The sequence below is a fragment of the Zingiber officinale genome, chromosome 7B, assembly GCF_018446385.1.
Source record: "Zingiber officinale cultivar Zhangliang chromosome 7B, Zo_v1.1, whole genome shotgun sequence".
In the NCBI taxonomy this organism is placed as follows: Eukaryota; Viridiplantae; Streptophyta; class Magnoliopsida; order Zingiberales; family Zingiberaceae; genus Zingiber; species Zingiber officinale.
Window position 1 is genome coordinate 71,891,348 of NC_055999.1, and position 72,089 is coordinate 71,963,436.

General features: G+C 36.6%; 6 protein-coding genes across 8 annotated transcripts in view; 2 read left to right on the plus strand and 4 right to left on the minus strand.

The window, feature by feature from the left end:
* Positions 1-659, plus strand: part of LOC122005990 (eukaryotic translation initiation factor 5B-like) — an 11,246-nt gene extending 10,587 nt beyond the window's left edge. Inside the window, exon 11 of the mRNA XM_042561281.1 lies at positions 106-659. Within this exon, the coding sequence (XP_042417215.1) occupies positions 106-171 (66 nt within the window). The 3' untranslated portion in view covers positions 172-659. The remainder of the gene's footprint in view (positions 1-105) is intronic.
* A 392-nt stretch (positions 660-1,051) lies between these two features.
* On the minus strand, positions 1,052-8,969 carry LOC122005991 (ATP-dependent zinc metalloprotease FTSH 5, mitochondrial-like). Of its 2 annotated transcripts, none has more exons than XM_042561283.1 (7): positions 8,794-8,969; positions 7,800-7,887; positions 5,249-5,509; positions 3,787-4,032; positions 3,550-3,674; positions 2,473-2,949; positions 1,052-2,289 (listed from the first exon to the last, which is right to left on the minus strand). In XM_042561283.1, exons 1-7 carry the CDS (start codon positions 8,818-8,820, stop codon positions 1,357-1,359), a joined length of 2,157 nt encoding a protein of 718 aa, XP_042417217.1. In that variant the 5' UTR covers positions 8,821-8,969; the 3' UTR covers positions 1,052-1,356. The 2 variants fall into 2 exon arrangements, with proteins under 2 accessions (XP_042417217.1, XP_042417216.1); XM_042561282.1 differs by having other exon boundaries at positions 3,550-3,677.
* A 14,558-nt stretch (positions 8,970-23,527) lies between these two features.
* On the plus strand, positions 23,528-26,212 carry LOC122005992. Its single transcript, XM_042561284.1, has 2 exons — positions 23,528-24,033; positions 25,908-26,212. The coding sequence occupies exon 1, from the start codon at positions 23,635-23,637 to the stop codon at positions 24,010-24,012; it is 378 nt and encodes a 125-aa protein (XP_042417218.1). The 5' UTR covers positions 23,528-23,634; the 3' UTR covers positions 24,013-24,033; positions 25,908-26,212.
* A 27,574-nt stretch (positions 26,213-53,786) lies between these two features.
* On the minus strand, positions 53,787-54,838 carry LOC122005994 (ethylene-responsive transcription factor ERF061-like). The gene has a single exon (XM_042561285.1). The coding sequence runs from the start codon at positions 54,676-54,678 to the stop codon at positions 53,878-53,880; it is 801 nt and encodes a 266-aa protein (XP_042417219.1). The 5' UTR covers positions 54,679-54,838; the 3' UTR covers positions 53,787-53,877.
* A 5,486-nt stretch (positions 54,839-60,324) lies between these two features.
* LOC122005995 (60S ribosomal protein L35a-3) lies at positions 60,325-63,140 on the minus strand. Of its 2 annotated transcripts, none has more exons than XM_042561286.1 (5): positions 62,984-63,140; positions 62,863-62,898; positions 62,542-62,770; positions 62,420-62,462; positions 60,325-60,467 (listed from the first exon to the last, which is right to left on the minus strand). In XM_042561286.1, exons 1-4 carry the CDS (start codon positions 63,013-63,015, stop codon positions 62,421-62,423), a joined length of 339 nt encoding a protein of 112 aa, XP_042417220.1. In that variant the 5' UTR covers positions 63,016-63,140; the 3' UTR covers positions 60,325-60,467; position 62,420. The 2 variants fall into 2 exon arrangements, with proteins under 2 accessions (XP_042417220.1, XP_042417221.1); XM_042561287.1 differs by lacking the exon at positions 60,325-60,467 and adding an exon at positions 60,499-61,714.
* A 1,497-nt stretch (positions 63,141-64,637) lies between these two features.
* Positions 64,638-71,045, minus strand: LOC122005996 (actin-related protein 2/3 complex subunit 2A-like). The gene is made up of 10 exons (XM_042561288.1): positions 70,844-71,045; positions 70,700-70,766; positions 70,411-70,618; positions 69,497-69,666; positions 68,797-68,874; positions 68,526-68,658; positions 68,362-68,453; positions 67,242-67,298; positions 65,208-65,270; positions 64,638-65,133 (listed from the first exon to the last, which is right to left on the minus strand). Exons 1-10 carry the CDS (start codon positions 70,903-70,905, stop codon positions 65,098-65,100), a joined length of 966 nt encoding a protein of 321 aa, XP_042417222.1. The 5' UTR covers positions 70,906-71,045; the 3' UTR covers positions 64,638-65,097.
* Between the last annotated feature and the right edge of the window lie 1,044 nt (positions 71,046-72,089).

The window sequence follows — 72,089 nt, forward strand, 5'->3', positions numbered from 1 at the left end:
TCCGTATAAGCAGATGAGTAATCTATGAGATTGTGCCCGTGCAATGAATGAGTCATCCATTTTCCTTTTTGTATGTTTACTAACAAACTGAATTTGATCTCGTAGGATGATTTGTCAAATGACGAGTGGAGGCTTGTGGTAAGGTTAAAGACAATTTTCAAGATACCCTGAAGGAAACTTGACTATATCTATATCTGTGAGCTGTGTGGCCTGATGGTCAGATCAGAATGCACCATCCAGATTGGTGAACGAAAAGAGAAGAGATGAACAATCAGTGGCGAGTGCACGATTTCAAGTTAATGGGGAAAAATATTATTACTGCTCGAGGAAAAAAAATTATAGCTGCATATTTCATGCAAATTCTGGGTATTGCTAAGATTGTTTGTGGTTTGATAGTGTTGTCATTTGTGGTATTGCCGTCTGGGTTTCCTTCTGAGCTGATGATGTGCAGCGAGATCATGGTAGAAATGACTTCTGTTTTGTTTTGGTCATCCATGCAAGGGATCAAAGTGTTTATTTGTAATAACGTACTATGTTTGAGGCCCCGGGTATAGGAAAAGGATTCTTTGAGTTCAGTGTATCACAAAATTTGATTAGCGTCGTTTCCTGAACAGCCAGCCTAGTTGAATCATGGTTTCCGGGCAATTCTTGCTACTTCATATCCGAGGTTTGTCCTTAACTGATTTCCTGTGCATCACCATTTGTGTTTATCCTTTTTTTTTAAAGAAAAGCAAGGCACGAGTTATTTCTTTTATTTGTTAAATGTAAAGAACTTATAAACAGAAAGGCAATCTGAACATGAATAACCATCAAGAAAAATAAACACAGCCTGGGCATAATTTAATTGAATCTTAGAATGCTGTCTATTTCTAGAATTAGTTGGGTGCCAAGGAGCGATTTTTAACAAAGGATCAAATCTGTTATATAAAAATAGATAGCCGTTTCGACTTATGCAACCATCATATCGAAATTCATGCTTGTTTCACTCGCAGCGGTAGAATATGGATACATATCACACGGAGTGCGACTACATTCAAAAGTGCTTGCCGAATTTTATTTTATTTTATTTATATTCTTGTGAGAGATTGCTACAAGCTCCAAGTACAAAAGCAAATTAATATAGTGGTACTTCTGGTGTTAAAATCAACAATCCTACCTACCCTCTTTGTAGTAAAGAGAAAGGATATAGCAGCCAAAGATGCTATTTGAAAAATCTCAAAGCATTTAAATTTTAGTTCCGTTGATTTCTACCCTTGTGCCCCTCTGCAGATCTTACTTATAATGAACTACATCGGTTCCTGAGATAGAATAACCAGCAGCATAAAGTGACTATTATACAGGCTGATAGATTTTACACTAGGATCCGACTGCAGGCTGCGCAACTCCCTTGGCCTTGGCGGCTGCTTGGGCTGCGGCTGCAGCTGCAGCAGCTGCCGCAGACGCAGCTGCAGAGGGAGGGGTCGTAGGCACTGCTGGGGAATTCACTTGAGGAGGAGCTGACACTATCTGAGGTTGTTCTTGCTGCTGCTGGTGGTGGCTATTTACACGAGCGAGCAGATTCTTGATCTGTGCGCCCGAGAGTGTTTCGTGCTCAAGAAGTGCATTGGCAAGGGCATGCAGCTCTTTATTGTGGGTTGTCAAAATAGTTTGTGCATTATTGTGAGCTCTTTCTAGGTACTCCTTGATCTCCTTCTCAATAAGCAGCCTTGTTTCGGTGCTCATGCTCCTGCCGTTGTCATCATAGTTGTGAGAAACGAACCCAACCTCCTTGCTCATTCCGTACTGTGTGACCATTGCTCTTGCAAGGTTGGTTGCTTGCTGCAGATCTGATGATGCCCCAGAAGTCACTTCGTTCTCCCCGAATATTAGCTCTTCGGCTACCCGGCCACCCATGCAGACATCAAGCTTTGCCAGCATTTGTTTCTTAGAGACGCTTGTCTCGTCCTTCTCGGGCAACTGTGCGACCATGCCAAGAGCCATTCCTCGGGGTACAATTGTAGCTTTGTGGACAGGATGGGCGCCATCTGTGTGGATAGCAACAAGAGCATGACCACCTTCATGGTAAGCTGTAAGTTTCCTGGATTCTTCAGAAATAACTGCTGATTTTCGCTCGCTGCCCATCATGATTTTGTCCTTTGCATAATCTAAATCAGCCATTGTAACAGCCTTTGCACCATCCATGGCAGCCTTGAGAGCAGCAACATTAACCAAATTTGCAAGATCAGCACCTGAGAACCCTGGTGTGCCCCTGGCAATAATCATCAAATCGACATCATCAGCTTTCAAGACCTGCACAAGAATAATGCTAAATAATTAGATATGCCTGCCAGCCTGCCTTGGATAGGCCAGCTAATATTTCATATTGCTAAATTTTGATCAGAGAACACTTACAAGAATTTATGACATTTTCAAAAGTATAAAGCACAATAAGTTATATTGCCAAGACTCAACATTCATGAGATGTGTAAATACCTTTGACATGTGTGATTCCAAAATCTGTCTCCGGCCTTCCACATCTGGATTAGGAACCACAATATGACGGTCAAAACGACCAGGTCTCACAAGTGCTTTGTCTAATGATTCTGGGAAATTGGTTGCTGCAATGACAATTATACCATTGTTCTGCTTAAAACCATCCAGCTCAACAAGTAATTGATTCAATGTCATTTTCATGTATTGCTGATCCTTCGGGTTACGGCTCCCACCAATTGCATCAATCTCATCAATGAATATGATGCAAGGAGAACTTTTCTTTGCTGCAGTAAAAAGATCCCTAACCCTCCTAGCTCCAACACCGACAAACATTTCTTCAAACTCGCTTCCACTGCATGAGAAGAAAGGGACACCAGCTTCCCCTGCGATAGCCCTTGCTAACATTGTCTTTCCTGTGCCAGGGGGGCCAACCAGCAAAACTCCTTTTGGAAGCTTCCCACCAAGGCGAGTGAAACGCTAATACAATCACCATAAACAAGACAAAGCATGCTTTAAACAAACCTATGTTCATTTGGAGTAAAGTAATATGCATGAATAAACTGCAATAGTAAAGAGACTGAAATTTACAAGAACATATGTCAGAATTTTTTTAAATGATGCAGGCAAATAAAAGAGATTAAATTTCTTATACATACTACATCAAGAGTGCATGTATGGACCATATCTTTCACGATCATTGATATATCAAAAGGTAGCACTTCAAGTCCAATAATTAATGATAAATTAATAGCTTAGCCGACTAATATACTGTACACATGCCCAAGGCACGGTGATAATGGTTAAAAAAATTAATTTGTCTTTTTTATTCTTCATTGTTCTGTTATTATGTTTCTTTTCTTTTTCTTTCATCTTTCTATTCAATCCCGTATCGCTGTTTACTCATTGCATATGCAGATTTGGTTGTCACATCTAATATATATGAAATGAATACCTCATACACAATCACATCTACATCACACGTATATACTTAAAACAAAGAACATAAGTAACACTTTTCTAGAAATAAAAAACTCAGCTAGATCTCCAGATAAGGCATTGAATTTCCATCAAACATACCTTAGGATCTCGAAGGTAATGGACAATTTCTTCTAATTCAGCTTTGGCCTCATCAACACCTTTTACATCACTAAACTTTGTACTAGACTCCATAGTTGGTTGGACTTCTTCATGTAGACCAAGTCCTGCTGAGGATTAAGACCCAAAACAAATGCTTTATCTAATTAACTGAAGCATGACATTCTCCAACTTCCATATAACAAAGTGACTAACTTTTAAATTTTAAAGTAGCCGCACCTTTACTAATACCCTTATCCTCAATAAGTGCCCCGACACCAGATATTAAAAGAAATGAGACTGCAAGAGTTCGTAATGTACGCCATAGTTGCTCCTTAAAATTGCTGGTTTCTGCAGTTACCATGTGGATGGGTGCACTTGCAGTCCCAAGCACACCATCTTTTGTTATTTGGCCAACATTCTCCAATGCAGCGATACTGTTAATGTTTGTAAAGGTCTCCTCCTCCCTCACTGAGTTAGCGATGCCTGATACAAGATTAGCATATAAAGCTCAAGTCACTCAAGTAAAGCAGGCATTAAGAGAAAAGAAATGAGATCAGTAAAGGAAAAGCCAACATAAATTCTAAAACTCCAATATAGAAATTCCTTCTAGTAAAGAAGGTGCCACAAAATTTGGATGAAAATTCTGTCTCAGAAATGGAGAAGTATTGACTGATTTTAGCTGTTAATAATGTTTAAGAATCACTTGTGTTTGGAAAAACACGGCAAAATAATAATAATAATAATAATAATAAAAAATAGGAACTCAAATGTACAACTCATAGTTAACAGACGTCAAATGCATAGTCGCCAGGATAGTACTATAGCCATATCTTACAGTTGGGAGGTAATCTTATTTTTTCCTCTTAACAACAGAATTTTGCACGGAACTAGCTAACAGTAGATTCAAGCCACCACAAATTTTTCCAAGATCAAGAAGTTTAGAATGGCATATCCTAAAAAAAAATTAAATAACAGTCACTGAATTATGTGTCTTTACCCTTTAGCATTAAGAAATTAATGAAAATGATAAACTGTTTATGAAAGAATGAGCAAAGCAGAAGAGTTATGGACATCTTTTTCAGTTATTTTGTAGTTTACATTGCAAATAAAGCATAGAGCCTACAAATAGATGTCTGCTAATCAAATCAACTAACCAAATCTCAGCTCCTTCAAGTCTATTTTATTTGAATGTTAAAAAATTGGATCTTAATTAAATGAGAGCAGGTTTGATTTTCTTCATTTTTGGATTAGAAACTGCCTTCGTTCTTTCAGTTCTAAAACAACAGAACAAAAAGAAATTGAATTGTGTAATGATCTTGGATATAATTTAATTGTGCCACTCTTTCTGACATCAACACCCTTGCCAATTAAATTTTCTTTGATCCAACGCCCAAAGATCCAAGGAGGCTGTCTTTCATGCTGCTCATTATCTGAAGCCCATTGCCATCCAGTAACAGAAATTAGCCATTTGAGTAACTAATCACAGGAGTGCCTCTCTTGTTCCACATGCTGTCCTGCATGCACTAAAATTAAAGTGCACTACCCGATTGGTCATGAGACCCCCTTTCCCTTGATTCTGGCATTCATTGATAAGGAGGCTGCCAACTGGTCATTGACTGATATTCTATAACCAACTCTTCTTGCATCAGATATAAATATAACTGTGATAATATTAACTAGATGTTGTCATTCTTCCTACCTCTTTCCAGAGTTTTCAGCAATGTACTTTGGTCCAGCCTATCCACTTTCACTAATGCCTTGACATATTCAGCAAGTGCAGAAGAGTTTGAGTGCAGTGATGGCTGACTTTCAAAAATTCTAATTACTCTTTCAGGATCACTTCTATAAAGCTCTTTAAGCAGTGTTACATCAGTCATTCCATGTCCATCTCGTATTCTTCCAGCAAAATTACCAGCATAGCTTGACTGGAATCTTACCTGGAAGCTTCCAAGTCTGTTACCTGCAAGAACATGAAAATAATAAGAAACATAAAATAAAATAATAGGTACATTCACCTTACATGTGTAACATACTGGCATTCCATTTGTATAAGCAAGAATTTGATTTTTTTTTTTCTTGTTCCACCTTGTCGAAGATTTGATTCCTGTTTTAATTATGATCTTGACAAGAAAAATGAGAACTTTTCATGATTTGATTTGGTTTTTTATTAATTCTGTTTTAGTTTGATTTGTTTTGATCAGTTTGGTTATATAATTTTTTTAATTCAATTTTAAATTTGAAAATTGATTTGGACAGATAATCCAAAATATAATTTGTAATGTTTTCACATTTCCATTCATGAAAAACAAAAAATATGGTTTTTTTTTTCTAAAAAAATATAACTAAAAAACAAATAAATTTTTCTCTAATTTCTATATTACCATATGTGATGAACAGCTTTGACTTTATTCTTTTATGTTAAGACTCTCTACTATCTTATATTGGCAATATTTTTATTTCTATAGATGTAGAACTATATAAATATTTTTCTTTTTATTAATTCACCAACAAAATTATTTATTCCACGATTCTTCCTCTTATACCACCACTTGCCTTGCACAATTCCATTATCCATCAACAGATTCAATTTTTTTTTATTCAAGGTTGAAAACTACATATAAGGTAAATAATTATTCTCATATACCTTAAAGTACACCTATCAATTTTTCCCCCGACAAAAATCATGCATTCATGTTTTTAACAAATGAAGGCAAGGTATGATAGAATCTTACCAACAGAAGAAAAGAAATCAAGAGAAGGACAGGTGTATGGATTCATCACCAAAATTGATGAGGATGGTGAGAAGAAAGCTAAGTGCAATTATTATAATCAAAATTTTAATTCTAGTACCAAAATTTATGGAACTAGCACCCTTAGAATCACTTGTTTAGATGTAAGAAGTAGATAACCCACGCAACAAAGAGGATCTAAAGCAAGCAGAAATTTTTTCACAAAACTTGGGTAATGCACAAGGAGGAACTGCCATAACACAATGAAATTTTATCAGAATCTTATTAGAAAGGCTGAAGCGCTATGAATGAACTTTTGATGGATTTCACAAAGAAGATCCTTTCTTTGAGACATGTATTTGGAGTTGGGGATGGGCAACCAATTGAACATGAATGAACAGTATAGAGATTTAGTCAAAATGCTTCAAATCTGTAATCATCTTACCTTGAATATGCCAGGAACTTTATCTTCCACTTGTTACTTGAATTATATCAGTCATGTTGCTTCTGATTTAATTGAATGATCAAGTAATGATTCTCTTAGACATGAATTTCAATAAATGGCTAAAAAGATGAAAGAGAAATGGGATAAGTATTGGGGAAGTCCAAAAAAGTTGAACTTGATATTATTTATAACTATAACACTTAATCAAGATTCAAGATTTAAATTTGTCTATATGGAGCTTGCACTTGCTGAAAAGGATTTCCAAGAGACAACTAAAATAGTAGTGAAAAAGGTGAAGGAAGGCTCATCTTAGAGATGCAATCTAACAAGATGCTCAAATCAAGAACCATATTTATGTTTAGGAAGCACTTGGAGAGTAAAAACCAGAGTTGGATAAAAATTTAAGTGGGGAAGTTGAAGACGCAGATGATGATGAGAAAACATTTTGCAATGGTGGAAGGTAAACAGTGTAGTTTCCTATTCTCTCCTCAATCGCGCATGATATAGTGGAGAGGAGGATAAAAGGGTAAGGAGTAAAGGAGAAAGAAAGAGGAAAACATGAAAGGAAGACTAGTGCTTATGTATCTTGGATGGAAAAGTGAAAGAAAGGAACAATGAGGGCATGAAAGGACTAGGAATTGGTATATAGGGATTGCTAGGGTAAAGAAAACGAAAAAAGAAATGAATTGGCTATAAGATGAGTTCTACCAAGATTCAACCATGCACACTAAATGTCAACCCATACAGATGCAAACCACATACTTAGGCTTCAGCCCAAATCATGATTCAATAATGATCGAGGCCTCATTAAATCACACTGAAATGGTTCTTAAGAATGTCAAATCAATAGCCAAAGTACAGAAACAAATCGTAAGAAAATGACAAAAATGTGGAGAATAAAATAATAAATAACAATTCCTTTTGAGTGATCAAACTATTTCAATGGCAAACCATTTTTAAACCAAAATTTAAAGATAATAAGGAACACTGTAAACAATCAAGAAAATAAGAATTCTCTCAAGGAAGAGACCTTTTTTTTTTCCTGAACTTTAAAAAAGGAAATGTGATCTACTTACCCAAACCAACTTCAATATTGTCCATAGCATAATGGCCTTGAGCTCTGCCATATAAATGTGGGCATCCCAACAACTGTTGTCTTCCAAACTGTTTCAACCAATACAAACCAAGGTTGGGGTAAAAACTGATTTTGAAAAAAAAAAAAAAAAGAGTTAAACTCATTCACCTAGAGATGATGTGTCAGCTAGGAAATTTAACACTTCTGAACATCGCAAAAGCAACAAAGGCAAAGCAACCAAATAATCTAGTTGACACAGCAGATCACACTCAAGAACTTACACATGGAAACATAAAACACCATTATATATTACAGAAACATTAACAAACACTGTTAGTGACAAACTTCCAGTTAATCTAAGGCTGTGTCTACTTGCATGGAAGCAGGTGAGGAAAAAAAACAAATAAATAAAATTGCCAAATTTATTGTTTCTTTAGAAGAAGGTAGAGGAATGAATTTAATCCTTCCATTTCTCATTTATTTCTGCCCAAACCAGGGGAAAGGAACTTTCCTCATCAAATGAACACTAAAATGTAATTTATATTCATTGCTATCGATTTCATCCAAGTAAAAATAAGATAAATAAAAAATATATATATAGTATATACTTGATCTTCTTTTCCCCTTTCGCATCAAACACTTCATTTCCTTTCTACTTCCTTCCTCCAAATAAGCATAGCATAAGTTAGGGAATAAAGATATTCCGACAGCCAGACGAGGAAAGGAAGGCAAGAAACGGTTGGTCCACTGCCTTAACTACAAAGCACCTTAACCCAAAACCACGCCGACAAAGAGAAGGATACATCCGAAATACAAAGTATCCCCTAACATTATCAGATTTCTTCGATCTAAAGATGAGATGAAAATGGTGGAACTCAAAAGCCCAAGGAATCTAAGAGGATCGAACAGATAAATTGCCCCCCAAAAGAAATCCGGAACAACCCTCGGATAAGTCGTGTAAGCCTATCTGCAGAATGAACCATGATCGATGTTACCTTGGTGAGGGCGCGCCTCCAAGCCATGGCCTATTCGATTTGGCGGTGCAATGGAGCCGTCGAGGAGACGCCTGAGGCGACGACCGGCGAAGAGACGCGTGAGACGGAGGAGGAAGAGAAAGCGACGACGGCGGCGGAGGGCGAATGGAGACGAAGAGGAGTAAACAATTAAAAAGGAAAACAAATAGTATATGCGGTGATAGAAGAGCAAGCGATGATGCGGTCTCCTCGGTGATGCCTCTTGCGTCCTCGAACGATCAGGGCCGTCCATTTATAATTATTAGTAAGTATTTAAGCATTTATTTCAGAAAGAACTAAGGGTGTAATCGAGCCGAGCCGAACCGAACCGAACTCTTAGTTGTTTGAGTTTGACTCGTTTATAATCGAGCCGAGCTCGAGCTTTATTTAACGAATATATTCATGCCTCACGAGCTTATTCGAGCTTTTATCGAGCCTAAACGAGCTTAATAAATATAAATTATAAATTTAAATATTCATTAAAAATTAAATTATATATTTTTAAAAAAATATATAATATTCTGATTAAAATTTATAATTTTATTCTAATAAATAAATTTAATATATTTGTCTATATTTTTTATGAGTAGAATCTAAAATCTATAAATTTAATATCAAAATTATTATTTTTTTATTTAAAAATTGATTCATGAGCTTAACAAACGTGTTCACGAGTTAACGAGTCGAATATTATAAAGCTTGAGCTTGGTTTGTTTATCTTAACGAGCCTCATTAAACGAGCTCAAATAAATTTTTATCGAATCGAGCTCCGAATAATTCATGAACGACTTGACTCATTTACATCATTAGAAGAACTGTAAATTTTTCAATGAAGCTCTCGTTTTTTTATAAATCATAATTTGTCACGTGGTTTGCTTCGCTTCACTTTGACATAATTATTTTTTACCACGCGTCTTACATTTTTGAACCGGTGCATGTAGCAATTATAAAATCATAAATGTCACAAATACTATAAGCCTATAACATCTACAGTTTTGTAGTTATTTCAATATAAATATTATTGAACAAAATATATAAAAATTATAATGGTTACGATTTTATAATTATTATCATATGAATATTTTACTATTTTATTAAAAATCTTCCCTCTTTACTAATTAATTTTGATGAAGTCTAAAATAAATTTACATTAATATCCTTTTTTTTATTCACACTAAAAATAATTTCAAATTTTATTAATAATTTCACGACCGAAACAATCAGTGATTTAAAGTTCGAGACATCAAAGAAACTTCTATAAATATTTTAAACTAACAATATTAAAAAATGTATTTTTCTTAATTTTTTTATTAAGATAAATATAATATTAAATTAAATTATTATTTTTAATAGAAAAGTCGTAAATGTGACATTGAAAAATCTAAACCATTCAAATTTTCAAAGACGGGTGAATAAGTCGAATTCATCTATAGCAGTTACATTTTAGTTAATACTATATAAATAAGTTAAGTATACCTCATTCAATCAATTAAAATTTAATATGTGTAACAAAATTTAATAATATTGAACTATATCATTTAACAAGGAACTAATGGGCGGAGTGTCTATTGATAAAAATAAAAAATAAAAAAGATGTCCCTTTGTGATTCAAATATTGGCTTCCTTTTGTCCGACTGGAATGCCCCTTTGTGATTCCAATAATAAATTGCTGTTATAAAAATAATTTCATTAATAGAACATATAATAAAATTCAGGAATTTTAAGATTTAAGGAGATACAAATAGGAAAAGGCCGATGAATGAAAAAGAAAAGGTCGGCTAGACTCCTTCATGCATATTTTACTTTTTTTTATTGGACACTACTATAAATAAAAATTCATAATATTTTAAAATTTATATTTTGTTAGTATTTACTTTGAAATATATATATATATATATATATATATATATATATATATATATATATATATATATATATTCACTAAATTTTAATTTATTACTTAAAATAAAACAATAGGTTGATTCTCCCAACAAGGAATCTTTCATAAATTCCTAAATTTCATCTCGGCCTCTGTGTTGAATAGAATCAGATTTCATCTCAAGGATGTTTTGCACATCACGAGGATACTGTACACATCTTAAAAATATTGTGATGTCTTAAGATGTAATCTGGTCCGTCCGATCGATAGAAAATACGGGGATAAAAAAATTTAGGGACAGAAAATCTAAACTGCTATGCATCAGCCCACCTTGACCATCCTAAGGCTTGCTCTTAATGAGGGCATAACACAATTGTAAAAGGTAGTACTGGCCCCTATGAAATGAAAGTTCAATTTTCTCACAAGACATATCATACGTGATACTAAACAGTTCATTTGGACCTATATGTGTTCCCTAAATTTACCCTAATGATTGAATATATATATATATATTAATGATATTTTACAGACTGCTCCCGGTGGAACAATCCATGATTGATTTTTATTTTTATTTTTTTTTTAGTTTTGGTTGAGGCATCTCGATTTAATCCAGCGCCGACTCTATTTTTTTTATTATTTTTATTTTAAAAAATAAAAAATTTCTTAAAATATTCTAAATACATATATATTATACTTAAGTACTTAAAATTTTTAATTTTGAACGGGAGGGAAAATTTTATTAACTTAAATTTGTTATAACCCAACTCTTAAATTTTAAAATTTTAAATCCTAAATATATATAATTTAACCGTGAGCATTTAAAATTTTTAATTTTAAATACTAACCCAAAGATAAGTCTGAAATTTAGAGGAAAAATTTTATTGACTCAATCAAATCCATCATAACCCAACTCTTAAATCTTAAAATTTTAAATCTTAAATGTATAAAAATACATATAATATATCCTAAAATAAATTTTTAAAAAAATTTGAGATGAATACAGGCGCTTGGACATTTCGCTCATGGGCGCCTAAAGTAAAGTCCAAGATCCCCGAGTCAAGTCTGGACGAGTCCGTAACCTAAAGTTCGTAAGTTTATGTGTGTATATAGATATATATATAAAACCGAATTGTCTGCTAAAAAATTTTATAGAAAAATTTATGTAAATTCAATTTTATAAACTCAATTTACGTAAAGTATAAATTTTATAGACAATTTTAAATATTGAATTATTAAAAAATATATATCATTAATTAATACTTTCTTGTCAAATTATTATTAATAAAGTAAATATTTATTTATGATTTCAATTTTATCTAATTATTAAAAAAAGATATATCATTAATTAATATTTTCTTTTCAAATTTATGTTAATAAAGCAAATATTTATTTGTGAATTCAATTTCTATAAATAGACCTCTAACAACTCTAAAATTTTTTAGGATATATAATTAATGTTTGATTATATTTTGTTTTTAAATGTTTGATTATTAAAAATCATTAATATTTAATATAGAAAAATTTAAATATTTAATTATTAAAAATAAATATATCATTAATATTTTTTTTTTTGCAAATTCATGTCAAATGAAGTAAATATTTATTTGTGATTTATTAAAAATAGAGCTATCTCTAGAAGTGCAAATTTTATAGAAAGCTTTAAATGTTTGATTATTAAAAATAGATATATTATTAATATTTTGTTTATAAATTTCTATTAATGAAGAAAATATTTTATTTATAAATTTATTTTCTATAAATAGACCTAATAATAGAGAAACATGGAAATGTAAATTGCATTGAAAGATTCAGTACTACCACATGATTTATATCAATGAGGGTAGGAGTTCTATGTGCATATTTCACTCTTCAAAAAAAAATTAGTATATACTATATTAAAACGGTCATTATTACTTTAGGTAGAAAAAATGACTCCCCTATTTATTGTCATCCGAAATGTTAACCTTTCGAAAATGAAGTGGATTCTAAAACTCTAAATTTATTATTATGATCTACCTGCATATAGAAATAATGGAGATTTTAGCTTTGAATGTGTCTTTTGATAAAAGGTATGTTAATTATTTTTTACATACTTATCTGATTTTTTTTATATTTTTATGAATATTTACTCTGTCTATATTTTTTAGGGCGAACACATATATAGAACAATAAAACTTTCGGTCATGAAGAGAGTGAAACCAATTCTTAAAAAAAGTCATGTATTTGCTATAAAAAATATCATTGATGTAGAGAATCCAATAAAGTATAAGACAACAACAAACAAAATACAAAGATTAATTTTATCAAAAAAAAAAATTGATAAAAAAAAATCATGTATACAAAGTTTTTGATGATATATTTCCATCTATGATGTATGAATTCATGTTCTTTAGTGAAATGAAGAATACAGATGTTGATGAGACCATATTTTTTTTTATATTAATTTATTTTTTATATTTCATTATTAATTGATCTAATATTTTTTTTTATAGCTTATGATTTATTGTTTTAGTTACACTAGACTCATCACAAAATAGAGAATCTAGTGGTCATCTTACCGTACAAAAAGAATTAACATATTTCCATAATGATATATGATGCGGTGATAAGGAGGGGCCCCGTCCCATTGTCATGGTGGAGGTCAATGAAGGTCAGAGTCAAGACAGTCGATGGGTGGAGGGTCTTGGCCTGTCGGGTGGGACATAGCTCGACCGAGAGTTGAGCGTCGACTTGTCATCCCTGACATGAAGTAGTCAAACCGACGCTCAATGGACACACAGAAGCTGAGTCGATCGACTCTTCCGCTCAGCGCAAAGGCGGACGATATGGATCAAGGCAAATTAGCCAAGCGGTTCTCCCGCTCGATGCGACAGTGGGCTCCCGGTCGAGCGGACATTCCGCTCGGCCCGCAACGAACGACACTACAGGGGGCTCTCAGCCGAGTGGCCATTCCGTTCGGCCAAGTAACAGATATAATGGGATATCCTTTGACATCCTTTTGGGAGTTAGTGCCACTAACGGGCGGCATGGTCAAACAGAAGATCGTACGACGAGAGCTTCCACTGTCACTTCAGAGATATGCTCGGCCCGTTAAGGTACCGTGTATGGGACACTTTACTGACATGTCTCTTTAAGGAAAGCTTGGGACAGCATGGTCACTTTAAGAAGCATGCACACACGCTATAGGTGCCCTATATAAAGGGGGGAGTACAGGCATTGGCGGAGGTATGCTTTTCTCGCGACTTCTACTGTTACGCTACAGTTCTCTTTGCATCTTGCCTCGCCGGAGACTGACTTGAGCATCGGAGGGTCATCGCTCGGGACCTCTTCCCTGGCTCGGCACTGACGCTACTTGTGTTGCAGGAGGGAGCGAAGTCCACCAAAGGTCAGCAAGAGTGCCACATCCTCAGCATTCGTCTCCCCGACTTTCGGATAGGATCATATTTGGTGCCGTCTGTGGGAACGTCACCTGAATCCGAGCCGAGGAAATGGAAGACGTTGGACGGCTAATCACTGTAACGCTCACACAAGAGGAGTTGGAGATGCTCATGCAAGCACAAGTAGCAAAAATGATGGAGCGAAAACAACAACAAGTGACAGTCGATCGGCCTGCACCGCAACCTGCGACCTCGACGGTCGATCGGTGAGCGGGGCAAGAACATCGAGCGGAGTAACTCTCCGTATGAGGACAGAATTGTAGGCCGACCGACACCCAAGGGGAAGCGCTGCCGGCGCTGATCCCCTTCCATCGGGCTCTATTCCAAACCCCCTCGGAGATAGCCTAAGCCCATCAAGAATGGGGATCATCTTCTGACGAAGCGCCCGTTCGGGATGCGAGGAAAGGAAAAGCGCCCCGAAGTGCCGCTTCCCCCAAACGAATCAACAGGTAGCTCGAGAGGCCCTGAAGCGCGAACCATCTTCAACCCTACAGGGCTGGATGAGAGGTGCGTAAGTGAATCTTGTATTTCGTAGCTATTGTATGTTTGTCGAGTGCAGGGCAAAGTTTAAATACAAAAGTTTCAAGTGCATCTCCATCAACGGTCGAGCGACGACCCTAAACCCGGGTGCAAGTATATATAAACCGTCGAGCAGCGACGTTAAACACGTGTCTACACCAAATCGTTGAGCGGCGACGTTAAACGTATGTCTCCCTCAACGGTCGAGCGACGACCTTAAACGCGTGTCCCCATCAATGGTCGAGCGGTGACCTTAAACCCTCGTCTCCATTAACGGTCGAGCGGTGACCTTAAACGCGTGTCTCCATTGACCGTCGAGTGGCGACGTTAAATGCGAGTCTCCACCAACGGTCGAGCGGCGACCTTAAATCCTCATCTCCATTAATGGTCGAGTGGCGACCTTAAACGAGTGTCTCCATCGACCGTTGAGCGACGACGTTAAACGCGAGTCTCCACCAACGGTCGAGTGGCGACCTTAAACCCTTGTCTCCACTAAATCGAGCGGCGACGTTAAACCCGTGTCTCCGTCAATTGTCAAGCGATGACGTTAAACTCGAGTCTCCATCAACCGTCGAGCGACGACGTTAAACTCGAATCTTCACCAAATCGTCGAGCGGCGATGTTAAACGCTGGTCCACTTTGAATCGTCGAGCGACAACGTTAAACCCGGGACTTTGTCAAATTGCCAAGTAGCAATGACAGGTCCGAGTCTACGCGGACAGCCGAACGGATGATTGCGGATAAGAATTGTCCAAAAGCCCCCAAATTTATAGATGAACGGCCCGTTCGGCATAGTGTGCTAAAATACTTCAAGCTCTGCAACTTGGAAAGAAAGGCGAATCGAGTAAGCATGCACATAAGCTACGGCCGATCGAAAACATTACGAGAGAACCTTATCGGGGAAAGAAGACTAGACAATAAACAGAAAAAAGGGGAAAGGTTGGCCGAATGACCTGACATGCATTAATACTTGAAAAGGTTTATAAAAAAAGGGGGATTACAAAAGATCAAGCCCTCAACCTCACTCTAAGTAGTCCAACACGTCGTATGGCAGAGTGGTGGTCAGCTTGTCCCGGCTTATGACTTTACTGGTCACAGCAGCCGGCAGTTGGCCCCCTTCGTGAAGCTTACTGATCGTCCCTTCAATAGTCAAGTCGAACAGTCAAAGGGTCCAATCGGTGAACCTATCGTAGAACGTGTACGAATGGAGGTAGACTTGCTTCATGGTTTCAAACCTGCTCCCTTCGGCATCCTAGTAGATCCACAGCGTTGAGCGGGAGCCCTCCAGCTCATCCTTGGCGGCGGCCAGCGCGACGTCCTTGGAGGTGATCTGGTCATGGAGGGATTTCTCCTCGGTCGAGTGGTTGTTCCGCTCGACCACCAAGAAGTCCTCGACCTCCTTAAGCTTCTGGGAAAGCTTTCAGGCCTCCTGGTTCTTCAACTCAAGGTCGTCAATGGTCCGTTGCTTCCGATCGGTGACCGACTCTATCTTCTTATTGAAGGTGGCGACCTGTTTCTTGAACCGAACCAACATCACCTCCTAATCAGCAGACTTTTTCCGGTCGGCCTTGAGAAGCTTATTACTCTTCTCCAGGTCGACCTTCAGCTTCTCGACCTTGGAGATCGAGGGCCTGTGGGATGAAGAGGCGCCGCTTGAGACCTTGAGTTTCATGAACTCATCCTCTAAGAATGCGAGCCTGTGGCACATGGCCAGGCTCTCCACCCAATATTGCAAAAGAGAAAAATGTTATGGCCGAATGGAGGTAAGCCAGGAGTGTACTTTAACGAACTTACCCCGATGGCCATTTGGGTGTGACTGTTGGCCAAGGAGCCCGGTGGTAGCATCGCCGCACGGGCTCGGGCGTCCTCCTAGACTTTGGCAAGCGGCCCTCGGATGAGGATCTGGTGCTCGGGGATCCGGGACTGGGCGCTCAACTCACTGTAGTCCTCCATCGGTAGATGGAGGATCGCCATAACAGATCGTCGGCCGCTCGGGGCCGAGTGGGATGAGGCCGCCCAATCGGATGCCGGCGAGATCCCGAACTGTTGGACTACTACCAACTTTGGTGGCGGCATGAAGGCCAAGGGCGATGCAGCCACGACCCCTTGCGGCAGCTTGGCCAAGGAGGGCGTCCATTCGGACGATGAGGCCTCCATAGTTTCTGGGAGCGGAGCCGGAGTCGAAGTTTCGACCCTCTCGACCGGTTGTGCACCTGAGGTAGTGGAGCGTGAAGATGGCTCTGCTCAGCGCCTCTTGCGCCTGGTCAAGGGCACGTCGGAGGAGGCCGATCCCGAGGGTTCCTCGATGGGAATGATGGGGTGCCGCTCCGTCTGAGGCTGTAAGCTGGGGGTGGCCCCACCGCTCAGCGCATGGCTAGTCGCGACTTCGCCCACTTCCACGGGTGTCTCCTCGCTCACCCCAAGTAGATCTTCGTGGGTGCCGACCGGCGGCAGACCATGGCTCGCTAGTTCCTTGGTAGTAGTCGCCTCGATCGTGCTATCCGAGAGCTTCGCCTTGCCGACCATCCGCGCGCGCATCATGATTTCGATTGATGAATAAAAGGAAAAATCAGTTAGCATCAAAGGAGTATGTAAATAAGTATCTTACCTAAGTAGGTCAACAGTTGAGTGTGGATCAGACTCAGGCCGAAGATGTAGAGGATACCCTCAAGCGGCAACTTATGGATGTTATACTTCTGGCCAGCCAGCATGGTCGCAACGTTGAAATAGTCCGATTGGCTCTTGTAACTCTTCAACGGGGGCTGAGGTGCCACTCCGAGCTGCCAACGGGTCGAGAATTCCGACCACTTGGGAAGACGTAGGAAAAAGAAATACTCCCTCCAATGTTTATTGGAGGTTGACATTTTATCAAAAAACACTAAGCCGACCCTAGACTGGAAAAGGAAGGTTCCCGGCTCGGACGACTTTGGGTAATAGAAGTAGTGGAAGATTTGCGAGACAAGAGGGATGTCGTGCAACCGGAATAAGATGACTACGCAACACAGAAGACGGAAGGAGTTCAACACAAGTTGAGGGAGGGAGACACAGAAGTATTTGCAGACTGTGATAATGAAGGGATGGATAGGGAACTGCAGACCAGCGGTGAAATGATCCCTGAACAGACAAATGCATCTGGTCGACGGGTTATTTGGTCGATCGGATGAGGAAGGCAAAACAATCTCGTAGTCAGGCGAAATTTCGAAGGCATTCCTAAGGCCCTTCGCGTTGCCCTCATCAAACCTAAACTCCATGGTGATATACCAGGGTCCAAGGACGGAGGCCGATGGCTGGGAGGAGCTGGCCATCGCTAAAAATAGACGCAAAAGGGAGACGATTGAAAAAGATGCGAAAAGTTTCACCGGAAGGAAGTCGGAACAGCAGACAGTAGAAGGCCCGAAGGAAAAAGTGACGGGAAGAGAGCTTACTGGAAAGGAGAGGAGGTCGCCGGGGAAAGGGAACAAAGGATCGCCGGAGAGTAAGACGCAGAGAATCACCGAAGGGCACAGCAGGAGCACGAGGTCGACGGAGGCACAACAACGAAAGTGGAGAAGGCAGCGACGCAACGGGCTCATATACCCCGAGCTCAGACGACCGAAGCCGTCCGATCTAGGTTGTGGAAACCTAGGCTCAGATCTGACTATCGAATTCAAACCGCCAAACGTCGTCATCAAATCTTGTCACGTCAGGCGTGTGACGGCAGTGGGAGCGACACGTGGCAGGCTACCACGAGTCAGTAATTAAGGCAAGCATGGGAACTTGTTATGTCTTAATGAGAAGGGATTTGCATGCTTCCCAAGAAATCAAGGTGACATCAGCCTAGCTCACGCTCGTCCGAGATTGCCCGAGAAAAAATTCTATAAGTACAGAACTTTATCCGCCAGATCGGATCGAGGGAGCGTGTCTAGGACCGAGCGACAAGATTCAAGAGGTCAATCGGCGAGGATAAGGCCTAGCTTGCTCCATACAGTCGTGAAGGCCGATCGGGAGGGAATTTGAACACACAATGGTCCAGTCAGTCGGACTACAGCCTCTTTCGACTAGACTTGAAGAGGAGGCTTGTGATGTGGTGATAAGGAGGGGCCCCGTCCCGCTGCCACGGTGGAGGTCAACGAAGGTCAGAGTCAAGACAGTCGACGGACGGAGGGTCTTGGCCGGTCGGGTGGGACATAGACCGACCGGGAGTTAAGCGCCGACCCGTCATCCCTAGCATGGAGTAGTCAAACCGACGCTCAATGGACACACAGAAGCCGAGCCGATCAGCTCTTTCGCTCGGCGCAAAGGCAGGTGATATGGATCAAGGCCAATTAGTCGAGCGACTCTCTCGCTCGACATAACAGTGGGCTCCCGGCCGACTGACCATTCCGCTCAGCCTGCAACGAACGACACTACAGGGGACTCTTAGCCGAGCGACCATTCCGTTCGACCAAGCAATAGATATAGTGAGATATCCTTCAACATCCTTTTGGGAGTTAGTGTCACCGACAAGTGGCATGGTCAGATAGAAAATCGTTCGGCGGAAGCTTCCACTGTCACTTCAGAGATATGCTTGACCCGTTAAGGTACTATGTTAGGGACACTTTACCGACATGTCTCTTCAGGGAAAGCTTGGGACAGCGTGACCGTTTTAAGAAGCGTGCACACACGCTACAAGAGCCCCTATATAAAGGGGGGTCCAGGCATCGATGGAGGTATGCTTTTCTTGCGACCTATACTGTTACGCTAAGTTCTCTTTGCATTTTGCCTCGTCGGAGACTGACTTGAGAGTCGGAGGACCATCGCCGGAGACCTCTTCCCTGGCTCGACACTGACACTGCTTGTGTTGCAGGAGGGAGTGAAGTCCACCAGAGGTCAGCAAGAGTGTCACATCCCCAACATCCGTCTCCCCGACTTTCGGACAGGATCAATATGATATTGTCTACTTTAGATACAAATCTCATGATTTTGTTTTTGGGGTATACCTAAACGGTCTCATACCAATGTAGATATCTTTCCTTTATAAGTCCATAATCTTTTTTATATGTTTTTAATGTGAAACTTAATTTGTAACCTTACAACTGACCCACCAAGCCTTCCTATCCCCCTGTCCAACCGACCTACTAGGTCTTTCTATCCCTCGGTCCACGCGACCTACTAGAACTTCATTTCCTAGCCACAACTAGAACTTCTCTACTTGACTGTCCACCAGGACTCCTACATAGTGTCTAGTTCTCTTGATCCGGACACGGGAGTCCCTATTTCCTTTGTTTGAGGTCCATATTCTATTTACATGGTTCGATTAGACCATAACTCTTGTGCATACTTGGCAGTTAGACCTTCTAGCAGTCCGAACTTTAATAACAATTGTTAGGACTAAAAAAATTCACATATTTCTACAATAGTATATGATCCGGTGGTAAGATGGGGCCCACCCGGGAGAAGGTTATGGCCACGTGGAAGGTCAGGATCAAGGCAGTCAACGTTCCTAGATCATCATCCGACCGGACACCCTACTCGTCCGGTCGAATCAAGGAATTGCTGGACCAACATCATTACAGCTCAGCCAGGTACCGAGCTTCCGACGCTCAGAGAAGTCCATCGCCGAAACGTGTGCCGAGCGGCTATCCCGCGCAAACTCTCACCAGGTCCCGGATCCTGCAACGCAGAGACACGACTCCCTCATTCAGCAACAGAGGTCAGATCAGTCGAATAGCGGCCGAGCGGTCTTCCCACTTGGCCCTAGAGACGACATCGCCAAGACATCGGTGGTTAGCCAAGCGACTCTTCCACTCGGCCCCCAGGAAGAGTATCCATCTGACGGACACGGATCGGCTGAGTGGCTCTCCCGCTCGACACTCTCCCGCTCAGACCAGTAACGGACAAAAGGAGCAGCTGAGAATATCTTCCTAGGAACCAGTGTCGCCGACAGACGGTACGGCTGGCGGCATGGTCAGACAGAAAATCATACGGTGGAAACTTCCACTGTCACGTCAGGGATATGCTCGGACTGTTGAGGTATGGCGTCAGACATGCTTTTCTGACATGTCCTTTCAAGGTATGCTTTGAGAAGCGTGCACGGCTTGGGAAGAATGCACACGTCTCCTGGGAGCCCTATATAAGGACCCCAGGGGCTTCGACGGAGGTATGTTCATTCTACTGTAGCTACGGTTACACTGCCACTTTTATTTTTTTGCTTGCTTACTGGTTCGCCGGAGATCTGACTTGAGTGTCGGAGGGTGATCGTCGGGGAACCACTCCCTGGCTCGGCACTGACGCTTTTCTGCTTGCAGGCTAGTCTCGTCGGAGGTCCACACATGGTCAACAAGAGCGCCACATCCCTAGCGTCCGTCACCTCGACTCTCGGACAGGATCAAATTTGGCGCCGTCTGTGGGAACGCACCTGCATCCGAGCCGAGAGGATGGAAGAAGCTAGACGACTTCACACGGTGACGCTCACTCAAGAGGAGCTCGACGCACTTGTACAATTGCGAGCGGCAAAATTAGTCGAGCAACAACAGCAAAGAGCGCTAGCCGACCGGCTAGCTCAACAAGAACATTGGCCTCGAGAGGCCTAGTGGCCCATGAAGACCGACCGGAGCAATTGTCCATCTGGGGGCAGAATAAGGGGCCGACCGACACTCAAGGGGAGGCTCCACTTACGCCTATACAGTTCCACCGAGCCTTGTTTCAAACTCCCTCTGAGATTGCTCAAGCCAATCAAGGAAGAGACTCTTCTTCAGATGAAGCACCTGTGTGGGACGCAAGGAAAGACAAGGCACCCCGAGCTGATTCGTTGCCCAAACGGATCAACCGCCAATTCTTCGAGGCAATCCTACAAGATCCGCTGCCAAGGCACTATGCTCCCTTGGCGATCGGAGAATATAACGGGTCGACCGATCTGGACGACCTTCTTGGTAAGTTCGATAACGCTGCTACTCTTCATCAGTACACAGAGGGAGTCAAGTGCCGAGTCTTCCTCACCACGCTCTCCGGCTTGGCACAACGATGGTTCAGAAGGCTGTCAGACGGGTCCATCCAAAGCTTCAAGGACTTCAGAATGACCTTCCTGTATCATTTCGCTAGCAGCGGGCGCTACCAAAAGACGAGCGTCAGCCTATTCTCCATGAAGCAAGGTCCCAGAGAGTCCCTCCGAGCGTACATCCAACGCTTCAATTAGGTGGCCATGGACATCCCATCGGTCTCGTCCGAGACCATGATGAACGCGTTCACCCAAGGGCTCTTGGACGGAGATTTCTTCCGGCCTCTCATTCGAAAGCCACCTCGGGACTACGACCACATGCTGAAGAAGGCCAACGAATACATAAACGTGGAAGAGGCCTAGGTGGTAGGGAGGAAAGAAACGCCGTCCGAACTATCGACGTCGATCGAACGGAGGTCGCTAATCAGCCATCAGCCACCACGAGGACCCCGAGCCGAAGGGGCGCAGCTACACCAGGAAGCAAGGCCTCATGCAGTTCAGCACGTGGGCGCCGAGCATCCAAAAGTGAAAGAAAAGGTATGGACCCCTATGTTCTGTTCCTTCCATCAGTCAGTAACTCACAACACGCGCGACATCTATGCATGCAACATCTATTATTTCTCTCTCTCTTCTCTTCCCTCCTATCATCTATGCATGCAACATCTATTCTTTTTCCTCTCCTCTTTTTTTTTTTTTTTTCTCTCTTTTGCACACTGATTCTTCTAAAAATATTTTAACACCCCTGAAAAGCCAAAATAAACACTAGATAGTATATTTAAACTCTCTACAACCCCAAAAATTCACAGGAATTGAAATGAGTTCAATCAGAGCTCTCTAAGTCCATTAGTAGATTTTGATCAAAACCTACTAATGGATTTAGAGAACTCCGTTTGTATCAATTTCAGTTTCTGTGGATTTCTGGGGTTGCAAGGAGTTCAAATATATTATCCAATGTTTATTTTAGCTTCTCGAAGGTGTTAAAATATAATAAGGAAGAATCACCAAATATCTCCACGTTGGGCCTCATATGTATCATATCGGGCTCACATTGGGCATGATATGGAATCATATCGGGCACAACATGGAGAATTTTAGCGATTCTTTCTTATTGTATTTTAACATTCTCAAGAAGTCAAAATAAACAATGTATATCATATTTGAACTACTTGCAATCCCAGAAATCCATAGAAACTGAAATAGATACAATTGGAACTCTCTAGATCCATTAGTAGATTTTGGTTCGACTTCTCAGGGTGTTAAAATATAATAAAAAAGAATTACAAAAATTCTCCATGTTGGACTTGATATGATAACGTGAATAATTTTGACGATTTTTTTTAATATTTTAACACCCTTGAGAAGTCGAAATAAATAATAAATAACATATTTGAATTTCTTACAACCCCAGAAATCTACTGATAGAGTAGCTTTGATTGTACTTATTCCAATTCTTATGGATTTTTGGATTGTAAGAAGTTTAAATATACTATCTATTGTTTATTTTAATTTCTTGGGGATGTTCAAATGTTTTTAGAAGAATTTACGTGCAAAAGAGAGGAAAGAAAAAAGAGAAGAGGAAAGAGAATATTTGTTGAATGTATAAGAGAAAAAAAAGATGAGAGAGAGAAATAATTGAGAAAATAAAAAAAAAATATATTAAGAGGGTAGAATAGGAAGAATAATAATAAAAATACGTCCTCTAATAAATAATAAAATAACGTACTTTTGATAAACTTAAATACTTATACATATTTTTTTTGATAAATTATTACATATATTATTTACTAATTTAAATTGAAAATTATAATTGTGAGTTGATTTTTAATTTTGCTCACAATCAATAAACTAAATCATTTCCGCCTACCTTTGCTGACTAAGTCACGAAACGTTATAAAATGGAATATAACACCTTCGCTACGCAGTAACGGTCTTATAGATGTCGTGCGTCCGCAGAGTAAACGTTAGCAGCTGTATCGGAAAGCAACCGAACTCCCGTCTCCCTCGCCCGAGAGAGCCAAACGCCTCGCATCCCCATGGACGACATGAGATCGAGGTCCTTCCACGACGGGATGATGCAGATGGAGGCGTACGGCCGCCGGTCATCATCGGCGGCTCCGCCGGGACTGCACGACCTCAGGAGCTACAGCGCCACCTACTCCTACTCCTACAACGGCGGCGGGGGAGGCTACGGGCCTGACGACTTCAAGACCAAGACCGCGCGCCGGGGGTCGTCTTCCTCCACCAACGGAGGCGGCGGCGCCTGGTGGGGTTTCAGCGACCCCGAGTTCCAGCGGAAGCGGCGGGTCGCTTCCTACAAGGCCTACTCCGTGGAGGGAAAGGTCAAGGGATCCCTCCGACGGAGCTTCCGGTGGATCAAGGACAGGTACACCAGGGCCGTCCACGGCTGGTGACGGATTGCTCTCTTTATTGGGGTAAGCAATTTAGGTTTTCGATTGTTGTTCACGAACAAAAGGCTGAAACTTGATATAGATTTCGGATGCGTGATATATTACTCGACTTTAGTATCTTCTGGTTTCAGCATCAGTTTTTTTACCTTTCTCTATTCTGTTTGCTTAAAAATTATTGTTTTCCCCTATGTTTGTAACCTTCTGATTGTGTTTGATTCTGCAAATGCTCATGGTTTACGTCTTTTGTATTTAGTATGATGATAAAGTGAAATTTTGGTTGTTTACTGTTAGAGTTTCTAGCTTGTTGAGGTCAGTTTTTGTTTATTCTCTTCTTCAATTGGTCATACTAAAAAGAATAATCAGTGATAAGCTTATTTTGTTTACCTTTTCATTTGCTTCTCTTCAAGCTCTAATATGTGCTTGATTTTTCAATATCATAGGCTTCTTCAAATTTAGATTGACCTTGAGTTGTTGAAATTTCATGCTGATGATTCAAGAACATTGTAACTTTTGGTGCTTAATCTGGACTAGTCCTGTTCCACATATGCTACGTATTGGATATGGGGTTGTGTTGAATGATGAAGGCGCAATAAAAAAAAAGTGATAGTCAATTCATAGCAAAAGAAAAACAGACTTGATAATCAATGCAATACCAAGCATGAGATCCATCTAAAAGTTGTCCCTTAAAGGTGGTACAGGTTACTTACAACCATTTCAATCCCATGTGAACTAGAAGCAATCATTTCTATTTATCAGTCAATAAATGCAATTACACTACACAATTTCTACTAAATGAAATTTGATATGTTGACAAAACTCTATATTCTTAATCTGATATTTTTTTTAATAGAAATTTCATTTTTATTGAAACCATTTCTCTCAAAATTATATATATATGGCTGAGCATCACATGAAACAGCTATTACTTTGACCAAAATAAATAATAATTTAATTACTTTACTGATTTGGTACCATTGAGTGCTATTCTTTTTTGTTTAAAGAAAATCATGGGCAGAACCAAGAAAAAAAAACATAGCATTTAGTATCAAGTATTCATACACACATAAATATGAAGAGTTGGTAGTATCACATGGCCTAACCCACGAGTCCATGATCTCACTATGTATTTATAAGGTTGAAAAACTGTCACAAAGCTATTATTTGAGATCATATCTTAATGGTAAAACTAGCTCATTCAATCACAAATCTTGATACTAGTTCATTAGTAGCTATGTGCATCTCTTCTGGTTATTGAGCCCCATGAGGAACAAGTTACTCACCAACATGGTTAATATGGTTTAGTAAGTTTGGCTTCAACTGCTGTTGCTACTTGGAAGATGTACAACATAACTTTCTGACAATGTTTGGTTTTTCTCTTAAAATAGACCAAACAATGATCCAAAGATGCATGCTTCTTACTACCATGCAACTTGAGCAGGTTTTTTTTTTTTGTTGTTACTGGGGCATCAACCGGTCTTCTTCCTGTTATTTTAGCAGCCGTGGTTACTTGGAAAGCAATTCATATTGTTTGGTATGCTGCCTGTTACTGGTGCATGTGTCTTTCCCTTCAACAAAAAGTTCCTTATCCTTGTTTATTTGAGAGGCAAAGCTGAGGAATGATTCCTCTAATGCCTCTTCTTTAGTTTGGTTCAAAGCAATGGCTGGGATTTCTCCACTAAGCCAACTGGATCAGCCTGGTCACCGGGTTGAACTCGCCAATCCCATCGGACTATAAAAACACAATTCTGTTATTGAAACTGTATTCGTTCAATTTAACTGCCTCATTTTGGAAATGATCTTCATTGACATGCGCCATCAGTTGGCGACTTTTTCAAATACTGTATCTGGTTTGGTATGGAGTGGCTTATCTAACCAATGGCTTTGCCTAACGATTACAGGTCGTAAGCAGATGCATTAGCCAAAGCCCTTGTCTCTGTGCAAAGTGGTCCCGTCGACTCTAGAGCATCATCGCAAACAAACTATACTCTTAATTGCATGTAATTATGCTATAACTAGTGTGTCTTAAATGACTTTCTGTTGCCTATCTGTGCTTTATCTATCAACACAAGTCACAGCTGTGAAGTTGTTGATGACATTTATGCTTCATTTATGTTTTGCCTGCTCACTCTGCTCTGTTCTATCACAGATTTTATGTTTAATCTGCAAAGTAATAATCTTATAAGACAATCAGAAACTTTCATGACTTTTGTTGTCTGGATTTGTAATTTTGATATAGGATCGACATGTTCATCTAACTTTGAGCAACTTTGATTCTTCCCGAAAGGCTTGAATGAATGTAGAATTTCATTGCTTACTTGAGTTGTTTGACATTCTTCCATATGGAATTAGCTCTCTTAAGCTTTCTTGATTTTAGAGATTCTTGAAGCTACTACATAGGATTGAACATGGATATGAAAGCCATTGGCTTCAAATAGTCCCTACTGATCTTCATCTTTCTCGACCGAAAATGTCAGTGCTTCTAAAGTTTCTATTAACCGAGACTCTTAGGTGGCGTTTGGTGTATGGATATGAGAACAGAAAATTAGATTTATTTTCAAGCTTTGTATTTGGTTGATGAGAATTGGAATTAGATTTTGGAATGAAATCTAAAAATTTAAATATTGATGAAAACTCACCTCCTCCGGTGGGCTTCACCATATCAAAAAACTTAGACATTATTTAAAATATTTTAGGCAAAGATATCCTTAATATGTTTATTTAATTTTTTTTATATCACTTTCTCTTTTCTTATTCTCTTTCATCATATTTTCTCTTTTCTTATTCTCTCATCGCATTTTTTTTCTCATCCTATTTTCTCTCTCCTTATTCTCTCATCACACATTCTCTTTCATCATATTTTCTCTCTTTTCATTTTTCCTCATCACATTTTCTCTATTCTTTTCTCTCTCATTACATACTCTTTCTTTTCATTTTCTTTCTTTTCTTTCTCTTCCATCACACTTTTTCTCTTATCAAACTTTTTCTCTACTCATCCTCTCTTATAATATTATTTCTCTTATCATACTTTCTCTCTCCTCAATCTCTTCAATGACACTCTTTCTTTTTATTTTATTTCATCATACTTTCTTTCTCATTAGTTTTTCTCATCACGTTTTTTTTCTTCTCAATTTCTTCCATCACACTTTCCTTATTTTCTCTCATCACACTTTTCGTCTTCTCATTCTCTCTTGTCACACATTCTCTATCTTTCGCTCTCTCATATTTTTCTCTCACATTTAATTTTTTCTCTTATTTTGCTCTTAGGATAAAAAAGGAAATTTTGATTCCAATAGAAAATATTCAACTAACTAAATATTATTTTTTAAGAGAAATATTCATGCTCATACTTATTTTCATTCCATAATACTATCATTGTCATTCTCATTCTAATTTCTAGGAAAAAGTCAAATGTCACCTTATACTCCGATCCCGAAACAAATGAATGAGCTTTAGAGGTCAACTAGCAAAGGTAGGGAAAAGTTCTATGGGCAAAAATTAAAATGACACTATTTTTTTCTAAATCTAAAATGGGCCGTTTTTTCCACTATTCAATCTCTTTTAGTATTGTTAACTATTGCCTATTTTTATCTTTCATCTAAATTCTGAATTGATCGAACACGTTGTAGTAGTTACAAAATTCTAACTACCACATATGTTGTAATAGCTATAGTTTTGTAATTGTTACATATGTTGGTGCAGTTACCACTAATGATCTAACTCAAGTGTTGATAAATGACAAGTGGATTAAAGTTAGATGTTTGTGTAGTTACCACTAACATATGTTGGTGTAGTTACCACTAATGATTTAACTCAAGTTTTGATGAATGACAAGTGGATTAAAGTTAGATGATTGTGGTGTAATCTGTCTACCAAGGGTGTAAGATATGAGTTTGATGGGTCTAGAGGACCGAAACATCATGCTGAAGTTCAGCTAGGCTGATAGCTAGTACGAAGTTCAGATTGGTTGAGATCTGGCAGAAGGAAGTCTAGTTGGGTTGACAACTGTTGAAGTCCAGATTGGTTGAGATCTGGCAGGAAGTCCTGGTGGGTCAAGGGACCTGACATCAAGGAAGTCTACGATTGATAAATGGAGGTAAGCAATTGGAGGAGAGATCCAGTGAGGACGCATTCCCAGTTGAGGGAATAGTAGGCGTAGAGTTTCAACAAAACTTAAAGTCAAGACAGGACAGTTCAGAGACTGTCAAAATTCACTTACTTTACATGTTATTGCTTGTCTTTCTGACTCTGTGTTGCAAGTGATTGAAAGCAAAACGCAATTGGAAAATAGAGCTCCAAGCGCCCAGAGCTTGCCCGGGTGCCCGAAGTTGCTCCAAGAGCTCGGGTCAAGGGCTTTGAGGGAGACCAGGCAGGCACCCGGACGGTCCAGGCACCCGGATTTGCTCCAGGCACACGAACCAGCAAAATTCATCTACAAGCTAATCTGGAATGCATCGGTTGGCCGATCCACGTTAGCAGTCTAGGCGCCCGGAGGGGGTCTAGGCGTCCGGAGGGGGTCCAGGCGTCCGAACATGGATAAAATTCTAGGATGAAGTTTCGACGAGGGCTCGCCACATCAGAACACTCTAGGCGTCCGGGAGGGGATCCAAGCACCCGGATGGGGCTATAAAAGGATGGTTTGAGCAGCTTTAATACAACAAGTACTCCGATTTTTGTTATTGTGCGATACTCCGAAAAGGCTCCTATAACACTGTAACACTCTTTCGACAACCGACGATCACATTCTGCTGATTTTCTTTGTTGTCGGTAACTTTTCTTTATAGTTCTTACACATCACCTGTACTTCGATTTTGTAATATATTTGAACTATTAGTGGATTGCCCAACGAAACCACTCAACTAGTACGGGCATTGGAGTAGGAGTAGTCAAAGGCTTCGAACCAAGTAAATTAAACTGGTGTTAGCATTTGTCTTTGTTTCTGTCTCACTTTCTTTTCTGATACTTCCGTTGCGTACATAATTTTTCAAAGAAAAGACAAGTTTTCAAAATCATGTGATTCACCCCCTCTCACGTACTCATAATCCAACAAGTGGTATTAGAGCGAGGTACGCTTTGAATTGGTGCAACCATCAATCGAGTAATGGGGGTTCTCTTATTTTCTTCTTAAATCTCTTTCAGTTTTAAGATTTTCGACCTAATTCAAATTGGTGCAATCACCTCTTTTGGACAAATTTTTTCTCATTACAAAATACTCTGAATTGGTGCAACACTAATCGAGTTTTAATATTTTTATTATCTCCTACACTACTAATCCAAGACCTAGTCATAGGATTTCTTTGTTAGTTTTATTTGTGCAAGGTTCTATCTTTAATGACCCAAAAAGAAGGTTATAGCGTTGTTCACCCTCCACTCTGTTGGTACAATTTTTCTAGGTCAAGGTTAACCAATTTAACTAAGATTGAGTTGGCTCAAACTTGAGTCTTGATGTTTGAATTTTTGATATTTGACAATGTATGGAGATTACAGTTGCAATTGTCCGTTTGGGGAGATTATTGGTACAATTTCTCTCTAGTCAAAGGTTGACCAGTTTAATATGAAGAAGAGTCAAGTAGGTCAAGGTTGACTAGATACTTAACTGGAAGTCCTAATTAGAAGTTAGGCAAGGGCAAGTCCAACGGAAAAGTTGGCAGAAGAAGAAAATCCAAGTGGGTCAGTGTTTACCGGACACTTGGTGTGGAAAGTCCTAGTGAGTGAAGCTAGGTAGATGAGAAGTCCTGCTGAATGAAGCCAGGCAGAAGGAAAATCCTAATGAGTGAAGCCAGATGAAAAACTCTAGTGAGTGAATCTAGGCAGAACAAAAATCCTGGTGAGTGAAGCTAGGTGAAAGTCCTAGTGAGTGAAGCTAGGTAGTGAGAAAGTCTAGGTGAGTGAAGCCAGACATGCATGTGGATATCCAGGTAGGTCAAGGTTGACTGGACACTTGATCATTGGAAGTCCAAGTAGGTCAAAGGATTGATTGGATACTTGGCAAGAAGGAGAAAAGTCCAAGTGGGTCAAAGGATTGACCGGACACTTGGTGAAGAAGCCCCAATAGGTTAAAGTTGACCAGATGCTAGGCATTCTGAAGTCCCAATAGGTCATGGTTGATCGAATGTTGGGTGAGGAACCCGAGACTTAGTTTTGAAAGTTAGGGTTCAGTAATCGATTAGGGTAATCGATTACACTGTGTGTTAAGCGATTAAGTATTTTGCTTAATCGCTTAAGGAACTTTCTGTTTGAAATAGAAAGGGTCATAATTGATTAAGATAACTGATTACAACATTCTTAATTGATTATGACAATCGATTAAGGTGTTTGTCGCAAGAAACAAAAAGGATCGTAATTGATTAAGGTAATCGATTACGACATTCTTAAGCGATCAGAGTGATCGCTTAAGCTGGTTTTCACGAAGACACGAAATGATTGGTAAGCAATTAAATAGGAAGGCTTAATCACTTATAGGCCCTTCTCACGTAAAAAGAAGCATGCCTTACCTATTAGGCTAGTCGATTAGACATGTGTAATTGATTAGGGCAATCGATTACACTTAAAAAACTAGTCGTTGTACAAGTAGAAAAGGCGTTCGCGTGCACTGTTCTTAGGACTTTCACTCTGATCTTCTTCATCGAGCTCGCGTAGACATCATCGATGATTCTTGAGGTTTCTTGGAGATAAGTGTTGCTGTACTTCCAAGGTCAAGAGGCGTTCCCAAACGTGAAGAAGAAGTAAGCTAGGATTTCATGTTGTAAATCTTGTAAGATTTATTATTGTATTAGCTTCTTTTTTGTTGTTCTTTTTGTATTTCTATATTGAGAGCTTGTTCGAGGCTTCTCTGCCTCCGGATTGTTTCTGAGAAGGAGTGTTTTATAGTGGAGAGTGTGCATAAGGGTCAGATCCTTGGATTAGTCATCTTTTCTTGAGGTGGAAACTAAGTAAATTCATCTTGTTAACATTTGGGAGCTTTGCGTCGAGTTTTATCCACTGCACATCATCATCGACAAAGTGTGAGAAGCTATTCACCTCCCTCTAGCTCCAAAGTGTCCCAACAAGTTGTATTAGAGTGAGGTTGCTCTTCACCGGAATCATCGCCGAAAGGGCAACGAGCTAGAGGTTGAAGAAGTTGAAGCACTAAAGTCAATGAATTAAATATTTCAAAAGCTCAACTTTAAGATAGATTTCTGAGATGGACTCAGATTCGACACGAGGATTCCTCCACCATTCACAATGACAAGCTTTGATTCTTGAAAATCAAGAATCGAAAACTTCTTCATGATAGAAATAGAGCACTGGTTTGCTCTAATGGAAGGCTTTCAAGCTTCAACAAATGATAAGGGAAAGATCATCAAAAGGAGCAAATGGAGTCAAGAGTAAATCCAAAGATGTGAGGCCAATGATAAAGTGACCAAGCTATTGGTCAATTTATTGCCTAGCAATATCTTGAACAAGATAGTAGAATTTGAGGATGCCAAGGAGTTTTGGAGTAAATTGACAAGAATCCATGAAGATCCCTCCACTATACAAAATCAAGAAGAAGAGGAATCCAAAGTTGAGAGGTGCTCAACATCGGAAGAAAGTGAAGAATAACCATCCTCAAGGGAGCATGAAGACAAAGGAAAGGAGTGTACTCCTTGTTTCATATGCAAGAGGATGAAGATGAGGAGGCCTCCACCTTTAGGATTGAGGGGGAGCATGGATCATCAATGTCTGATCAAGAAAAAGTCTCTTCATCCAAAACAAATGGAGAAAGTGCCACCCCTACAAGTAAAGGTATAGAAATTTCGATTGTAAATAATAAAGATCATATCATTTGTTTTGAGTGTATGGAAAAAGGGCACTACAAGAGTTAGTTTCCAAATTGGCTAAGAAGAAGGACCAAGTGACACCAAAGAACAAGGAGAAGCTCAAGGAGGTTGGCCCCATGGTACGTAAGGGCAAGGAGCACATTGTGTGCTTCTCTTGTGATCAAAATGAACATTATTGGAGCCAATACCCAAAAGGGAAGAAACCGACCAAGCTTAAAGGAGGAAACACAAGTCAAGGGAGAGCTCTTAAGAGTGAACCCAATGTATCATTTATTAATGCAATTCTTTTAAGTAATGATTAAAAGTATGCTAGAAATAATTTATATCATTTCAATGCAATTTATCATGAAATTAGAAAGCATGATAGAATTAAGGAAAAATATGTAGCATATCATGCTAAGACTACCTCACCTAAGGTTAGGAAGGTAGATAACAAATTAGGTAATCATTCTAAGGATTTTAGATACATGCCTAAGAAAAAGAAAACTCAAAGCTTTAATGAAAAATCAAAATTTGAGGATTTAAGAGTGAAAACCAAGTCTTGAGCTCAAGACTTGATTGATTAGAGAAGACTCTAAAAAAAGTAAAAAAATATTCTTAAGGGATCAAATGAGTATAACCTAGGAAGAAATAGACAAGAGTTATCTAATAGCCATAGAGGTTTGGAATACAAACCCAAAGCCAAGAAGGATGTAGCTTCGTATCATAGAGTTCCTTATAGCTATGGAACTAACCCTAGGTCTAGGGGTCAAGTCAAGGCTACAAGGGAGGTCATCCCTAGAAGCATCTTTGAAAAGACCAATGTGACTAAGGCTTCCAAGAAACCTAAGAAAGTCACTAATAAAGTCACAAGGGAAGTTATCCCTATAGTTAACTGTGAGGAGTCAAGCATGACCAAGGCTTCTAAGAAGCCTAGAAAGGTCATTAGGAAGGTATCAAGGGAGGTTATCCCTAGTGAATACCTAAAACACCCAAGGAGCACCAATCGATTTTGGATTTCTAGGAGCGCGTTCTCTACACTCTAGATGGGTCTAGAGAGTGTCAACTCCAATTGGAAGGGTAGTTAACCTAACCTTGAAGAAGTTGACACTTGGAGAGCATTTTCAAGATAGTTGTACTCCTTGAAAATGAAAAGGATTAATTATTTACTCTTGTATAAGAGTAAAATGTGTCAAAATTTGAGCAATTGAGATAAATTTAAATTGGTATGAATAGGAAAAGGGGAAAGAAATGTCAAGCTGGGATTTTGACATTTTCCTTAATAATGAGGGAAACTTAGGATTAATTTTTGGCTTAGCAAATTAATTAGAGATACTTAGATAGATAATCTAGGTAGATATATTTATGCTAAATTGCTATGATTGTTTGCTCATCATATGCCATGACATTATATTTTGCATTCATATTTATTATGAAAAATATAAAAAAAATACCATGTCATGTCATACATACATCATATAGCTATAGTATATATTTTTTAAAAAATATTTATTTTGATGTATGCTATAAATCATCATGCATTATTTTAAATTCTTTGTAGTTAAGGACAATGACATTTATCAACAAGTGACATCCTAAGTAGATTATCAATTTTACAATGTCTAAAGAGATATGTATGAACCCTAGATTAGAGCAAAACCAAAGTTTATATCTCATAAGGACTATAAGTTGACTTGTATATGTTTTAGCGTATATTAAATACAAGTGAGATGTTAGAATGGTGAACAAAGCTCAAGATGTTGATTTAGTGCATCTTTTTGAGTTTTAGTTTAATCAAAACACATAGTTATGTGTTATCTAATCATTCGAAAAACTAATATACAAGTCATGTGCATCTAATCCAAAGAACATGCTTGGAAATTATTTTTAAAAATCATTTCAAAATGTCTTTGGAAAACCTTGGTGAACTATATCTTTTGATAGCAATTACTATTGAAGAGTTTGACATAAACTTGGAAGAAATATTAAAGTTTTTCAAGTATTTCCAATTTTATGTCAATCTTTAAAAATAAGATGTATTTTCTTATAAAAATATTTTTTCATGATAGTATATGCCTTAAATAATGTCTACAAGAATTTTTCATGATTTTTAGAATTTTGTAAAATTTTTTGAGCATTTCTGAAATTCGGCTGAAATCAATTTCAGAAATCAGAAATGGTAGTCGATTAGGCTAGTCGATTACCACATCCTAATCGATCAGGTCAATCGATTAGGCGAGTTCCCGTGAACATAGTAGCTTACGAAATCAATTACAGCAATTGATTAAAGGCCTTAATCGATTACAACAATCGATTAACACTCGGGAATCGATTAAATCCCAACTTTAATCGATTACGGCTGGTTTTATGTGACTAAGGGCTTGGTTTAAGCACTTAAGATCCTGCTTTCAACTTAAATAAGTTTATTTAATGGGATAATCAAGAAAGAAGTCTACGTAGGTCAACCACCGGGGTTTGAGAGTTTAGATCATCCTGACCATGTGTTTAAACTAAAGAAAGCATTGTACGGTTTTAAACAAGCACCTAGAGCCTGGTATGAAAAGTCAATCTCCTATCTAATTTCCAAAGGATTCAACCAAGGTCGAATTGATCCAACTATGTTTGTAAAATCACTTAAATAAGATCTTTTTATAGCCCAAGTATATATAGACGATAATTTTTTGTTCAACTAACACAGAATTTTTATAAGAATTTATAATCTTAATGGAATAAGAATTTGAAAGGAGCTTAGTGGGTAAACTAACTTATTTCCTAGGTTTATAAATTAAATAAACAAATGAAGAAAATTATGTTTACCAACAACAATACACAAAAGAATTATTTAAAAAATTTAGAATGGAAAATACTAAAGAAATAAAAACACTAATGACAATTAATACAACTTTAGATAGTGATCCCAACAGAAAATCAATAGATCTAAAATATTACAGGAGTATCATAGGCACCCTCTTATACTTAACTACAAGTTAACCTGATATATTATTTGCTGTTAGTATGTGTAACGCCCTTAGTTTTTTTTACTTTTTTTTTATAATAATACATAAATTATGGACGTCACTTACTCATACTTCCATAACATTTTCTTAGTTCAAATAAAATTACATAGATGGTTCGAAAGAAAACATAACTAAATGCGGAATTTTTAAACTAGGTGGTCTTCGGGTTGTACTGCTCTTGTTCCGAGCTAGCTCACTAGTCAATGCCTCCTATCTCGTTCACCTTATTGTCTGAAAAAAAGGTTATAATATGTGAGCCGAGAGACTCAACATGTTCAAAACGGTGTTATACATTAGTTAGCGACTATAATCTAGTGTACTAAGGGAAACCACATACAAGGTAACTTGAGATCTCCCTACTAGCATACTATGAATGTAAGCATAGGCATCGACATAAGCACAAGAACATAAACCTAAGCATGGTAAATGACCTAGGCATAATAATAGACTTGATTATGAGCATATACATGGGCATACATGAGCATGGACATAGCATTTCATGAACTTAACATATTTATTGCATATCATGAACCTAATATATTCATAGCATATCATGGACTTAACATATTCATAACATAACATGAACTTATACATAGCATATTATGAAATTAACATATTTGAAGCATAACATGAACTTATACATAGCCTATCATGAACTTAACATATTCATAGCATAACATGAATATGAACTTAGCATATCATGAACCTAACTTATTCATAGCCTAACATAGAAATCGATATTGGACTTTCTCTAAGGCCTTGTCCCATAAATGGGATCCCTCTGGGGCCTTTTCCCTCACAGTATTATCATCAAATCCTCATCATTTTATCACATCGACTTACTCGATATTGGGCTCCCTCTAGGGTCTTTTCCCATAAACGGGCTCCCTCTGGGGACTTTTCCCGTAAACGGGCTTTCTCTAGGGCATTTTTCCATAAATGGGCCCCCTCTGGGGTCTTTTCTCGTAAACGGGCTCCCTCTGGGGCATTTTCCCTCACAGAGTATCTTCATCTTTATCATTATCATTATTATTTTGTTACAGTTAACTTACCCGATATTGGACTCTCTCTGGGGTATTTTCCCGTAAACGGGTTCCCTCTGGGGCCTTTTCCCTCACGGTATTCTCATTAAGTAATTTTTATTATCATGATAAGATGAAAAAGGAAACATAATATCCACCTAAACCTAGATCATATTAAGGTATCACAATAAGACATAAGAAGAACATGAACATGATCTTAGACGCAAGCATGCAATTTTACATATAGCCTACTAAATTATCATGATGTGGAGCAAGAAGCAACTTGAACTTACCTAATCTAGAGATCTGAAACATAGATGTAGCATAGATACATAGTCATCATTATAAGTAGAATATAAATCAAAATCGTGAACTCATTTAAGGTACCTAAACATACATGAACCTGAGGAACTAACATAAAACATGATATGAGGAAATATGAAGAAATTGTAGGGCGACATCATGATGAATATGACCTTGAAAACATAATTTAAAAACTACTCTTAGTAAACTGAAATTTACTAGTTTTGTAAGGTGATTTGAGTATAGGAAAGTTTCCTATCTTCTAATGGAAAGCAACTAGAAGCATGACCCCAAATTGTAATGCAACATTTATATTCATAACTCTTAAAATAGAATTTAAACCTACATTTATCATGCCCGAAACTTGCAAGGTCTATAACTTATTTTGAGCATACATAGTTCTCTAGTTCCTAAGGGTATACAATTAATAAAATATAAAACTTGTTGAGAAAGATCATGATGACTAAAGCTCTAAAACATAATTTAAAACTCACCACAATAGAACCAAAAGTAGCAAGATCACAACATAATTCCATATTCGTCAGTCAGTGATATAAAAATCATATGAAATTCATATTTGATCCGAAAAGGGTTCTGTAAGTTGGTAATGAAAGCTAACTAAATTTTATACATTTCAACAGAAGACACCAAAGTGAAATTCGTTTACCCATTAAGGCTAATTTACACCACAACAGAACCAAAAGCAGAAGGGTCATAGCATAATTCCAGATTCACTAGTCAGTGGTATAAAAATCATATGAAATTCATCTTTGGTTCGAAAAGGGTTCTATAAATTTTAAATTAAAGGTAAATAAATTTCCTACATTTCAACAGAAGACACCAAAGTGAAATTCATTCACCCATTAAGGCTAATTTACACCACAACAGAACCAAAAGCAGCAGGATCACAACATAATTCCAGATTCGTCAGTCAGTGGTATAAAAATCATATGAAATTCATCTTTGATTTGAAAAGGGTTCTGTAAATTGATAATGAAAGCTAACTAAATTTTCTACATTTAATAGAAGACACTGAAGCGAAATTCGTTCACCTATTTAGGATAATTTATTCTACAACAGAACCAAAAGCAGCAAGGTCACAACATAATTCTAGATTCGTTAGTCAGTAAAAATCATATGAAATTCATCTTTGATCCGAAAAGGGTTATGTAAATTGGTAATGAAAGCTAAATAAATTTCTTACATTTCAACAGAAGATATTGAAGTGAAATTTGTTCACCTATTGAGGCTAATTTTTACCACAACAGAACCAAAAGTAGTAAGGTCACAATATAATTTCATATTCGTCAGTCAGTGGTATAAAAATCATACGAAATTTATCTTTGATCTGAAAAGTGTTCTGTAAATTGATAATGAAAGTTAACTAAATTTCTTACATTTCAATAGAAGACACCAAAGTGAAATTTGTTCACCTATTGAGGCTAATTTACACCACAAGAGAACCAAACCTAACAACTATAAATCTGAAACTTCACAAGATATAGAAGCTAAATAAAACAATAATATGGTTGAGAACATGCCTTAAGTACTTAGCTATTACTCCTTGTCTTCCCTTGAAACTCTAGCACTGGTGGAGAAACAAAGAGTGGAGAAATCTCCTTAGGGCCGTCGGCAATAAGAAGAACAAGTGGTGTTCTAGGTGAGGGTTTTATATATGGTGGAGGCTTTAGGACTTGGTCTAGATTTTTATCTACTAAACCTTTATTCCTATCCTTTATCCATATTCATAATTATCTAAATTTTATATATACATATATAATTTATATGTGATAATATTGTAGTTCTTAGTTATTATCTACAACATATGCATTTTATAGATTATGTATATACACACGTAAGTCACATATAAGTTCATATATTTTTATTTAATACTAGATAGATTTTATAAATGCTAAGTCCTATATATTACTTTTATAAAAGTTAATGTTAAGTCTAAATATAAACCTATATCCATGATTATATAATTCCATATATATCCACATATATAAAATTCATAAGTTATAGATTTATAAATACCTATATCCATGGTTATATAAAATTTTATATGTATACTAAGTCATCAATTTGTTATTGAATTAAATTATATATATATATTACATGTTACACATTATATATATAATATATTAATCTTATATTTTTATCTTATTTTTATTTAATTATATATTTAATATTATTATGTATGGCTATAAAATTTTATATACATATTTGGATATAAAATAAATATTTATATCCAACAATTTTATTAATAAAATTGATCAAATTAAATTCCATAAATGTAAGCCAACTAATTAATTAAATCTAAATAAATCTATATATTTAAAATAATAAATTAAATTTGAATTCTAATTAAATATAATTAATCTAATAAATAATCTTAATTAAATAAATTTGAAATCTAACTAAATTATAATTAATCCAATAAATTCTCTTAATTAAATAAATCTAAAATCTAATTAAATCACAATTTAATCCAATAAATATCCTTAATTAAATAAGCAATTTCGGACACTACAGTATGTGTGCTAGATATCAAACCTGTGCTAAGTAATCCCACCTAACAAATGTTAAAAGAATCTTCAAATACTTAAAAGGCACCACAAATGTGGGAATTTGGTATCCTAGAACACCTAATTTTGAACTAATAGGTTACTCTGACTCAGATTATGCTGGCTATAAATAAAATAAAAAAATATACAAGTAGTGGATGTCAACTACTTAGACCATCACTTGTCAGCTAGTTTAGTAGAAAATAACACTGTGTTATTTTATTTACTATCGAAGTAGAGTGCATAGCAATGAACGAGTGTGTGGCACAATTGTTATGGATGATGCACACATTAAAAGACTTTAACTTAGAACATAAAATGTAAAAAACTTTATTGACAACATAAGTTCAATTAACTTAATCAAGAATCCAGTGCATCATTCAAGAACTAAACATATTAAACATCACTTCATTAGAGATCATGCTGCCAAAGGAGATATTGAACTCAACTATGTTGAGTTCAAGTTAAATTTGGTTGACATCTTCACTAAACCATTACCAGAATATGAATTTAGTGACTTACAAAGAAGACTGAGAATGCACACGATAGACTAGGACTCTTATTATCAAATAACTTTTCAAGTAATTTGCAAATTCTAAGTCGCTATTATTTTCTATTCTTTTAAAAATTCTCATTTCTTTAGTGTTTTAATTTTTTTTTTGCCTTAGTCTACGTCAAACCCCTAGAAAGTATAATCCTATAGATCTAGGCAATGAGAATCTCACAATCACACTAAATCTACCTTGATTGTATATTCAAAAATTTATAACGGCGTGAGATGCATAGACCTTTTGCCTAGAATTTAGATACTTACATCAGTGCATCAAAATAAGTCTGAGCTATAAATATAATAGTATATTGATCAAGTTAAGTAGTCCTTTTTCAAATATCTAACTGGACAATATTACTTAACTAAATAAGTGAATACTGTTATCTTTTGTATAGCTAGCTAGTAACTAAAGATTAGATATTTAGGGACCAATTTTAGATGAGTATTTTTAAACTAAGTTTTTCTTTATTTAATTATTTTAACAACTTAATTACATTTTTAATAACTTAATCAAAATTTTTAATTACTTAACTAAATCTTTAACAACTTAACTAAATTCTTAACAACTTCATTAAATTTTTAACAACTTCATTAATTTTTTTTAACAACCTAATTAATTTTTTAACAACTTAATTAATTTTTTTCAACCTAATTTACTTTTTAACAACTTCAATAAATTTTTAAAAAAACCTAATTAATTTTTTTAATAGCTTAATTAAATTTTTTACAACCTAATTAATTTTTTAACAACTTTATTAATTTTTTAACAACTTCATTAATTTTTTAAAAAAAACCTAATTAATTTTTTTAACAGCTTTATTAAATTTTTAACAATTTCATTACTTTTTTTTAAAAAAACCTAATTAATTTTTTTAATAGCTTAATTAAATTTTTTACAACCTAATTAATTTTTTAACAACTTAATTAAATTTTTAACAACTTCATTAAATTTTTTAACAACCAAATTAAATTCTTTTTAAAACTTAATTATTTTTTTAAAACTTAATTTAATTTTTTAAAAACCTAATTATTTTTTTTTTTAAAAATTAAACAACTTTATTAAAATTTTAAACTTAATTAAATTAAAAAAAAAACTTAGTAACTCAACATTAATACCTCAAGAAAAAAAAAACTTAGTAACTCAACGTTAATACCTCAATGTTTAAAAAAATGCTACATGTGCCTGGACTCAATTCAGGCACCTCGTCTCCTCCTCCACAAGATCAGCCCATGGCTTTGAGGAGGTACCTCAAATTTTAATAGTCAGGGCGCTCAGAGTTAACTTCAGGCGCCTGGACAAAGGCTATAAAAGAGTGACAGCGGGTGCTCCTTCCACTCGCTCCTCTCCTCTTTTCTTTTGCAAAGGAATCAACCCCTTATAGAAAAGAAAAAAGTGGAAAATAAAATTTTTAAAAGTTTTTTTCCACAAAACCTTAAACCTTTCTCCTCCAATTCTCAAGCTGTGTTGTTGAGGATCAACTGAGGTTGTTATTTATTTTATAAATATTTAGAATGCCTCTGTAATTCTCGGAATTTAAACTTTCTCCTTTTGTCAATATTTTAGTAATAGTTTAGCCTTTAATTTTTTATATCGTTGAGTAAGAAGAAAACAACAGATATTGGTGATAGCCCCTTTAGGACTCCTAGCACTGATCTTAGGTTTTCCACTGAAGAACATAGGGCTAGATTTTCATCTATTTCTTTTGTACCCTTACCTAGCTATTAATTACGTAGAACTTTCTTTCAGTGTTCATGCATTCCTAGTGTAGAAGTTATTGAGCATTATTTGTTACATGGACTAGTTTATTGTTCAAGTTTGGTTAACTCAGGTTTGTGTTCCAAATTGTACAATAATTTAGTCAAAGTTGAAAATTTTACATACACATCTAGGGTCGCCACCACCTCTAGTCGATCCTACTCTTCTAGAGAGAGTCACCCACCTAGAGGCATATGTGGCTAGCTTACGATAGGAGGTACATGATCTTTAGGAGGAGACGAGGACTAACCATCAAGAGACACAAGCTAGACAACACCAGATTCTAGAGATACTCCGATCATGGGATCCATCCCACCGTCCATTATTCTCTTCTCAGTAGACATTTTTTGAGTTGTACTTTTTGCTACTACTTCTTGTTCATAACTTCTGGATTCTTACTACATGTAGTTATTGTTGGTGCGGTTAGCACTAACGATTTAACCCAGGTTTTGATGAATGACAAATAGGTTAAGTTAGTCTTGTTGTTGTCTGACACTTTGATCGAGTGTGCAGGAGAAGTCCAGACAGGTCGACGGGCTGACCGGATGTCTGGCAAGAAGTCCAAGCGGGTCGACGGGCTGACCGGACGCTTGGCGAGAAGTCCAGCTAGGTCGACGGGCTGACCGGATAGCTGGCAAGAAGTCCAAGCGGGTCGACGGGCTGACCGGACGCTTGGCGAGAAGTCCAGCTAGGTCGACGGGCTGACCGGATAGCTGGCAAGAAGTCCAAGCGGGTCGACGGGCTGACCGGACGCTTGGCGAGAAGTCCAGCTAGGTCGACGGGCTGACCGGATAGCTGGCGAGAAGTCCAAGCGGGTCGACGGGCTGACCGGATGCTTGGCGAGAAGTCCAGACGGGTCGACGGGCTGACCGGACGTCTGGCAGGTAAGTGAGGTAAGTCACTGGAGGGGAGTGACTGTGAGGACGCGTTCCCGGGAAGGGGACATTAGGCGTCGATCCGGCTTAGATCCATTTCGGATGTCTAAGTCGAGATCGTGACTAGATTTCGGTCTCGGAAAGACGGAATCTAAGTCATACTTGTTGGTTGCTACTCGGAAAACCTATATGTTCCACTGTACAAAAATTTTGTACAAAGGTCTGAACCTTTTCCTAGCTACCATGTGTTCTTTTAAATTAAATTTTGGATCGCCTGCGGAACTTAACACGTTTGATCCAAAACTTAATCTATTTGTTCTTTTAGGTTTTGACTTGGATCTCCTGCGGAACTTAACACGTTCGACCCAAGTCTCCTTAAGTTATTAATTCCATTAAATATTAATTTCCATAAAAGGTTCCCAGTACTGACGTGGCGAGGCACATGGCCTTCTTGGATATGGGAGCAACCACCACCGACTAGACAAAACCTTTAATAGAAAGCTAATATTTAATTTCCTAAAATAACTTTAGGTTAACCAAAAAGAACAATCAAATCACAAGGAAAAGAAAGAAACAAAAGAACACAACTTCGAAAAATATATTCGAAATTCTAGAATGTGAGCCTCTTGTATTTGGTATTATTTCCATAAATAACTAGCATGATGCGGAAAAGGAAAAACTACTAGTTATACCTTCTAGAAAGACCTCTTGATCTTCTACCGTATTCCTCTTCTAACCTCGAACGTTGTGTGGGCAACGATCTTCCGAGACGAGAAACCACCAATCACCTTCTTCTCCTCCTAGCTAGGTTCGGCCAACAAAGAGGAAGCTTCACCAAGGAAGAAAATCAAAACACTAACCAAGCTCCAAGAGATGCTAGCTTTTTCTCCTTCTTCTTCTTCTTCTCCGAGTAGTATCCGGCCACCACAAGAGCTCCAAGGGAGAGGGAGAGGTTCGGCCACCACAAGAAGAAGAGAGGGAAAGGGTGTTGGCCGGCCACACCAAAGAATAAGAGAGGAAGAGAAATAATAAGGGTTATCCCATGAAGGCACCCTCACCCTTCTTTTATATTCCTTGGCCTAGGCAAATTAGGAAATTTAATTACAATAAAATTTCCTCAATTTCCTTGACATGATTTAATTTAGAAAAATAAAATAAATTTTCCAAATCAAACTTCAATGGCCGGCCACATCATTGGAGAACAAATTGGACAAGTTTTAATCAACAATTAAAACTTCCTAATTTGTTTCCGGAAATTTTAAAAAATAAAATTTCTCTTTAAAATCTCTTCATGGTTGATAAAGGAAATTTCTATAATTTTAATTTTATCAACATGTGAATAATTTTAAAGAGAAAATAAAACATCTCTCCAATCTACAAATAAGGAAAGAGATCTAATCTCTTTCTTTAATCTTTGTAGATCTTTTACAAGAGAGATATTTTATTTTAATTCTCTTTAAATTATATCTTCCACATAATAATAAAAATTAAAATTAAATTTCTTTTAATTTAATTTGGCCGGCCCTACTAGCTTGGGTTCAAGCTAGGGCCGGCCACCAATTATACCTAGGCCGGCCCTAGCTTGTTCCCAAGCTAGCTTGGCGGCCCCCTATGGGTGGGTATAGAAGGTGGGTATAGGTGGGTATAGAACTCTATAAATAAGAGGCTACGATAGGGACCGAGAGGAGGAATTGGTTTTGGTCTCCCAATAAAATTAGCATCCCGTGTTCGCCCGAACACACAACTTAATTTTATCAATGATAATTCATTCCACTAGAGAACTATCATTGAACTACCGCACCAATCCCAAATTACATTTTGGGCTCCTTCTTATTATGAGTGTGTTAGTCTCCCGTGTTTAAGATATCGAATGTCCACTAATTAAGTGAGTTACGACAACTCATTTAATTAATGTCTAAGTCCAAGAGTAGTACCACTCAACCTTATCGTCATGTCGGACTAAGTCCACCGGCAGGTTTAACATGACAATCCTTATGAGCTCCTCTTGGGGACATTATCAACCTAGTATCTTTAGGACACAGTTTTCTTCTATAATCAACAACACACACTATAAGTGATATCATTTCCCAATTTATCGGGCTTATTGATTCATCGAACTAAATCTCACCCATTGATAAATTAAAGAAATAAATATCAAATATATGTGCTTGTTATTATATTAGGATTAAGAGCACACACTTCCATAATAACCGAGGTCTTTGTTCCTTTATAAAGTCAGTATAAAAGAAACAACCTCAAATGGTCCTACTCAATACACTCTGAGTGTACTAGTGTAATTATATAGTCAAGATAAACTAATACCTAATTACACTACGACCTTCTAATGGTTTGTTCCTTTCCATTCTGGTCGTGAGCTACTGTTTATAATTTATAAGGTACTGATAACATCATCTTCTGTATGTGACACCACATACTATGTTATCTACAATATAAATTAAATGAACAACTACAAACAAATGTAGATAATTAGACCAAATGTGATTCTTTATTCATAATGAATGTTTACAAAGCTTAGGCTTTCAGTATACACTCCAACAATACTCTTCTTTATCCATCTGTTGAACTTTGACTGTGCTAACAATCTGTTTTACAGGATACATATTTGCCTCGGACTAACTTTGTTTTGCAGGAAAAGGGAGTTTTCTGAAACAAGGTGGTCCGGGCGCCCGGAGGTCCGGGCGCCCGGAGGTCCGGGCGCCCGGAAGGCGAATTCTATCCAGCCGAGTCGTCGCCACGTGGAGCATCATGGTTTGTGTAGCTACGTCACATTCCAGGCGCCCGGAAGGGATCCAGGCGCCTGGAACAGCATATAAAAGAAGCCCCAGACAGGAGCTTCAGAATAATCAATTTTTACTGAGAACTCTTCTACTGCTGGTCTTGCTGCTCGACGTTCAAGTGCGACGTCAACAACGCTCCGACAAAAGTGCTCCTCCGGTTTTTATTTAATTTTCTTTGTCGGTATTACTTTATTGTCACTAGCATTTCCTGTACTTATTCTGTAATTATATTTCGACTTGTTAGTGATTGCCCAACGAAAGTGGTCAAGGACCACGGGCCTTCGAGTAGGAGTCGTCACAGGCTCCGAACGAAGTAAAAACATCTGTGTCTATTTTATTTTTCCGCTGCGTTTATACTCGTCTTTTTCGAATCGATATTCACCCCCCCCTCTATCGAATCTAACGGTCCTACAAGTGGTATCAGAGCAGGTACCGCTCTGATTTGGTGCAACCACCAATCAGGCAAAGGGGGGACTTTTTGAAAGAAAAATTAGATATCGTTTGTCTTTAAAATAAAACCTTACGCCTTTCGTTTTTTCCCTCCAAAACGGTTTTTGAAAAATACATCGCCATCTTTTCACCATTGTTTAGTATTTAAAAAATATTACATTTTCAAAATTTTGAAATAATATTTTTTTCAAATATTTTATTAATATTTTAATAATATTTTATTATTCTTTCTGAAAATAGTGAAATATTATTTTTTTCAGCACTGCTAATCCAAGACCAAGTCTTGGGATCTTTTGTTTGTTTCTCTGTGTGCAAGAAATTATGACTCTTCTAGAAGGACGGAACCCCTGCGAACCACCACCATACGATCATGAAGACTTCAACTACTGGAAGCGATTAATGGAATGCTTCTTAGGAAGCGTAGACATCGATTATATGCTAATTTTGAGGAAACCTTCTCAAAACTCAGAACTGAACAAAAAGGTAAGTAACATTATGTGTAATGTTTTACCTAACAATATTTTATGCAGATTAGAAAAGTACGAGAATGCATATGAGCTGTGGACCCAGTTGATCAAACTTCACGAGACGCCGATGGAGCTAGAAGATCAAATTAAAATCAAACATGGACTCGAGTCAAATCCAACGGAAAAGCCTACTGAATTAGGGGTTGCGCTCAAGGTTAGTAATATTTACCAAAATACCCCTGTTAATAGTAGTTTAAATAATCAGCATGATGATAAGTATGAAATTAGTCCAAGTATGGTGCATGATAATCTAGATTTAAATGATTTAAATTCAAAATCACAAAATAATCTAGACTCTAATCAAGTCAATCAAGACTCTGATCAATTTGGCATCAACCTTGACTTGGTCAAACAGAACAATGACCAAATCAATTCAAATAATTTAATTAATTCAGAAAATTTGAAATTAGGTGAGCATTTAGACATAAATAAGTCAAACATTAAAATAAATTTGAATTTAAATGTTAAAAATGAGAAAATGGATAAAATCAATAAATACCTTGATAAAATATTTAATAATCAAGATAAAATCAGTCTAGAAAATGTTATCCAAAACCAAGATAATTTAATTAATAAAAAATTAAACTTTAAAGATAAAACTAATCTAATAAATTCAATTAACCATATCAATTGCAAAGAAAATATAAGGATAAAATCAAACACTTTGATAAAATCAAAACGGAATTTAACAAATTTAAAATTAAATGTTAAAGATAACATATTAAACAAAAATAAACTAGAAATTTCAAAATTAACAATTAATAAAAAGCTAAAAGATAAACCGTTAAGAAAATATAATTCAAACAATTTAGTTAATTCAAATTTAAAAATAAATAAAAACTTAAACTTTAAAAATAAGCTATTAAAGAAAGATAATTTGACCAATTTAATTAATTCAAAATTAAAAACTTAAATTTAAATTACAAATTAAACATTAAAACTTAACTAAAACCAACTCTAATTATACAAAAATCTTAAATTAAAGGCCAATAATTGAGGGGGAGGCTCCAGAATAGCTGGCACCTCCAAAACTAACTTACCCGACAAGGTAACCCAAATAAACTAACCCGGCAGGGTAATTAGGATTAGTTAAAAAGGGACCCAGTTTAACTTGAATCATGGTACTGGTGAAGTTTTTTGATGATAGTACGTTGGGGAAGCTTGGGCATCGCATGTCTAGAAAGATATGGCTTCAATCTGGTGCATTTGGCCAAGTGGAACCAACCGAAGCTACCTTTAAATGGATCCTAACTAGTTAGACCAAGATTTAGTACTAAGCTCCATGGATAGGACTATTCAGAAAACCTCGAAAGGTTGGTTACTTCTAATGATGTCCAGGTGACTCACCAAACTTAGAAGTTTATCCGAAGAATGCCTATTTGTTGAGACCAAAGCTAAACCTGAATCAAACACAAGTTAAACCAAACTCTGTAATTAAATCGAATTCATCTCACAAAATTATAAGATTCCCTGACTGATAATCTAGATCGGGTGAGATGAATAAGGATTAAATTAATTAATTTTCAAATTAAATTAAAATTAAATTTCAAATTTCAAATTGAATTTAAATTTCAAATTTCAAATTAAATTAAAATTAATCAAAATTAAATTTTGAATTCCAAATTAAATTAAAATTAATTAAAATTAAATTTTGAATTTCAAATTAAAATTAAATTTTGAATTAATTAAAAATTAAATTTCGAATTAAAACTAAATTTTTTTAAAATAAAATTAATTTTTTTTAAAAAAAAAATTTATTTTAAAAATTAAATTAACTTTAAAATTTATTTTAATTAAATTAACTTTAAAAATTATATTAAATTTAAAAATTATTTTAAAAATTCTTTAAAAACTCTTTAAAAACTATTTTAAAAATTATTTTAAAAATTCTTTAAAAATTATTTTAAAAATTCTTTAAAAACTATTTTAAAAATTCTTTAAAAATTATTTTAAAAATTCTTTAAAAACTATTTTAAAAACTATTTTAAAAACTATTTTAAAAATTCTTTAAAAATTCTTTTAAAAATTCTTTAAAAACTCTTTAAAAACTATTTTAAAAATTCTTTAAAAATTCTTTTAAAAATTCTTTAAAAACTATTTTAAAAACTATTTTAAAAATTCTTTAAAAATTATTTTAAAAATTCTTTAAAAACTCTTTAAAAACTATTTTAAAAATTCTTTAAAAATTATTTTAAAAACTCTTTAAAAAACTATTTTAAAAATTCTTTAAAAACTATTTAAAAATTATTTAAAAATTATTTTAAAAAAGAACTCTTTAAAAAATTGAATTGAACGTATGTTAATTGCCATTAAATAATTATAGAAATCATTTTAAAATCCTTTTAAACACTAATTTATAAATCCTGTTAGAAATTTCTTAAAAAAAATAATAATAATAATTCTTTTAAATCCATTTAAAACTTAGACACCTAACTTAAAAACTTAAATTCCGTTAACTTTAAACTTAATTATGTAATTAATAAGTAGAACTTAACTATTTAAGTTTAACTTCATTTGAGAACTAAAATTGACTTGAATTAAACCTTACTTAACTGTGTCTAATAATTTTAACTTCATGCTAACTTCAAATCCCACTTAAAAGGAAGTAAATATATATATATATATATATATATATATATATATATATATATATATCTATATATATATATATATATATATATATATATATATATATATATGTATATAATTATAACTAACACTTTCATTGACAACTCAATCAATTAATATGAAATTTAAATTATTTTATTAAGCATTAACTTATTAAATCAAGTAAAAATTAATCAATAAAATATTGATAATGGTTAACTGTTATTGAATTAATAAAATCTTATCTTATTAAACTTAAACTAAAGTTAAGCGCCTGAATCTAAAATTAATTAATAATTGATTAATCAAATTCAAATAAACAGTTATACCAAAGATACAGATATAAGTGTTAGTAAATTAGACAAATGTGTTAGGGCTTTGAAATTTAACACAACCAAACCTTAGTATTAACTTAAGGGGGAGATTCAATTTTTTCTTTCTATATCCCCTAGAAAAATTAATAAATTAAAGGAGAGTAATAAATTAAAGGAGTATCAAATTCAGGGGGAGGTTTTTTTTATCTCCTCAAGTGTTATTTTTTTTCTTCTCTTTAAAATCTCTCTAGAAAATTCTACCTCAATTTTTTTTTTTAAAAAAAAAAATTCTACTTTGAGTATTTTTAGCAAATATTTTCAAAATTTAATGTCAGGTTCAGGGGGAGAAATAAAACTAATTCAGTTTTTCAAATTGAATTTTAAACTTAATTTTGAAAATCAAAGTTTAAAAATCAATCGTCAAAATCAACTTGTTTAAAATTGTGAAATTTTTTAAAAATCAACTCAAAATTGTCTGTTTTAAAATCACAAACTTTTTATCCTTTTTACTTAGTCTGTGAAAACTAACTCTTATAAAACTAAGTTGTTTTTAAGAATTGAGTTTTACTTTTTATTGAAAATTGAATCTTTTACAAACTTAGTGTTGAAAAATAAATTTCAATCAGTTTTGAAAAATAGATTTTTCAAACTTAATTTTAGAATTTTGATTTTGAAAACTTATGTTTGAAAAGCGTTTCAAAGTTGAAACCTGTTTTGAAAATTTAAAACTTGATCTTGAAATTTAGAACTTATACACTTATGCTTGAAAATTTGACTATTTTTTTAACTTGCTGTTAAAAATTATACTTTTATCAGTATCTTTGAATTTTTGAACTAAACTTGTTATTACTCTACACTATGATTGTTTACCCTTGTTTTCTTGATGAATGCCAAAGGGGGAGGGTTAGGCGGTTAAGTTAGATAAACCAAATTGAAAACACTAAAACTAACTTTAAAACCGATGTACCTGTTTTTTTTGCGTTCTTTCACTAACTTAACCAGGTTGTCATTCCATCAAAAAGGGGGAGATTGTTGGTGCGGTTAGCACTAACGATTTAACCCAGGTTTTGATGAATGACAAATAGGTTAAGTTAGTCTTGTTGTTGTCTGACACTTTGATCGAGTGTGCAGGAGAAGTCCAGACAGGTCGACGGGCTGACCGGATGTCTGGCAAGAAGTCCAAGCGGGTCGACGGGCTGACCGGATGTCTGGCACGAAGTCCAGCTAGGTCGACGGGCTGACCGGATAGCTGGCAAGAAGTCCAAGCGGGTCGACGGGCTGACCGGACGCTTGGCGAGAAGTCCAGCTAGGTCGACGGGCTGACCGGATAGCTGGCGAGAAGTCCAAGTGGGTCGACGGGCTGACCGGACGCTTGGCGAGAAGTCCAGACGGGTCGACGGGCTGACCGGACGTCTGGCAGGTAAGTGAGGTAAGTCACTGGAGGGGAGTGACTGTGAGAACGCGTTCCCGGGAAGGGGACATTAGGCGTCGATCCGGCTTAGATCTATTTCGGATGTCTAAGTCGAGATCGTGACTAGATTCCGGTCTCGGAAAGACGGAATCTAAGTCATACTCTTCTTTATCCATCTGTTGAACTTTGACTGTGCTAACAATCTATTTTACAGGATACATATTTGCCTCGGACTAACTTTGTTTTGCAGGAAAAGGGAGTTTTCTGAAACAAGGTGGTCCGGGCGCCCGGAGGGGATCCGGGCGCCCGGAGGTCCGGGCGCCCGGAAGGCGAATTCTATCCGGCCGAGTCGTCGCCACGTGGAGCATCATGGTTTGTGCAGTTACGTCACATTCCAGGCGCTCGGAAGGGATCCAGGCGCTTGGAACAGCATATAAAAGAAGCCCCAGACAGGAGCTTCAGAACAATCAATTTTTACTGAGAACTCTTCTACTGCTGGTCTTGCTGCTCGACGTTCAAGTGCGACGTCAACAACGCTCCGACAAAAGTGCTCCTCCGATTTTTATTTAATTTTCTTTGTCGGTATTGCTTTATTGTCACTAGCATTTCCTGTACTTATTCTGTAATTATATTTCGACTTGTTAGTGATTGCTCAACGAAAGTGGTCAAGGACCACGGGCCTTCGAGTAGGAGTCGTCACAGGCTCCGAACGAAGTAAAAGCATCTGTGTCTATTTTATTTTTCCGCTGCGTTTATACTCGTCTTTTTCGAATCGATATTCACCCCCCCTCTATCGAATCTAACGGTCCTACAGTTATGCCCTGCTAATTTGACTCTTATTTTGTTACTTACTTCCTTTCCATTCTATTCTCATGTATTGTTTATTTTCTGCTTTTGATGAATGCCAAAGGGGGAGGGAATGATTAGATAGAAAAATAAACTAACTCAACATACTTTTGTCACCTTTTTTATATATACATTATTCTTTTATATATTTTTCTAACTTTAACACAAGTTATCATTGCAACAAAAAGGGGGAGATTTTTTTGTACAGGTAGCACTAATGATCTAACTCAAGTTTTGATGAATGACAAGTGGACTAAAGTTAGATGTTTGTGGTCTAATCTATCTACCAAGTGTACAGGATATGAATTTGATGGATCTAGAGGACCGAAATACTAGGTTAATAGTTGGCATGAAGTCCAGATTTGTTAAGATCTAATAGAAGGAAGTCCAGTTGGGTTGACAATTGGTTGAAGTTTAGATTTGTTAAGATTTAGCAGGAAGTCCTGGTGGGTCAAGGGACTTGACATCAAGGAAGTCTACGATTAGTAAGTGGGGCTAACCAACTGGAGGAGAGATCCAGTGAGGAACCGTTTTCGGTTGAGGGAACAGTAGGCGTCGGTCTGACCGAGAGTTTCAGTGAAATTCAATGTCATGACCGGACAGTCCGGAGACTATCAAAATTCACTTATTTTACATGTTATTGCTTGTCTTTCTAACTCTATGGCGGAGGTGATTGAAAGAAAAAGGTGGCTAGAAAACATAGCTCTAAGCAACCGGACCTTGTTTAGGTGCCCGGAGCTTGTCCATGCGCCCGGAGTTGCTCCAAGCGCTTGGCTCAGAGGCTTCGAGGGAGACCAGGTAGGCACCCGGATGGTTCAAGCGCACGAATTTGCTCCAAGCACCTGGACGGTCCAGGCGCCCGGATTTTCTCTAAGCACTAGAACGGTCCAGGCATCCAGATTTGCTCCAAGCGCTCAGACCAGAAAAGTTCATCTACAAGCTGATCTGGAGCGCATCGACTGGCTAACCCATATCAGCGGTTCATGCGCCCATGGGGGTCCCGGCGCCCAAACATGGATAAACTTCCAGGATGAAGTTTTGATGAGAACTCGCCACGTCAAAACACTCCAGGCGCCCGGATGGAGCTATAAAAGGAGGGTTGGACCAACAACTTCAATACAACAAGTACTCCGACTTTCATTCTTGCGCGCTGCTCTAAAAAGGCTCCTACGACATTGTAACACTCCTCCGACAACCGACGATCAAGTTTTACTGATTTTCTTTGTTGTTGGTAACTTTTCTTTATAGTTCTTACACATCACCTATACTTCAATTCTATAATATATTCGAATTATTAGTGGATTGCCCAACAAAAGTATTTAACGAGTGCGGGCCTTGGAATAGGAGTCGTCGAAGGCTTTGAACTAAGTAAATTGAACTGGTGTTAGCGTTTACCTTTGTTTTTTGTCTCGCTTTCTTTTCTGATACTTCAGCTGCGTACTTATTTTTCCAAAGAAAAGACAAGTTTTTAAAATCACATATCCCCCTCCCTCTCACGTGCTCACGATCCAACAATATATATTGTATCAACTATGATTTTGTAACTACTATAATGTCAAAATTAGGTGAGCAGGTCGAATCTACATTGTAATAACTACGATTTTGTAACTGGTATAATAGTTGTAGTAGTTATAGTTTCATAATTGTTACAACGTGAATGATAGATAAATAAGATTGAATCTATGTTAAATATTTTTGAACAGGTTAAGTATGCATTGTAATAGTTATGAAATCGTTGTTACTATAACGCACCAAACCGATTTTGAATTTAGGCGAGAAATAATAATACGAATATAAAAATACTTAGAGGGGGGAGGTTAGGTAATTGTACATAATTGAACAGTGAAGTAGAAGTCCTTTTGATAAAAAAAAATAAATCAAAATGGACGCCCGATTTGATAAAAAAGAAGTGCCCTTCTACTTTGCCCAAGTTCCTATAGTAAAACCCTATTACCCCCACCAAACCCTACTTGATAGTATTTGTAAGCAAGCCCAAACCTCTACACTACACTATGATAATGATTCAAAGAATGAATTGTTAATATTAGTCAATCTCTTAGAAGTGAGATTCATTGTTTAAAATGTGGTTTAATCTTTGTTTTTTTCTACCATCCTTCTCTTCTGTTCCTCCTTTTTCTTTACTTAATTATTTATATAAACAATAATCAAGATTTGACTAAAATATAGTATTAAAAATAGAGGAAAAAAAAAGATAAATTGTTTAGTTATTTAAGGCCTTTAGTATGCTTTATTATACTAAGTATGCACATCAACTTTTTTATCTAAAATATATAATTTAGGATAAAAAAAATTATTTTATTAAATTTAGATATTCATTTTTCACTACACTATATATCAACTTTTTTTTTTCTCTCTCTCCTATGTAGTATTTAAGAATGAAATTCCTTCTCTTAATTTAGAGAAGTACTATTCATAAATATAAATTTAAAAAATAGATATGATAATTGATGTAAAATTTTTTTAATTATTTTATCTAAAATTTATGATAAAATTTTTAAATAAGATAACTGATATGAATACTCTTAATTCTATATTTGACTAATTATATATAATATTTATTTATATACCTACTACCACATAATAATCCATTTGGAATGGGACTTAATTCTAATAAACAAGTTCTTATCCAAGGATACTTCATTTTATTTTCCATATGAAAAATAATATATTATTATAATAATTTTGATTAATATTATTTTAACTTAATTAAATTATTATATATGAAATACTCTATATCAAAATACTCTTTCCTAATTTGATTAACATCATCCTAAATTAGTTAAAATTATTTTAACTCTGTTATAAGATAGGAAATTATTTCGTCTAAAACTACTATAAATTAGATGTTAAAAGAAATGTATTATTGGATGGAAAATATAATGGAAATAGAAATCGAAAAAAAAAAAGAGTTATAGATCTTATAATTGAATTTGCTATTTTATATTTCCAATTTTTAATCACTTTCTTGTATTGATAATTATGTCTCATCTCTAAGATTACACTACGCTAATATCTCCTTATTTTGATCAATTAGCAAGCACCTCCCAGATTAATTCTGGATCGTACGATGGCATCCTGGCCAGCGAACACTCTCCGTCCATTTCGTGCTCCCACAAAGCCGACGCCGAAGACGACGACTGCAACTGCGACGACACCGCCTCCTCCATTTCGTCTCCCTTCTTCTCCACCTTCGCCGTCGCTGTCGCCGCCTCCTCTGCTTCTCTCTTCTTCACTCTTTCCTCCTGCTGCCGCGCCTTCAGTTGCCTTCTGAGGCGCAGGTATATAGCCTGGATCTTGGAATCGACGGCGGACCGCAGCGCCTTCAGCCGCTCGTGGCAGTCTCCGGCGTCGCGCAGGTCCGGGAAGTTGAGCCGCGCGTACTCGCCGCGGAGCTTGTAGGCGGCCCTGTCGTACGCGTACGCCGCCGACTCGGGGGAGTCGTAGGTGCCGAGCCAGATCCGCATCCGGTTCTGCGGAAGACGGATCTCTGCCACCCACTTCCCCCAGTGCCGTTGCCGTACCCCCCGGTATAGCTTCTTCTTCCCACTCTCCACGGTAGCCATCGCGATCGCGGCGTGCTGGTGGAGCGACGGTGCGGTTAGGGTGTGGCGTCCGGTGCTGAACCGCCTCAGGATCTCTGTTTGCTGGAGGTAAACGGATGAGCCGAGATATGGGACCGCAGGTGACCTAACTGGCGGGAGCGGCTGTGGAAGGTGGGAGAATATGGAGTCGATGGCGTTTGTCCCCGAGAGGAGGACCTTCGATAAGGAGGCGCTAATCTCGCTGGGAATTTCCGCCGGCGATAAGGTTTCTTGTATTCCTTCCATGATTCCAGCAATATTTCGGCCCGGCTGATCACAAGTAACCGATTTTTTTGCTCTCTCTCACAATAAAATAGGAATTTTTATGCAATTATGGTTGCCACAAAATGGAACACAAGGGGAATCACAGTAGAGGAACAGGGTGTTAAAAACACTATATACTCTAAAATACACAGACAGCTTGATTTTGGAATAGAAGAGGGATAGGGTGCTGTGGATGTTGCTATGGTGGTGGAGGAAAGGGATATTTATAAGCTGAGAGACTTCTCAAGTGTTGATCTGTCTTATTCTTCATCACATTATGGCCTCAATTCTATTCTCTACAGAGATTTAGGGAAAAAGAATCGGTTGTTAATTGTGAAAAGGATTGCATTTAGGAACAGTTGGTCCCATGATAGGACAGGATTTTGTGAGCACAAGACCAACTCAAAGCCAAGGTTCTGCTTTTTCTCTTGTTTGTTTGAAATAGGGAAGAGTCATTCAAGTCCAAAAGCAACCTTTTGGCATTTATGGCTCCCAGCTGTTCATGTGATCAACTTGCCGTCCAGCTCGGTGTCTGAATCGTGTGCCTTTGGCTTGCTTAGACTCAGTCCGCTTAGCTTCCGTTTCCCTAGGGGCAACAAAATACTGATAGCATAGTTATTATTGCCTTAGTTTTTGTTAGTTGCAACACAGCCCCAATCAGTCAAAATCTCTCTCTCTCTCTCTCTCTCCCTGTTTGAAATAGCCAGCATACTGCCATCCAGTCTATTCTTGGTTGACTTTCTTCTCCGTTCTATTTAGCTTTCTCCTACATCAAGTCGATCTCATAATTTGCCTTCCTTCACCTAATTCGATATTACATTGAATGACATGGTACGTGGTAATCAATCATCAATAGCAATGAATACCAAGAGGACACGTGCATAGAGCGTTACCAGAACCAGATAGGTCTCAAATCATTTTCTTCTCGAGTACCTCTTTTCTCTCTGTCTCCACATGTATCATGCATACTTCGTATAACAGGTTCAGATTAGTTATTTTGATAATTTATTAAACACTATTTGCATTGTAGAACTCACAATATCAACCTGATTTTCAAATCCAAATTGTAGAACTAACAATTTTATGACAACCGGCTTCAAATAATTGGAACTTAATAGCAAGTTTTATATGGCCAAATTTATATTATGTAGTGAATCCTTTATATCATGATCAGAAAGTTAGAAACATTTCAATTGCTATTTGGATTATCAATATGCTTATGTTGCTTACTATTAGCTTACTATTAGCATAATTTGTACTTTGCTCTAAAATAAGCATGATCAGAGAGCTAATTTATGCTATTTTCCTCATATAAGCTTGTGCTCATCATGGGCATTGGTGTGCTTGATAGAAAAAAACCTTCTTCACAGAACACGAGGGCATTTAGTAAGTTAGGGGACTGGTATTACTGAAATGGTCAAGGCTTGGTGTGGCCTAGTGGCCAGGTTTCAATTTCTTGTGAGTTTTGGCATTTGATTTGCATATATAAATTTGCTAATCAATGACCCTAGTTTTTGCTGCATTCACAGGGAAAGAATACAGCACCATTTAATTTCGTAATTTTCCATCTATTGTTAATATGCCACCACGCTCATTATCCACCCACTGTTGTTGTGAGAACTAATTCAACTTCCTTGTAGCAAGCTTTCATATGCTAGTGATTCACCTATCTTATCGTAACAATGAATTTATTATATAAAACTTGTAGGTCGATATGCTATACTTTTCCTAGCATGTTATCAGGTAGCAAAATTGCAGACAATTATTGTCTTTTCATTTATTTGCAATTCAAAACCAACAGAAGCTAACCAGGTTCTCTGCTCTATAACACAATGGCTTTTTTCTTGAGGGAAAAAGCAGTGTACTATAATCTCCTTGTTCAAAGAAAGGTATGAATGAGTCTTTGATCCTTAACATTAAGACTCTTTTTTTGTTTTACTCGATTAAGATTTATTTTGGATGAATTTGGAATAAAATCCTAGCATCTTGAACATCTAGAACAAACTTCTTTTATTTCATCAACCAACAAACTTGAAAGTGATGACAATGTGCTTTCTTACTTTGATGGTGATCGTTTCGCTTAAAGTAATAAATCCTACTTCAATTTCTACCCGAATCGACTGTTCTTGACAAAATTGCAGGTCCGAAGAACCGGTCAAAGATTCGCAACTATTGGATATCATTTTCACATCTCGGTGAAACAGGTACGCTCCATTGTTAAGAATTTCATCAGAGTTAAGGATGTCCATCCCTTAGTTGAAAGCAGATTCACTATCCTTAATATTCTGTCTCTACTGAAACTGTGATATAAAGAAAAAGTAAAAGTTAATTGCAACTTGCAAGGCTTCCTTTCCCTTCTTTTGCCTTCTAATTCTATATATCTTTTCTCTTGATAAGAACAAAATCTTCTCATTTAATTTGATGTTTATGGCAAGGTTAGTGATGGATGACAAATCCTCCACAATTCTTTCAGCTCCCATTGATCAATTGTTCGCCCCTTTGTGAAAAAAGTCATCACCGAGCACTAATTCCTTTCAAATCCATGATCGTGTGGATCAACCAAGAGTTGAATGAAGAAGCAAAACTCGACTTGTCCAGCCGTATGAGGCCTTGACTTTGTTGAGTTGTCGGCGCCTCTGCGTTGACATTTTTTTGCTGCTGATAGATGCTGATAGGTCTGTCCATTTTCTGCCTTCCTTCTCGGTCCTTCGTTTGACCCTCATGGAATCCACTAGACTGCTTTATGTCATAGATACTTGTTGTCTAGATTGTCTTCTAATTCTACCGACGAAATACTGGCTATTTGGTCAGCTGGTCGTTGACTTTCACCATTGTCTCTCTACAACTTAACTAACATGCTGGCAGAATTAAATCTAATTGGCTTTGCTTGATTTTGGTCAAATTGTTTCCCTGAGTTGACAATGGGCTATTGATTGAACACATCAATTGGGGGTAGTGGTGACCAAAATCTTGATTAAACTAAAATAATAGATTGAATCGATCAAATTCAAAATTTTCATTCGATTAATTTAAAATTCATTTTTTTAATCTCAGTTATTTTGATTTAATCTATCGATTGATGATGACGACTTTGTATTAAATTGACTCTTGAGAAAAGTTTAATTAATTTAGTAACTACTTGAATTAATTTATTTTATATCTGTTGGATGATCTATACAGTTTTAATGGTAACTATCGACCGGTTTAAATTATTAAAAAAATAGTTGTGTTTCGTGGATCCGTTTGATTTTTAGTAGAATGCTTACTCTGATCACCCACATGGCGTGGCCCCACAACATCGATTCCTATCCTTTTGGCATGGGCCCCGCCAGTCGGCTGTTTTACTCTCTCCAATTTTTGTTATGAACCGGACCAGCTGAACTGGTCTGGATTTGAAACAGTGCCAGGAATCAATTATATGAACAAGATATATTTAATTTTCCTTAGGAGACATCTTCTTCCTCTTCTTTTTCTTTTGCCACTTTCCACTATATTCTTGCAATTAAAATTTTATTCTAAGCAAATTAGACAACTAAAATAAATGTTTGATTCAATTGAAAATAAATTTAAACAAATGCGTTAGGGATGACACGAGGCAGAACAGGTAGGATGAGTGAATTATTGAAATGTCATCTATGTGAGTTATAGGTTAAATTTCATGTTGGGCAAAGTATACCTTTTCAATTATGTACTTAGCTCTGTTCCCATGTGTGAGTTATGTATTGGTCTTAATCAAAATAGCAGGGAGCTGTCTTGATCAGAAACAATCTACCAAAGTTTAAAATCTCAAGCCATTTGATATTTCGATGGATAATATTAATGATTAATTAGACATTAAAGAAGGAAGAAGATGATATTAAAATGTGATAATTTATCGAAATAATATGACACAAAATCTAATAATTCTCAAGAGTATAAGAGTGGACCCCCCCCCCCCCCAGCTTTTGACATCACATCCACTTTCTCAATCTAAGGGAATTCATCGAGACTTGGAAAGAACACTTTCATGAAAATTACTTGGCTGATTCATTTTCTCTCACTTGTGATTTTGAAACTCCTACAATTATAAATTAATTCTATGATTTACTTTCCTTCATATAATTTAAAATTTTATGATTTATTTCTTTTATATAATTAAAAAAAAAATTATGATTTATTTTTCTTCATATAATTTAAAGACGGATTGTGAGAGATATTTGAAATAATCATAATTATATTTTATTATAATTATATAGTAACTATAATTGATATGTATCACAATTATGCAAAAAAATCTTGATCTAGTAACATCTCATCTCGTCACTGACAACTTCACCTGCTCAATGGACAGGTGAATGATAGAATAAATTTGTCATTTAAATTTTTTTGATTATCTTATCATCTCTTGAGTGAATGAATTACTAATAAAAGAAATAGAGTTTAAATTTTAAATACAATAAATATTTTGAAAGTCGACTTTTGAATAAGTATGGACTGTACTAAGAATTTAGTAGGTGAACTAAGGAGCCATCTACATTTTAGACTAGTAAAATTTGGACACTTCAATTAGAAAGAAAAAAAAAAAAAGATAAAGGAGAGATAGAGATTGTCACTTGTCATTGTTCTTAGGGAAACACAAGGAGCTATTGGTCATATTAGATAAGCTGTATTAGATTTTAGTGGCACCCTTGCTCTTCAGTCTTCCAAGTGTTTGTTATCTGCCAACTTAACATAGCATCGAAGGAATGATTGAAGTTTTCTTTAAATTATTTCCTGTTTCTATTTATCTCCTTAATCATCTGATGCCTGTTTCATTTATACGTCATAACATTAATTCAGGAATATCCAAAGTCAAGTAGTAATGTGATGGTAGTCTCATTGTTTTTCTTTTTCATTTTGTCCATTAAAAAAAAATGGCTTGAGAAAATCGAATGATTCAACAAGGCTACTACAAATAATCAACATTTTGGTGGTGACCGCAAACTCGGCATTCAAAATCCACAGGACGTGTTCACAGTAGGAGAAAAACGATCAAATAGGAGTCATTTGTATCTTGGCTCTCCATCTTCCTCTTCCTTCGGACTTTTTTGGTGGTCCTTGTTTTGTATGCATGAGACACGGCCAAACGGATGCAATACGACACTCAATTTGCACCTACCGAAAAGGTACCATTTTGGAAGAATCCGGCAAGGTGTTGTCACATGGGCTCTGGCGTACAAAGACTCGAGACTTTTTGGTGGTCCTGGTTTTGCATATTGGAATCATCCGGCAAGGTGTCCAGACACTTAACGAACGGGTCATATGATTTAGTTCTCTATCGCATTCATGTCAATTTTGCATAATTGCCCAAGACGATCTGCCAAACTGCCTCGTTTGTTAATCTTAAATAAGAATTTATCTCACCTTGTGTCAGTATCAGTGATACGAATCATAGTTTGGTACAGAGAGGTGATTAAAGAAATTGTATAATTATCCTTTAATCAAATTTTCTATTAATTCAGCGGTAAAAAAAAAGAATCTTTCGTAAATCTACCTCTATCTATCATCATTCAAGTATACCAAGGGATCAACACTTGCAAATTCGATTATGAAGCCTCATCGTATTAGCTAGAAAAAAGGCAAGATGAAGGATGAGGAATATTAGAAAAATTTACGTCAATGAGCGAGAAATTTCATTGATGTCTTCTAATTTATAACAAAAAATAATAATATTTGAAAATCACTCTGAAAAGAACATACGGAAATAAAGTAACTGACCACGCTGGAAATTCCAAACTTATGCATCGCCACACCTGAAAAGTGAATGCGATTCAGAAATATTATTGTGGAAGGCAATGAATTACACACAGCAGATAAGCCTTATCTAAAGTAAATTATGCTTAAACATAATGTCTAGGGCATATGTCTCTGGATGAAAAATTGGTTGGAACGAAAATGAGAGTTGGATTTAGGTATCTAAGGATGGAAAACCAAATGAATGTAAGACGTGATTGCACTCGAATCAAGTGGGAAAACAGTCACCTAAATAGCCAGTCATAACTCAGTGACCACTATTAACTCGACTTTGAAATCCTCTCTGGCTTTGTGGGCACCAAACTCATAAGCACTGAACCTCTTCCACAAGTCCAACCTTGAGTAGGCCAAATCAGCCAGACGAGCCACTAACGTCAGGTGAGTTGGAGAAGCTGGTCAGGCTGAGCCAGTCAACTGGGACATGTCAGTTGGGCAAGGCAGCTAGGCCAATCTGGTCAGGCAGGCAAAGGAGCCGAATCAAGGAATCGACTGAATTTGGAGTTTCTATCAAACAAGGGTTCCAGTAAAGGAATGGGGAACAAAGAGCTCCAAGAGTCTGGGTCTTCAGCAATGAAAATCCAGAAATTGCATTGATTGATAGTTTCTACTCTCCAATCACACAGCATCAAAGAAATGTATATAGTACCCATCTACGTCATATCATAGGAGACATTGAAACAAACAACAATCACAACATTTTACACGGATCATTTAATTTGAAAATAGTGCAAAAATAGACTTTGTCAAACTCAATAAAATTGCAGGTTTACCTAAAAGTAATTGCATAAAATGTATAGTGTAGAAGAGGAAGAGATGCAAAGATTGTCAATATCTTTATGAATATTGTTAAGCTTATGTTTTGGGTAAAAAAATATTTTATATTTTATTTAAAATATATTGTACAATGTAAAATTGACAGCCTAAAAACCTCAAACGCCCCAACTGAAATGCTGTTAATACTTAATTGATCAACCGGCTGTGTCACAAATCTGAATGAGCTTCAGATGATCTCCATAAAATGTGGATGATAAGATGTGCGGCAAAAGTTCACCCTCATCCTCCTTACATTCTATGTATCTCATCCGCTCCATCTGCCTCATCCACTCTTCTTACACTCAACAAATCCTCAGTTTTGTTTATCCACCAAACAGAACAGATTCAAAAATCAAGTCCAAGTTCAGACAGAACCAACTCAACTCACAGGCAGAATCATCTCAATCAATTTGGATCTTCAGATCATCTAGCCCTAAAATTGGGATCACACATTTAAAAAAAGTAGTCCATTAGGTTCAAATGGCAATGCATAACTTAGGTAGAAAATTTGGTTTTTTTTAAGCATTTGCGACCTACAAGAATATTTCCTGTCCTAACAAACATCACCATGCTAGTAGTTAGAAATTACAAATCTGGATTGACTAATCTGTAATGTCCATACGGGAAAAGGTGAAAAATATTGAAGATGGCATCAAACACCAAAGAACACGTAGTTGTCAAAAAAACACTGGATTGAGAATTAAATGGCATCACTGAACACTAGCAAGATTGGAAGCATAGAATGTCATGAAATGATGATAAAGGAATGAGAAGGGGCAATCTTGGATTGGTTTTCATTACTGTCGGAAGAATAGGAGGAATTAAAAAACTAAATTGATATTAGGAAAACATTGTGAATATATATACATTAAAAGAAGGTTTGGTAAAGAATAATTAAAATATTCGTATGCCCACATTCTCATCCCAATTTCCTCCATTCATCTTGTTCTATTCTAGGTTATCAAACATGGACTCAGTTAGAGTTATCAACCTCAGTTGTTGAACACTCAATATGTAAAACTAGCAAAAAGGAAAAATAATAATAAAAGACAAACAAAGAGAAAAATAGGACAAGAAATTCAGAAAGTACAATAATTCATAGAAATTATTATCTGCAAAAACAGCAACAGAAACTCACCTCATATGTTGCTAGGGTACATAAAAACCCTAACTCTTGAACCCTAAAAACATAACACGGAGAACATGTAAGCAATAAGCAACCATTGGAGATCACCACAACATAGGCCAAGCGGAGCTCACCATGGACTTCGGCGGCAAATTGGTCTTGAATTTAGCACGGACGACCCCACTGTTCCCGTGCGGACGGCAGACCTTTCCCCAAATGCACCGGTACGGCGTTCCATTTTTCTTCGTGGCCGCCTTGTAGATATAGGCCATTCTCTTCCCCAAGTACCAGTCGACCTCCTCCTTAGTGTTCACCCCCTCGATCTGTACCAGCGATGTGTTCTCGTACTGGTTCGACTTAGATCTACTCCATACCCATGGCAAACTCATAGAAATGAATAAAAAAGAGAGTAAAATAGTACGACTAACAGATAAATTAGGAGGTCTCAAACTTACCTCTTGTACCCGAGGATCCTCCCACAGACGTAGAGCCTGAAACCGGGATCAAACAAAAAACAAGATAACATAATGCTGATAATATAAGACGAGATAAAACGAGGCGAATTTGCCTATGAACCTGACGCGCTCGCCTTCTCGCCCCTTCACCATTTCCTCCGCCGACGAGGTAGACCGTGAGCTGGCGCGGGAACAAGTCGGCTACGGCAAACCCTAGCTCCGGCCTTCCGGGTTTCAAAATGCAATTAAATAGACAAACTGACAGGCGGACCGGACGGTTAGGGCTGCATTACTCACACAATTTGGCATCTCTAATGGCCCATTTAAGTAAAAAAAAAAAAAAAATCTAAATTTCGAGTGACATAAAAGTTCATTTGTTTTTTCTGATCCAAAATTTAAATCCGGTTAAATAAATAACAATGAAGTGACGTGAGATTATAACTAATAGTTAATCTATTGTTTTTTAAAAAAAAAGTAATCCATGTATCCATAAATCAGAAAATCCTCACAGAAATCCATCTAAATGGCCTGAAATTCAATTCTTTGGCATTGTGACTGGCAACGTATTTACCTCAATTATATCAAAATTTAAATTCTAAAACTCATAGTAACAGCACTTCGTACGCTAGTCAATAGACCATCGGAGAATTTTTTTTTCTTGTTTTCACACACATATATCGCGTGACCTTGATGGCCAGTTAACAATAGTTAATCTATTAAATATACCTTATAATATATTGATGTACGTGTTATATTTGTACATATTTTAGCGCGAAAAATGATTTATAGAAGAATAGTTTGTTGGGATCCAATTAAAACAAAGTGTCACATAAAAAAATATAAAAAAAATTATAAATTTAAAATGATATAAAATATCTTCATTGATATAAGATATTTTAAATAAAATCTAAGAACAAAGTCATAAGGATTTAACCCTAAATTGAATAATATCATGTCATTGTACAGATATGTAAACATCTTTCAGTCATAACAAATGATATCAGAGTCATAACCTAAATTAGATATTATATGGGATGACCTTGAACGAAATTACGAAATATCCGAAATAAGTCAAGATGGACGAATGCTTGTAGAAAGACCCATAGCAGGTCAAGAGTGATTGAATACTTACGAGAAAAGCCCATAACAAGTCAGAATGATCAGATATTTACGAGAAGACATGGAGTAGGTCAAAATGACCGAATACTCACGGGAAAAGCTTGGAGAAGGTCAAAAGTGACTAAATGCTCGCGAGAAAAGCTCAAAGTATATTAGGATAATCGGATATTCACGGAGAAACTTGAAACAGGTCAACATAACCTAATGCTTGTGGAGAGGTCCAAAGTAAGTCAAAGTGATCAAATGCTCATAGGAAAAGTCCGAAGAAAGTCAGGATAATCAAATACTCGTGAGGAATCCCGAAACAAGTTATAATGACCAAGATACTTATAAGGAGACCCAGAGCATGTCAAGATGACTGAATACTCACAGAGAAGACCAAGAGCAAGTCAAGAATCACTAAATGCTCACGGAGAAGCATAAACTACGAGAATAATTATAGTCTTTCATTTGAGAAAAAAATTATTGGGATACAATCAAAATCCAACATTAAAAAGATATGGGAAAGATTATAGATTTAAAATAATATAAAATATCTCCATTGACATAAGACTTTTTAGATAAAGTCCATGAATAAAATTATAAAAACCTAAACTCAAAGTGAATAATATCATGTTATTATAAAGATATATAAAAATCCTTTTGTCACAACATAGTTAGAACGAAATTTTAATTTTATACCAAGATACGCACTGTAGATGTTCACAGATGGAACAAGCAAAGCCTTATACATTTTTCTACAATCAGTCATTTCTGTTGCAGCACTCCATTTCAACCAGATATCAATAACATTCATATTTGCAGTTCGAATGGAGTAGAACTTATTTGATGGCTTGTACACAGAGAGATTATGCGTAGCAGTACAGGAATTGATGGTGATACAATGTGGTAAGGTCGAACAGTCAAGACCGGAGTTCGACTCCGCTACATGAAACTACAAATTGCTTCGCTACGCTGGAATAATTTCTAGTCACAGCACAAGCGGATCGTGTGATGCGACATAAATATCAGTTACATGAAAAAAGAATGGAACCTGTCAGCTGATTCAGGAAACGTCAAAACAAGAGCCCTTGAGCAAAGCAAGCAGTAAGGATCTCACGATTCTTGGATGAAGCTTCAAGAATTCGAGTTGCTACGAGTTTCATTAAGACTCTGGAACACGAACATTTGAGCATCAGCTGACAATTATCACAGAGAAAAATTCATTCATAAGATGGAGAACTAACCAGTCGTTTGAAGGATACTAACTTCTTTGCCTTCTCTGATTCTGATTTAGCACGATCTAAAGCCTGGAAAAGTTAAATGTAAATGCGTCAGTTTTGCCCATGATAAACCCTAGTAAAAATATTTTGCAAGTTGAGGCCAACAGCTGAAAATCTGGCATTGCGTCAGAAAAGCAGATAATATGGGCATTGCTGATACCTTTCTTTGTCAATTGTTCTAACTTTTTACAACTCAGAACTTGGTATCATCCAACTAAATCCATTTAGGGAGCACTGGGCAGAGTTGACATTAAAAATATGAACTAAAATATCTACATAAAAATAATAAATAAAAAAATGTGAAAATGATTGCATATCATCAACTTATGGCCGTGTTGGTTCTCAGGAGTTTTAAGATAGTGTAACCACAATAGAATGATATGCAGATTGCAATGTTTCTGCATAGTTCTTTTGTCAGAAAATTATAATATTTTTATTCTTTTACCTAGTTATATTGTCAAAACCCAAACAACTCTTTGAAATCCTTGTTCAGCCATGTGAACATTAAGATTCTCCACTAAAAGCACTTCATCTAATTTCTGGGATCTAATAAGAACTAAATTCAACAGTAATGTCCGACAAAAATGAATCCATGCTTATAAGGGACAGCTTTAATCACATTGCAACCTTGTGCTTGCTAAAAGATATGCCTCTTTAACAGCAACTTCAACAAGAATCAACACCGGCAATCCATGCTACTAGAGGGGGTCCCTATTATGCCATTTTATGACTTCAAAGAACCATCATATCTTCAATCAGTTACACCAATTCTTGGTCATAGATTCTTAATATTTGAAGTGATGACTGATAGGGAGATAGGATACTCAACAATGTAATATTATGCACATGTGTGGAGGTATAAATACTAAGCATTGTAGTGGACCAATGGTAAAGGTTGTGTTTCCTTGAAGATAGAAAATACTATTTAAAGGCAGTCATAACACAATGGCAGTTGGATAGGCAAATGCTGACAGGTCTTCCTCATAGAGGACTTCAACTTTTGGTAGTACAAATGCAAAATATTGAGACATGTAATTAATGACAAGTTTATAGCTGTAATTAAAGAATTTAATGTAATTGAGGGAAGGCTGGTCATAGCTCACTCAGTTAACATGTGATTATTGAGTTGTTCTACGAATGCTTCATCTACCAAAATACATTACCATTTCTGTATGCCAAAAGTCATGTTAAAACAATCTTTAACTATAGAATAATATACTTTGTTATGCATATTACATAATTTTCTCAATGTAAATATATGAATGACACATGGAACAGTACTTGTGTCTACACAATGAGTTGACACTTGACTGCCTAACAATTGCATGCAATTTTTAAAACCCTGTTGAAAGTTATTGGATATATGCGCTTCATTTTGTAATGAGACTGTTAGTGAGATGACTAATTTCCTAAAGCACTTAGTGGTTCTAAAAGGAAATATGCGCATAACAATATGGAATTATATGGCATCTAGAGAATTCCTATTGGTACCGGCAATATCAAGAGATTTCATTATATAAGTTTCTTATACTGCAATGGTCCTTTCCACTAGTTATAAGAAAAATAAAACAGTAAACTGTTAAACCCTGACCACTTTTTTATTCATTCATTCCCCCACTAACAAATTCTGAGGCAAGAGAAAATCAAAAGGCTCTTATTCTGAAATAAAATTCCATGGTCAACCAAAAAGACAATTTAATGGGTTTATGAGTTGTTCAATTACAATAATCCTGGAGGATCGTCTTTATGATAAAATCTGTGCATCTTGTGTTAGATTTTCTAATGAAGATCAGGTTTCTCAAAAATAAAAATTGTAATATCAATGGTACATGTTCCAAGCTTTATAGTGACTTAAAAGAAATATACATCTAATCCATGAGAAAACTTAAAACTATCACAAACTAGTTATATCATTACTACTATAGTTTCAAATTCAAAGGGAACCTAAAGACGATCAGTAACAAAAATTAAGAACATACTATTTTTGTAATAGATTACCTGAATAAGTGAGTCCACCCGTCGCCTCATTCTGGTGTGCATGAAACCTTCTGAACACTATTTAAAAGAGAAAAATTAAAAACTAACCAGTAAGACTTTGCAATGTTATGATTCATTAACAATAGATGAAGAAATTCAACTAGAAGTGGGATGAACAAATAAAGGATAACTTTTACTATAAAAGCACATATAGAAAGATAATGTCAATGTGCTTTCATACTGATAGTATTTTATTTGAATTAAATAATCATTTACCACAATAACAATTTTAGAACCGGAGAACAGATAGAAATGTAACAGCAACAGGCAGTAAGGCTCTCTAACGAGTTTCATAACAAAGGCAAGAGAAGGTGGAAGTGTTCACCTACTTTGATAGGCAACCCATTGCAAGAATATAGAACAGAGAACCGACTGAGTTAAAAATCACAGAAACAAATGGTATATGAACAAATAAAGGATGACTTAGTCCATAATGCATATATAGAAAGATAATGTCAATGTGCCTTCCTATTGATAGTTATTGTGTATGATCTGAATTCAATAATCATTTACCATAACACAAATTTCAGAACTGGAGATGATATAACAATGTCACAGGAACAGACTGTAAGAGACCCTCGGAGGAAAAAATTACAAAAACAAAATGGTACAAACTATGGTAGACAGAAGAAGGGTAATTTTAACTTGTAAAACTGCAAGCGGGGAACACTTTAACAGAGTAATCAGACAAGAAAAAAATCATGTTATAACTAGGAGAAAATTGGAGATATAGGTGAGAGAAAAATGTGAGATGTTGATCTAAGTGGAAAAGAGAAGAGTAAAGACCTTGAAAATGGAATCATGATGCCTTCTTGTCAAGCAACCCATATTTATTCAATAAATTTAAAGGTCTTAGTTTGAAAAATTGAACATTTTCTCAACAGGTTTTACCAATAGAACAAAAATAAGCAATGCATTGGCAAAGGCCTCATGCTTAGCCATCCTTTCTTATCAATCAAGAGACCCTCAAATAATTCGATTCTTTAGAATTACAAAACAAAATACAAGTGCATTATTTAATTACAATATAAAACTAAAAAAACATCTACAAAAAGGAGTTGCAAGAAATCAAAATGAGTACCTTGACATGATAACTGACATAAGCATGAAATGTTAACAGGCTCCAAACAGTCCTATCCAGCTTCTTCTCTTCGACATGACGAGGAAAAATTACTACAAGAGAGAATGAAATTGAGGGCACAAATCAATTACTACGAAGATACAAGACATGTGGTCTAGTATTACCAAAGGTAACAAATCCAGCATTTGCTGTTAGTGCTTGAGCAGGTGCTGCTTTCAACTCAAGAGGAGGTGTAGCAGACCACATACAAGAAGGTGCATTATTAAGACCAGCAGTTCTCCTTGCTTCAACAAGTTCCTAGGAATATAGACTTCTTCTGGATTAGTCCAAGTATATACAGTGCAGTCAACATTAAAGTCTTATCCCACTAGGTGGAGTTGGCTAAAGTATATACAGTGCAGTCAATTACTCAAAAAGAAGGAAGTTCCATTTCACCTGTAAGAATGATGTTGCCAAAACAATATCAGTAGAGTCCTGGAATCTCATAGGATAGACCACAGTTACTTTATCTGGCTGCAAAAAGAAGAGATGATTATTCACTATTCAACAAACTAAATATTGAAAGGTGAAATTTCTTCTATTTGAAAGTTTATTATCACACCCATTGCAATACTCAGAGTTAGAGAGGCTCGATACTTTAGCACGAGCTAGAGTAAAGCTTTGTACCCTAATTTTGTTGTGGTAAACAGAGTTGAAGTCTCTTTTGTGAGTCAGTTTCAATACCCAATCACACCATTATTTCACCAACATGACCTGTGCAGATGGTATTCTCTGTTTTTTTTTCCTAATGGATAGCTAACTTTCACTTCCAAATTACTGTGCCAATACTCAGAATTTCAGATGTGTAAGTTTGTTTTTTTCTCCTACTCATATCCATTCATGGATCATGGTCATCAAGTAACTATCTGGGTATAGGTGGCATCTGCTTGAAACTGTCTTGAATAATTTCGAAATGCCGCTAATAACAAAAACCATATGACATCATAGAGAAAAGCAGAATAACCAATTTCAGCTTCAGAATCCAATTATTTTCAAGGGGTATTATAAAAAGTAAATGATCAACATCAAAAAATAACATGGGTGTAGTTAAAATGAGTACTTCAGCAACATCACTTTGCATGTGAAGGTAGTTTACCTGAGGAACTAGGAAAAAAGATTCCTTGGGTCTGTGCACAAGAGCAATAAGTTGATCCATTTCTGGTGCAACAGTCTTTGCTGAAAGATTCTTCAGAACAAATCTCAACGGAGCGCCTAAAACAACTTCTCTTACTGATGCAATTTTTACTAGGAGAGCTTGCCTTTGCTCTGTAATATCACAAGCACCAAGCCGACAAAGATAACTAACTTGAATATAACTGAAAGATTAAAACTCATGGATTGGTTTTGAGAGAAAAAAACATAATAATGACATAATTAAACATAGATTCACTCAAAATAGCAATATATAGGACACAAAAGCAAATATTGGCAAAGTTCTGTATATTCAACTAATAAATCATACAAAAGGTAGTATATTGATCCTTATGGATTATATTACTGCATATAAATGATGGCAATTGATCAGGAATCATGAGTCTAGGTTGTAGACAACCTTATTGCATCGCTTTTTCAGTTGAGGAATTTTTATGAGGAAATAGCACATTATTTTATTGTCCAGAATGCATATGTATGTGAAGTTTCAGTGGAAGCATTAACAAGTAATATAGGAAGACAGTCTCTGATGGAAGTATAAGTGTTCTCTTTAAAATTCATATAAGAATACACTTCCTTTTCTTCTACCATCCTTATCAGCAAATGAAAATGAGAATAGTGCTATGCTGATACCCGCCTTCCAAAGGAAAAGTGGATAAACGCTCCAACGCAACCTCAACCATAGTAACAACATCTCGGAACACCATGATTCAAAGAGCTATATGGCCAGTCTGGAATCTAATTTAAATCATCAATATTTATACTGAAGTGAAAGGATTGAGTGATCGTGCTTCTACACATACATATTCAATCATATGCAGCAACTCATAATGACCTTGGAAAAGAAACGCGTTGAACCTTCAACTGACGGGAGCTTTGAGAGGTTGAGCTTCATAGTCAGATTATACCCATCTTTAGGGGGATCAAGAATCTGCACCACCGACCCGTATGCCGTCTTTATGGCGTCGATGGCGCCGAACGGAAGTCCGTCGAAGAAAATGGCCTCCGGCGGCGCTAAGGGGAGGGAGACGGACAGCACCATCACCTGCGGATTCCTAGTCGAGAACTGCGATCCGAGACACCATCATCATCAGAGTCACGCCGCCTCCTAAGGAGGTGGGGGGTAAAGATCAGAGCTTTCACTCACCTGGATGTGGTATCGAACGTCATCAAACTCGACGGAATGGCAATCTAGGTCAATTCCCTTTTCCGGGCTGGCCATAAACAAGCATCAAATGCAGTCAAAGGTAGGATTTGGAAAACCCCTAAAAGCAGGAGAAGATCTGCGTACCTGAGAAGGCGATCTTGGAGGATTTGAAGGAGGAACCGGGAAGGCGATTGGAGGAGGATCATTGAGCTGGTTTCGGAGGCGGAGGCGAAGAAGGAGCGCGACAACGACAGCACCGAGGCAGAAGCCTGCGTAGACGACGACGGGGGATGGCGAGATCGGAATCGGAAGATGCCGAGAGAAATAAAGCATCGACCAGTTGCTTTGAGTCGAGTTGACGGACGAATTTATAGGGCTAATTAATAGAAATATCATCCATTTTCTATTTTTTTTAATCTTAATCTGTCCTAAACTTGCATTTGCTTCTAATTAATCCCCAAGGCTATTAATTAACATAATTTTCTTTTTTTTCTCAATTATATTATTTATTTTTCTCCTTTTTCTTTTTTATGAATAAATATTTAGCTTTTTCATAGGATAAAGGGTAAAAAAAAGATACCAAATTAAAATCGTCAAAAAGAAAACTCATTTTTTTTTAAAAAAAAAATCAAAAATATTTTTATTCCAATAAAGCTGAAATAAAAAATCCATCAACCCTCCCACACATCATTAGGGAGGAAATAAATTAACTACTAAATATCCTTAGAATATTCATATCAATTTATCTATAATATCTCTAAAATTTATGATAAAATATCCCTTTTATTAAATTTAGACAATTATTTTTCACTATACACTATATAAGATGATACAGTGATGAATAGGGGGCAACCAAAGATAGGCCAAAGAAAAGAATATCGGTTGACGAGGAAGTCAAAGTCAAGGAAACAATCAAAATTAGATGAGTGGGCCAGTTAGGGCTGAGCGGACGGCATGTCCGAGCAAACGAGCAAGGCCAAATAGATAATCCGAGGTTAAGAGATAAATAGACAGTACATCCCCCTGTCGCCGTCCCTACCGAGTGGGAGGTGTGTCCGTCCGAATGAGAGGTAGCCCTTTGACACGAGAAAGTTAAGTAAATGGAGAGCGGGCGTGTCCCGGCCAAGCGGCCACCGATCGGCCTACAGCGAGACCCACCCGTATATCTCCTTATACTCTTTTGGAGGTTTGTGTCACTGACAACAAAACATGTTCTATAGACAAATCGTATGGTAGAAACTTCCAAATTGTTACATCAGAAATATACATGTTATCTTAAGGATATGTGTCAGGGACACTTTTTGACTTATTTTTTCATAGGACACTTGGAAAAACGTGTGCATGTTTTGAGATGTGTGCATAGTATTGGTGCAATATTCCCTAGGTCAAG

Excerpts from the sequence above, each read along its gene's own strand:
- LOC122005991 (XM_042561282.1), bottom strand. The coding sequence starts at position 8,820 with ATGGCTTGGAGGCGCGCCCTCACCAAG. Across the intron at positions 7,888-8,793 it reads GGAGGCGCGCCCTCACCAAG|TTTGGAAGACAACAGTTGTT; the intron begins GTAACATCGATC and ends TGGTTGAAACAG. Across the intron at positions 2,950-3,549 it reads ATTACCTTCGAGATCCTAAG|CGTTTCACTCGCCTTGGTGG; the intron begins GTATGTTTGATG and ends TGATTGTATTAG.
- LOC122005992 (XM_042561284.1), top strand. The coding sequence starts at position 23,635 with ATGGACGACATGAGATCGAGGTCCTTCCACGACGGGATGATGCAGATG.
- LOC122005994 (XM_042561285.1), bottom strand. The coding sequence starts at position 54,678 with ATGGAAGGAATACAAGAAACCTTATCGCCGGCGGAAATTCCCAGCGAG.
- LOC122005995 (XM_042561286.1), bottom strand. The coding sequence starts at position 63,015 with ATGGTGAAGGGGCGAGAAGGCGAGCGCGTCAG. Across the intron at positions 62,899-62,983 it reads CGAGAAGGCGAGCGCGTCAG|GCTCTACGTCTGTGGGAGGA; the intron begins GTTCATAGGCAA and ends TCCCGGTTTCAG. Across the intron at positions 62,463-62,541 it reads ATTTGCCGCCGAAGTCCATG|GGTTCAAGAGTTAGGGTTTT; the intron begins GTGAGCTCCGCT and ends TTATGTTTTTAG.
- LOC122005996 (XM_042561288.1), bottom strand. The coding sequence starts at position 70,905 with ATGATCCTCCTCCAATCGCCTTCCCGGTTCCTCCTTCAAATCCTCCAA. Across the intron at positions 69,667-70,410 it reads AAAGCTCCCGTCAGTTGAAG|AGCAAAGGCAAGCTCTCCTA; the intron begins GTTCAACGCGTT and ends GTGATATTACAG. Across the intron at positions 67,299-68,361 it reads ATGTCAGTTATCATGTCAAG|TGTTCAGAAGGTTTCATGCA; the intron begins GTACTCATTTTG and ends TCTTTTAAATAG.